This window comes from Malus domestica, chromosome 17 (genome assembly GCF_042453785.1).
Source record: "Malus domestica chromosome 17, GDT2T_hap1".
NCBI classification, from domain to species: Eukaryota; Viridiplantae; Streptophyta; class Magnoliopsida; order Rosales; family Rosaceae; genus Malus; species Malus domestica.
Genome location: NC_091677.1, coordinates 32,111,482 through 32,172,429, shown reverse-complemented (window position 1 = coordinate 32,172,429; position 60,948 = coordinate 32,111,482). Strand labels below are relative to the sequence as shown.

The 60,948-nt window shown below is 40.0% G+C and overlaps 5 protein-coding genes across 5 annotated transcripts; 4 read left to right on the top strand and 1 right to left on the bottom strand.

Moving 5' to 3' along the window:
- Nucleotides 1-12,629: 12,629 nt before the first annotated feature.
- Nucleotides 12,630-17,119, top strand: LOC103405822 (uncharacterized). Its single transcript, XM_029098847.2, has 10 exons — nucleotides 12,630-13,274; nucleotides 13,374-13,511; nucleotides 13,825-14,013; nucleotides 14,977-15,114; nucleotides 15,201-15,322; nucleotides 15,463-15,595; nucleotides 15,716-15,845; nucleotides 15,976-16,055; nucleotides 16,166-16,300; nucleotides 16,450-17,119. The coding sequence occupies exons 1-10, from the start codon at nucleotides 12,777-12,779 to the stop codon at nucleotides 16,681-16,683; spliced, it is 1,797 nt and encodes a 598-aa protein (XP_028954680.1). The 5' UTR covers nucleotides 12,630-12,776; the 3' UTR covers nucleotides 16,684-17,119.
- Nucleotides 17,120-35,583: 18,464 nt separating this feature from the next.
- On the top strand, nucleotides 35,584-36,755 carry LOC103417426 (protein RSI-1-like). Its single transcript, XM_008355615.4, has 3 exons — nucleotides 35,584-35,805; nucleotides 36,085-36,109; nucleotides 36,292-36,755. Exons 1-3 carry the CDS (start codon nucleotides 35,728-35,730, stop codon nucleotides 36,471-36,473), a joined length of 285 nt encoding a protein of 94 aa, XP_008353837.1. The 5' UTR covers nucleotides 35,584-35,727; the 3' UTR covers nucleotides 36,474-36,755.
- Nucleotides 36,756-39,523: 2,768 nt separating this feature from the next.
- LOC103417425 (senescence-associated protein AAF, chloroplastic-like) lies at nucleotides 39,524-52,011 on the top strand. Its single transcript, XM_070817562.1, has 13 exons — nucleotides 39,524-39,784; nucleotides 40,787-41,185; nucleotides 42,537-42,692; nucleotides 43,070-43,143; nucleotides 49,187-49,263; nucleotides 49,500-49,571; nucleotides 50,202-50,270; nucleotides 50,390-50,436; nucleotides 50,536-50,665; nucleotides 50,754-50,822; nucleotides 50,934-51,037; nucleotides 51,573-51,648; nucleotides 51,724-52,011. Exons 2-13 carry the CDS (start codon nucleotides 40,848-40,850, stop codon nucleotides 51,895-51,897), a joined length of 1,386 nt encoding a protein of 461 aa, XP_070673663.1. The 5' UTR covers nucleotides 39,524-39,784; nucleotides 40,787-40,847; the 3' UTR covers nucleotides 51,898-52,011.
- A 1,405-nt stretch (nucleotides 52,012-53,416) lies between these two features.
- LOC103432325 (myosin-binding protein 3-like) lies at nucleotides 53,417-56,824 on the top strand. Its single transcript, XM_029097777.2, has 3 exons — nucleotides 53,417-54,874; nucleotides 54,953-55,120; nucleotides 55,253-56,824. The coding sequence occupies exons 1-3, from the start codon at nucleotides 53,713-53,715 to the stop codon at nucleotides 56,644-56,646; spliced, it is 2,724 nt and encodes a 907-aa protein (XP_028953610.1). The 5' UTR covers nucleotides 53,417-53,712; the 3' UTR covers nucleotides 56,647-56,824.
- Nucleotides 56,825-56,889: 65 nt separating this feature from the next.
- LOC103432296 (uncharacterized) lies at nucleotides 56,890-59,720 on the bottom strand. Its single transcript, XM_029097776.2, has one exon. The coding sequence runs from the start codon at nucleotides 59,656-59,658 to the stop codon at nucleotides 56,890-56,892; it is 2,769 nt and encodes a 922-aa protein (XP_028953609.1). The 5' UTR covers nucleotides 59,659-59,720.
- Nucleotides 59,721-60,948: the final 1,228 nt, after the last annotated feature.

The following is a 60,948-nucleotide window of genomic DNA, read 5'->3' as shown; positions in this document are numbered from 1 at the left end:
ATAGGGTGAAGGAGTGTACATATAAAAAATCATCAAAATCGGAGTTAAAATAACCGTTACATCGTGATTTTTCGTTAATAACCGTCGAATAAGTTTTTCCCGTTACTGTGTCTCAGAAAGTTTTTTTTTTTTAATTTTTGGCGTATGCGATCTCGAAGTATACACAAACATGTTTGACTGTTCGATCGTTGAAATTAGTTTCGTAGAGTTCGTATTCCATCAAAACGATACATTCACTAACACTTAAACAGTTTATTCATACTTTCATTAAGTATAACACAAGATTTTGGGATATCCACTAGTGTAAATATTTCAAATTGAAGATCGCATTCATTCACCGTATTCATATAGGGTGAAGGAGTGTACATATAAAAAATCATCAAAATCGGAGTTAAAATAACCGTTACATCGTGATTTTTCGTTAAATTTGATGAATATCCATCGGGGACCCGAATAGTAGACAACACATTGCAAAACGCAGTTTTTTCTTCTCTTTTCAACGTGAACAAAGCTGGAGGTAGAAATGTTCTATTTCCTTCTCTACGTGGGTGTTGACTGCGTCTTATGTTCAAGACTTCAAGATCTGCACGTGCAGCCAATCCATCTTTAGACTTTTCTATACCTAGCAATGTTCCCACCAGACTGTCACATATATTCTTCTCGATATGCATAACATCAAGATTGTGTCTAATCAACAGATGCCTCCAATAAGGTAGTTCATAAAAAATAGATTTCTTCTTCCACTGACTGTTACCACTTGTACTGCTCGAAGTTCTTTTTCTGCGTTGCCCGACTGAAGCATTTTTCTTTGGTTTTCCAAAAGTAAATCTCAATGTACAAAGTTCTTCAAGACATTGTAAACCAGTCCACTGCCTTGGTGCACTACGATGCTCACGACGACCATTAAAAGCTGTGGTTTGCCTTCGAAACCTATGATTATCTTCAAGAAACCGTCGATGGCCCATATAACAAATTTTACGACTCGCCGGCAAGTAAATAGATTCTTTATCATGCATGCAATGTGGACATGCTTTATAGCCATGTGTACTCCATCCTGACAACATTCCATAAGCCGGAAAATCACTTATAGTCCATAAGACAACAGCCTTCATCATAAAACTTTGGTTGGAATACGCATCATAAGTTGGAGTGCCCACCTCCCACAACTCATTCAACTCGTCAATCAGTGGACGCATGTATACATCAATCTCTTTACCAGGACTGCGCGGTCCTGGTATTAAAAGAGACAACAACAAATTTGGTTGCTTCATGCACATCCAAGGCGGCAAATTGTAAACAGAAAGCACCACCGGCCATGTGCTATGATCATTCCTCATTTTTCCAAAAGGATTAAATCCATCACTGGCCAACCCTAATCGAACATTTCGAATTTCTGACGCAAAATCCGGATATAAATTATCCAAATGCTTCCATGCTGGAGAATCTGAAGGATGTCTCATAAACTCATCTTTAGGACATTCAATTGCATGCCACCTCATATGTTCAGCCGTATGCTTCGACATAAAAAATCGTTGCAATCTTGGTTTTAAAGGAAAATACCACATAACCTTAGCTGCGATCTTTTTTCTCGACCTATCCGCTGCGTTGGTAACTTTATATCTTGATTCACCACAAACCGAGCACACGGTCAAATCCGAAGTATCTTTCCAATAGATCATGCAATCATTGGGACATGCATCAATTTTCACATACGTCAGACCCAAGTCATTTATAAGTTTTTTTGCCTTATAACATGATTCAGGCAAACAATCCCCTTCAGGCAACATTCTTTTAATTAACTCCAGTAAAGTTGTGAAGATGTCGTCTGGCATTCCCGCTAAACACTTGATCTGATACAGCCTTACAACTGCTTCTAATTTCTTAAACTCCTTACACCCTGGCCACAAATCTTGATCTGCCTCTTCAAGCAACCTAAAAAAAGTCTCCGCCTCTTCTGGACGCCCTTCCCCAATAGACGGTTCAGTAGACGGCCCAACACCTTCTTCTGTTAATGGTTGGACAAATACATCATTAAGAAAGTCATGCATACCAATCACCTCATCTCCTGTTTCTTCTTCTCCAATTGCCACATTTTGCTCTCCAATGTTTTGCTCGCCATGATGTCGCCAGCAAGCATTTTTATAATCTTTATCCATATCATACAATATGAGATGTTCAATAATAGTGTTCCTAACAAAAGTATATCGATTACAACATCTTTTGCAAGGACATCTAAACTTATCAGGACCAACACCATTTGCAACTGCTTGATCCAAAAACAAATTAATTCCAGCTGTATACGCTTCAAAATTTCGAGGTATCGTCAACCAACTCTTGTCCATGTTTTACCAGTTTACGAGGGTAAAATATTACGCTGACACTAAGATGCCTACAATCTTGCAATCCCTATCATGTAGGCATAACTATTAGAATTTTCAATTTCTATCTTTCAACCCTCAAACTCTATCACGATCACGATTGCAATCTTTTAATTTTCAACACCTATTGTAGTAAAAACAAATTAAAATAACAACAAAAAGTTATCAAAATTATGCTCATCTAATCCATTCTAGTAAATAACAACCAAAAGTTAACAAAATAACAATAAATTAAAATAACAATTATAGTGCAAAAGTTATATTTAATATTGTTAATTTAACATAAATGCTTATTTAAATTATTCATTCCATTTTCTCATAACAATTCAAATTGTAAAAAAAATTAATTTAACATAATATATTCTTATATTACTAAAAATGATAAGTTTATGTTATATTAATATTGTTAATTTAACATACATGCTTATAAATATTATTCATTTCATTTTCTCATAACCATTCAAATTGCAAAAAAAAAAAATTAATTTAACATAATATATTTTTACATTACTAAATATTATAAGTTTATGTTATATTTAATATTGTTAATTTAACATAAATGCTTATAAATATTATTCATTCCATTTTCTCATAACAATTCAAATTGCAAAAAAAAATTAATTTAATATAATATATTCTTATATAACTAAATATTATAATTTTATGTTATATTTAAGATTGTTAATTTAACATAAATGCTTATAATTATTATTCATTCCATTTTCTCATAACAATTCAAATTATTCTCATCTAATCCATTCTAGTAAATAACAACAAAAAATTATCAAAATAACAACAAATTAAAGTAACAATTAAAGTGCGAACAAAATTAATTTAACATAATATATTCTTACATTACTCAATATTATAAGTTAATGTTATATTTAATATTGTTAATTTAACATAAATGCATATAAATAATATTCATTCCATTTTCTCATAACAATTCAAATTATTCTCATCTAATCCATTCTAGTAAATAACAACAAAAAATTATCAAAATAACAACAAATTAAAATAACAATTAGAGTGAAAAAAAAATTAATTTAACATAATATATTCTTAAATTACTCAATATTATAAGTTTAAGTTATATTTAATGTTGTTAATTTAACATAAATGCTTATAGATAATATTCATTCTATTTTCTCATAACAATTCAAGTGACAAAATTAATTATTTCGCCTAAATATGAAGTAATTTAACAAAAATAATAGAAATTTATCTAACTACTTAAATTACAATTTTTAAATAAATAAACTTGTGTATTATACAATTTAAAAATTAAAGAATTTAGTGATAGAAACCTGAATTATAGAAGAATTCCGTCGTCGATCAATTCTTTATATACTCAACCAGCTCAAATAAATTCCCTACAACAATAAATTGTATCAAAATATTAAACATAAGAGGAGAAAATAAAAATACTACAAGCAAGAAAAATTTACCTTTGTGAAGAATGAACTTGGAAGAACTCGGAATGTGAAGAATGAACTTGGAAGAACTCGGAAGGTGAGAGAGAGAAGGTTTGTGAACCGTGAGAATGAGATAAATGCAAGAGGAAAAGATGAACACGGGTGAGTGAATATAAAGACGATCAATCTGTCGCTTACAACCGACACTGGGTTTCAAAATATTTAAAAAAATAAAATATATGTCGCTCAGAACCGACGTAGGATTTAAAATATATAAAAAAATCAATTAGTGTCGCTTCTATATGCGACACGCATACTTAATGTCGCTTAAAAGCGACACTGTTTTATTAAAAGCGACGCCAGTATTTAAAATTATTAAAACGTGTGTCGGTTATAAGCGACATTAAGTATGCGTGTCGCATATAGAAGCGACGCAGACTTTCTAAATCCGACGTCATATTCAGTGGGTGTCGCAACTCTCTTGTGCGCCACTATATGATATTAAACCGACGCAACAACTGACACTATAGGGTCCTTTTGTAGTAGTGGGTGCGGGGATCTAAATGAGACAAAGTGGGAGTCGTCCACGATAATTCGCGTCGTTCATTAGGAACGTTGACGTTCTTATCTCCCCCTAACGACGGGAAGACTGTCTCATAGAAGTGACAATCCGCGAAACGAGCGGTAAACAGATCGCCTGTCAAAGGTTCTAAGTAACGAATAATCGAAGGAGAATCATATCCGACATAGATTCCCATCCTTCGCTGAGGCCCCATTTTTGTACGTAAGGGCGGCGAGATCGGCACATAGACCGCACAACCAAAAACGCGCAGATGCGATATGTCGGGTTCGCATCCGGTGACCAACTGAAGGGCACTAAATGGTTGTGTCGCAACAGGCCTCAGGCGGACCAACTTTGCTGCGTGCAATATTGCATGGCCCCAAGCAGCGATCGGGAGCTTGGTACGTATGACCAACGATCGAGCAATCATTTGTAAACGCTTAATGAAAGCCTCTGCCAGGCCGTTCTGGGTGTGAACATTGGGTACAGGATGTTCAACTTCAACCCCAACCGACATGCAATAGTCATCAAAAGTTTTAGATGTGAATTCTCCAGCATTATCCAATCGAATAGATTTGATCAGATAATCAGGGTGGTGAGCCCTGAGCTTGATAACCTGAGCCAACAGTTTGGAGAATGCAGCGTTCCTTGTGGACAACAAGCACACGTGTGACCAACGTGTAAAAGCGTCAACCAAAACCATAAAATATCTAAATGGTCCGCAGGGAGGTTGAATCGGTCCACAAATGTCCCCTTGAATCCGTTGTAGAAAAATGGGAGGATTCGAACGAATCTTGTCATAAGAAGGCTTAGTAATAAGCTTTCCCATAGAACATGTTTGACATGCAATTTCATGGATCGAACCTAAGCTTCGGGTTAGTGGATGCCCGTGTGAAGTTTTGAGGATACGGCGCATCGCTATTCGTCTAGGATGTCCCAAACGATCATGCCAAAGTGTAATTTCGTGCGCGGTCCCTGTGGTAGGGCCGGCCACATAGTGGCATTCCATGGGGCGTATGGTCGTAGTATACAGACCACTCGGGTTACACTCCATCTTCTCTAGAATACGCTTCTGGCCATATTCGTAGGAAGTTACGCACAGAAATTCAACTCCGTTTTCTACGTGGGTTTCAGCGTGGTAATTGTTATCTCTAATGTCCTTGAAACTTAGTAACGTTCTTCCGGAACGTGGAGAATAGAGTGCCTCAGCAATGGTCAAGATTGTACCATTGGACAACATTATACATGCCTTACCGTATCCTTCGATCAGGTTGGATGGGCCTGAGAGGGTTGTCAGAGGTGCATTCTTAGGTACGAAGTTAGTGAAATAGATGCGTTCACGCAAAACAGTATGCGTGGTTGCACTATCTGCCAGACAACTAACTTTCCCACTAGTCATACCTAGAATGAAAAATTAATTTGAATCGGTCACATGCATAAAAGTTTATAAAAACAAGTATCAATTCAAAATAATTTCATTTATTCAAGGATTAAAAACTTAATATCCAAAATAAATCGCCAACTAATAATCCAAAACATAAAGGAAAATTGTTCAAAATCAACCAAAAAACAAGGTGGGGTTCGGCCACAAGGTGGAATTCGGCCCCAATTGTCTTATTTTAACTGAAAAATAAGTCTATGTCTAAGATTCTAATCTTCCATAGGAGTGGTATTCTCCTGAAAATCAGAAACCTCCATCTTTGTAGTCTCCGGTTCGTCCACTTGCAGGAAGTTTGATTCAAACTTCGTACGACGAGAATGATATGCATCCACAACCTTCTTGGGAGCACGGCAAATACGGGACCAATGGTCCTTGGAACCATAACGATAGCACATATCGTCATTCATTGTGGCAGGTGCTTTGCCCTTATTCTTGAAGTTCGGGGCCTTGGGAGCGAGGTTTGGGCGCTTCTGGGCTTTGTTTCCTCCCTTGGATGGGCCTTGGCTCTGTTGACCTTGGTGGGATGGCTTCTGGCCGCCTTTACCACGCCTCTTTTGGCGTTTTGGGTGCTGATTAGTGCTATAATGTGCTTCAGGCACAGCAGTAGCCCCAGTAGGTCGAGCTTGATGATTCTTCATCAACAGCTGGTTCTGCTTTTCAGCAAGAAGTAAAACAGAGATCAAATCCGAGAACTTAGTGAACTTCTGAGCTCTATATTGTTGCTGCAGGACAATATTAGAAGCAGAGAAGGTCGATTAGGTCTTCTCCAGGAGATCCTCTTCAGTCAAAGTTTCATTGCAAAACTTGAGAAGTGATCGGATTCGACAAACTTCAGAATTATATTCATTCACAGACTTAAAGTCTTGGAAGCGCAAGTGCTGCCAGTCGTGTCTTGCTTCAGGCAAGAATATGTCCTTTTGGTGATCGAAACGATCAGCCAAAGCGACCTATAATGCACGTGGATCCTCCTCAGCAAGGTACTCAGTTTGTAGAGCGTCATGGATATGTCTTCGGATGAAGATCATAGCAGTGGCTTTTTCAGCCTCGCCAACAGGTTTATCTGTTGCTTCTTCAATAGCAGGACGCAAGTTCTTTGCAGTGAGGTGGAGCTTCACATCTTGAACCCACTTGAGGTAGTTCCTTCCAGAAACCTCCAAAGCGGTGAAGTCGAGTTTGTTCAAGTTCGACATGTTCCTATCACAAAATAGATGGACAAGATGTGGTTAGTGTAATGGAGAAAAATCAATCCATTCACATAGGAGTAGAACATACAGGTTCTAATAGACATGTATTGGTTTAATTTTGCATGAAAAACTTCGGGTTTTCATGGGTGATATGTTTAAGTGAAAACTTCGGGTTTTCTAACAAGGCATGTGTATAAGAAACTTCGGGTTTCAAAGTAATTATGAACTTCAGGTTCATATATTCCTGCAGGCAAACACAAATATATATGCAAACAAATATGCAAAGAATATATGCAGAAATATTGTATAATTATAAGTGAAGTAATTTATTTTTGGTCTTCGGGGCCAAATTAAAGTGTGGGTGAAAATATAAAAACCCATATTATTTAAAAAAAAATTAAATAATAAAATCTCGGGGCCTAAAAATATAGGCCGAGTACCCCCGGGTGTAGGCTGCAGGCCCACGGGGTGAGAAAGGAATGGGCTGCCATGTGCAGCCCTAAAAAAAAATTCTCCTTTTTTCGGTATGGGCTGCTGCAGGCGAGCCCAGGAAAATAAAAAAATAAATTGTTTTCTTTGTAGGCTGGGCCGCTGCAAGCGAGCCTAGCAAAAAAAATTGTTTTTTTTTCTTTTGTTACACGGGCCGAGAGGCTGGAGCCCAATAGGGCTCGGGTTGGAACCAGGAACACCCCAGCTTTTGCTGGGAACGGTTGCCGGAGCGTCGCCACTGCAGGTGGCCGTGTTCTGGGAGGCTATCGATCGTGGGAAACACGGGGGTCCAACTGGGGAACCAAATATGAACGGAGATTGGAGAAATCTCGACGTTATATCAACCAAACCCTAGAAAATTTCAATCGGATTTATGAAAAATTCCGATGAGATCTCAGAAAATCTCAGACCATAGGACACCGTGGACGATCTGCAGGTCGTCTGAGTAGGCTAGGCACGGCTACAGGCCGTGCAGCACGGTGATGGATGGGTGGCGACACCGGCTGGGTGTCGGGTTTGGGGTTTGGACGAGGAGCAGAAGCTCCAGCCGTGATCTTGGGCTTGGAGGATCGATGCAGGCTGCAGGCCTGGTGAGGAAACCGAGCTGGGCCATCGCAGGCTGCGGGCCTGGTGGCTTGCGGCTTGCATGGTGCAAGTGCATGGGTTCGAAGAACCCTAATTCCCAAATCGCAAAAAAAAAAATTTCAATTCAAATATAATTATATGCATGTATAATTTTAATGAATCACATATTTACGTTGATGCATATGCAAATAATAGTTTCAATGCATGTACATATGTAGGATTCAATTCATGACAAATATCAAATTCACATAATTGTAGCAATTTTGATTATGAAGCATACACAATTTATGTAGAATCTAAAATACGTAAAACGTAAAGTTGGGTCATGCATCATGGTGAATGTTCATGCTATCAGGGCTTGCAAAATATCGAGTTAAAAGCCGTTGTTTGGAAAGAACCTGATTGCGTGATGATATGGATGAACTGGTTTGATGCAGAAAAAAAATCTCCAACGTCAGATTCCTAAGCGCAGCGGTAGGAGCGTGCTGATAACGTGTTGTGGTCTATTTTATCTGACAGAGGGACTAGGGCCGGCGGCTGAGAGAGAGAGGAGAGAGATGTGTGTTTGTAGAATTGTAGGGGAATGTGTGTGTTGTTATCCCTCCTACATTGTGCCTTTATTTATAGTAGTAAAGGAAGAGAAGATATTCCTTCTCCTCCAAGTAATACAAGTTGTAATAGGAAAGGATAACTAGAATCAAATCTTATCTAAGATTTACACAATCATACTTAAACTAGGAATGTTTACAACACCTCACATATTATTATTAACACGTAATGTCACGAGAGAAATGTAACCACGACATGTTAATTTTTGGAGGGAGGAGGAGGGGAAGATGACGACGGATGTTGTTGGGGATTTGGGAGAGCGATTGGCGATTAGCGTAACTGCTTATGTCAAAAAGTTGCTCTTCTTGGCAGAGTGGTGTGGGTCCCCACAATCCCACAATAGAAAACGATATCCTTCGTTCACATGGGATCTGGTTGAGTTTCTTGTTCTACCCCTAATGTTTTACTTTAATTACGAAGTTGCCATGATCAAAATGGCTGGTAGTTCGCTAGTTCTAGTTCCATTCATAATTTGGGACTCATTGCTTTGTGGGTGGCACTAGGACTGCAGTTATGGAGAGCTAAACGTAGCACTAAATTACTTTTAGATCATCTGTCTCCGCTTCACATCTCTTTTTGGTGTTGAGGGTTAGAAAGTTTGATCCTTTTGAAACTTGGAGTTCCTATTTAACACACAAACAAAGAGCAAAAAAGTTAGCAAGAGTAAGAATTTAAGGCGCTATCGAGTGACAACTTTGTGAAAACAAAGATTGGTTTACAAGGGTATAAACCTCCATCATTTCCTTTTCAATCTCGAGTTGTGTTAGTTTCACTAGACTTTAAAATTCGTGGGTCAAGATTGGATTTCGTATGGTTGGTTCAGTATGGGATACCTAACCGAAAATTATGTCCCGATTTCCAAACCAAAGTTTTCGGGAATTCCAATTTCAAGACGGATCCCAAACCAAATTTTCGTAATTCCCAATAGTTTTGGGTTTTTGAGCTATTGGGCTAAAACTTGACATATTGGGCTTTTGGGCTAAAATTTAGCCTTTTATATTGAAATTGTCAGCCCAATTTGTCATACATACAAATATATCATACGTGTGTTTGTGCAATCTATTTTGAGCCACTAGTGCAATCTATTTTGAGCCACCAATGCAATCTATTTTGAGCCTTTAACTTCATACATACCAATTTGTGCAATCATAGATTTATAGCCCTTATTGAAATATGAAATTATGAATTGTTCTTCAAATATATTATACTACACATGCTTGCAACAAAAATAAATTAAGTAACAAATCTAAAAGCAAAAAAATTATTTACAAGCCAAAGTTTCAAAATAAATTAAGTTACAAACCAAAAGCAAAAAGAAAAGCTTAAAATTTATGAAGATTGTTTGGTCTTGTTGATGGTTGTGACACTTCATAATACATTAGAAAAACAGAACACAAATCAATCATATACAACATCTCAACTGTAGCAAAAAAGCATAGCAAATAGCTTTGACACAACAACAAAATATTCCGTACTAAGTGAACAGCTTAAAAGGATTCAAATAGCTAATTTCAATGATGTCTTCCAGAGACGATTTACAAACTCAACTGTCGCAAAAAACCATGCATCAACACAAGCTTTATACAAATTAGGTTGACCGTTGAAGTAACCGCAAAAAATGATTATTGCTACAACTATCAACTTGAGTGGCGATACAAAAAATTTAAGACAACTCGTAACAAATTTATGCTTCAATTGTGACAAAAGAGAAAATGGGCAACGTTTTAGCTTAGTCCCTGAATTGGGATTGTGATTTTGCCTCCAAAGGAATCAAATTTGACAGGAAAATCGCAAGTGCTAAATTTCACAAACCCTAATCTAGAATTCGAACCCTAATTAAATTACCCTAAATTAATTCCAAAATTTACCTGATTTGGGCAGAATCGATGCACAATGCACTGAAATCTAGATGAAGAAGTCGAGAAAGAGATCAGAGACGTGAGTGGTGCGGTGGCCGTGGCTCTGTCTTTGTGTCATGAAGGAAGGCTCCTCCACAGTGAAGGATGAAAAGTCGAGAGAGAGAGAGAGAGAGAGAGAGAGATTAGCGAGGATCAAGTCGAGTCGAGATTTTCGGAATTGGTTCGGTATTGGGTATCAAAATTTTCGAGATTTTCGATTTGCTATTTTTTCGATTCAGTTTTGGAAATTTTTCTGTTCGATTTGATATTTTCGGTATTTTTTTCCACCCCTAGGTTTTCGAATTCATGTAGACTAGCTTTCGCCTCTAATTGTTGTTACCCGTGCACCAATGTTGGTCCATAGCGCCTCTTGTGTTGCAGCTGTATCAGAGTGCTCTTTTCACCGGGCTGCAAGTAGTGGGGCTACAAAAATTTTGGCCCTAGGGCTAGCTGGTCGGCTATATCTACCCTGCCTTGCGGCTAAGTTTGGCATGATTCCTATAGATGATTTCTTTTAGTTCTGCTATTGAAGACTTATATTGTCCATTTAGAATTAAGTATGGCATATAGTTCTTGACGAGAGAGAGAGGGCCTAGTTTGCCACTAAGATCACAAGTTAGTAAATTAATTCGTGCCGTGGACCTAGAAATATCACAAAATTATTGCTATTTTTTAAATTGGACATTGTTTTTTCCATTTACTAGTTTAAAAAAAACAAGAATTCGCTACTGAAATTTCAGCATGAGGTTCTGCTTACACCCAATTCTAGATGGACACGTGTCCAATTTTTTGTTTTTTTAATTGAATCAAAACTTAAACACATGTCCACCTAGGATTGGGTGTAAGCATGAATTCCTGCTGGAATGTTCAGTAGCGAAGTTAATTCCGTTTAAAAAATGCATCATGTTATCACATTAATTGTAGTAAGTATTAATTGAGCTGTTATGATCCGTAGGGAACTTAAGGGAGTGCTCTTTATTTGGTCCATCATGATTTTAAGCTGGTCACCACTATGTTAATTGTATTTTTTGTACTAAACAGTGTTTTCAATCATTTTAAAAGTATTTTTAAACGAGTTTTAAGTTATTATTGTATGGATCATCCATTACGATAATGATGCTTAAAGAGCGAGGAGTTTGTTGTACCAAGTTATTACTATATAGTGTTATGATACATAAAGAGTGAGGAGTTTGTTGGTACCAAGTTATTACCATATAGATAACATGTGTAACAACGTTTGACATAATAAAATGTAAGAATAAAAGCCTTTTAATTATTTACTTTAAACAACCACTCAGTACTACGGTCATGTGATATTTCTCTTCACTTAGAAGTGAGATGTATTAAGTTTGAATCTCATGGATGACGAATTCGATATCAAATTAGGCTGCCAATTATGTTGCTTAGCCGAACTCCTCCCCCACTTAATGTAAAAATATTGATATACTAAAAAAAAAAATTTACTTTAAACAAGACACATAATTCTTAGTTTCTTATTTACCAAGATAGTAACCTTTTTTTGGGTCGAATTATCAAGATAGTAACTAAATTTGATGTTGATAAATTTGTCGACATTTTGTTGTTTTAAACTCAAGGATTTTGTTTTTCTCTCTTTACCTGGTCGATATTTTATAATTTGGTAAGATTTTTTTATACGTCAAAAATATAGCTCAATACATTAAGAGTTTAATATGATTAGTTGAAAATTTAAAAACAAAATTATAACCAATTACATTATAATATTTTTGTGTAACAGACCGTGTTTTAGACACACTAAATTTCTTTTTAGGGATATGCTATCCACACATCTCAAATTACTTCTCACACACCCCTTATTAATTTCTGTTTGTTGATCTTCTTCAATTCATCCGATTCAACGATCGAAAATTAAAAAAGTATGCGAGAAGTAAAATGAGTTTGTAGATATAACATTCCTCTTTTTATTGTAGGAGATAAGATCAATTTGATGTTGCATTGTATACGAATGGCATAAACGCCTAAATGGCGAGTAAATAAGGACAAACCCGTCATCACAATAAATAAAAATAACCCACGTGTCCTTTGACGCAGAGTTCCTTTCTTGTCCTCTCTCCTTCAAAGCCCCCGACTTCCTCCCTCCGAACTCGACATTACTTCTTCACTCTCTCTCTCTCTCAGTCACTCAAGAAGGAAGCAAACAAAAATCTAGAGAGAGAAAGAGACACTGAAGCAAAGCATGGACGAGAATTCGTCGGCACTAATCGAAGCAATTCTCAGAGAGCAAGAGGAGGAGGAGGCACAGAGATACGGCAAGAAGCTGACCCAAAGCGGCGACCCTTACGCCTGGCAAACGGTTTCGTATCCGAAGCGAAACCGGAAATCCTCCTCCAAGGCGATTCCTGCGGATTCCAACGGCGGTCTCCACAACGGTGTCGGATCCTCCGCCTCCGACGTGTTCCGGCCAATCGAGCTGCATTCCGAGGAGCGCCGTCGGAGAGTTATGGAGGCCCAGTCCGCAGCCGTTTCCGGAGACGCCGCACCCGGCGGATCGAAGCGGAATTCAGATGACGACGATGGGGATAATAGCGATGCTGAGGTGGCCGGGGCGGCCGTGGAGAACGGCGAGGTGAAGAAGGTGAAGCAGAAGAAGCCGAAGAAGCCGAAGGTGACGGTGGCGGAGGCGGCGTCGAAAATGGACGCCGGTGATCTGGGCGCCTTTCTGGCAGATATAACTGTGAGAGATGCTAATCGTTTCTGTTTGTTGTCAAATTCTGTAAATTTGGGAAGTCAATTCTGTTTTCTGATGTTTGGTTATGGGTGTTGGATTGGATAGGCATCGTATGAAACGCAGCAGGACATACAGCTTATGCGTTTGGCGGATTATTTCGGCCGAGCATTTGCGGCGGTCAGTCCGGCACAATTTCCGTGGTTGAAGACGTTCAAGGAATCTTCTGTGGCAAAGCTGGTTGATGTGAGTTTTTACTTACACGTGTTTCTCTGCATTCGACTTTGAATATTTTTCTTAAAAAAATAAAAAATAAAAAAAAATAAAAATAAAGCATCAAACTTTGGAGGACTTGTAGGAAAAGAAAACGGCTTTTGATCATTTCGTCGTGTTTATCTGCATATTCTGTGTACTGAATTGTACATGCATGCGGGTTTTCGATAGAATGTGAGTGTTTCGGAAAGCCCTTTTTTCGTCATTGTGTTTTCGAATTGTGGAATTTATATATATGTTTCGAAGGGTCTCCTAATATCTTATGATTATGTTAATTGTCAAGCAGATCCCTCTTTCGCATATATCTGAAGATGTTTACAAGATATCGGTTGAATGGATCGGCCAGCGCTCTACTGAAGCGCTTGGATCATTCGTGCTATGGTCGTTGGACAGCATTCTTGCTGACCTTGCAAGTCATCAAGGAGTAGCCAAGGGATCCAAAAAGGCGGTCCAGCAAGCACCCTTAAAGTCTCAGGTAACTTTCAGTTGTTGCATGCATCGGATTCCCTGTTTAAAGTGTCTGGTGGTGTTGAACTTGTTTCTGCCTGCCTTGGTTTGTGACAAATTGTAGAAGGTAGATAAACTAACTAATGATGCTGCATCATCTTGCGAAATTGGTGTAAAATATGAGAAAAAACAGTGTTCGTGGCCATGCTTTTGAGTTGAAAACTGTAGGAGCAAATTTGTCCTAAACTTTTCAATCCATATATTTGAGACATATATTGCGTCTACATTTGTAAAACTTTACCAGAATATCATGTCAAGCATATATTTTGTAGAATTTTACCTAATTGTATTCATCATGCTGCTCTGTATTAACCCCTTGTTTCTTGAAATGATTTTGTTTCAATCCACTGCTATTATCTGTAATTATAGTTTGTCTTTGCCTTCATCACATTTTTTCCTTTCTTTTCAAATAAGTTCCTTCTTCAGCGGCTGCATTCTAGAGGATGCTTCTGTGTGCTAGCATTATTGAACTTTTAGATATCATATAATAACAGTTCCATGGCTTATCCAACTTTGTTGCATACGTGATCCGATGCCAAGATTGACTAGATGTTTTCCTACTCTACCATCCTGGAGATGCTCAAAATGTGAATTCTTTTACTCATTTAGTGGTTCATTATCCTTGGGATAGCTAATTCGGCATTTTGTTTGTGGGAATGTTTCTTTCATCTAAAATTGGATTCGGCATCCCTATGCTTTAAACAGCAATAGTTAGACGGCAGTGTTTTAAAATAGGATCGGAATATGGGGTTCAAGTTCAAAACTATTGCTAAAGTAACAATTAAATAACTTCTAAAGTAACAAACCTTTCCGCATCCTTGCCTTTTCTTTGTTCTGCCATTCAATTGGTTAACATTCTCTTTACCATTAACAGTATAGATTATATGTGCTTAAACCAAGTGAGTTATTAGCTGTAACCTTGGAGCTGCAGGTTGCCATATTCGTGGTTTTAGCAATGGTATTGCGACGAAGACCTGAAGTACTGATTAGTTTACTACCTGTGATGAGGGGAACTCCGAAATATGAAGGCCAAGATAAGTTTCCAATTACAGTTTGGCTGGTTGCACAGGTAATGCATTGTGTTTAAAGTTCCTAAAATCGTGGTTCACTTTTCTAAGTTATGGATTTTTATTAGGGAAAACATTTTTTATGCAGGCTTCTCAAGGAGATCTGGTTGTGGGGTTGTACTCGTGGGTGCATTTTCTCTTGCCTATATTGAGTAGCAAGTCAAGTAGTAATCCTCTGTGTAGAGATTTAATTTTGCAGTCTGTGGAAAGGTATGACACCATCTAGATTAACATGAGTTCTACTTTTTTCATCTTACACATGTACACACGTCTGGCTTCCTTGTCACAGGGACCTGTTTTCTATGACTAATTCTGTTTTTCACTGTTCCTTCTTTTATGCGTGATGTCAGAATTTTGGCTTTTCCGAAAGCCCGTCCAATTCTGTTAAACGGTGCTGTCAGAAAGGGGGAGCACATAGTGCCACCATCAGCCCTTGATCTCTTGATGAGAGTCTCTTTTCCAGCACCTTCTGCCCGAGTTAAGGTACAATTCTTCAAGGATCCTTTGCATAATTGCAAAATTTTCCATTTAAACAGGAACCCCACCCCGTCTTACCTCCCTCAACCAAATAAATAATATGTGGAAAATTTTGGTTTTGCTAAGGCAACCGAGAGGTTTGAAGCTATCTATCCAACATTGAAAGAGATCGCCCTTGCTGGTTCCCCAGGAAGCAAAACAATGAGGCAAGTCACACAGCAGATATTAAAGAATTCAGTTAAAGCTGTTAATGAAGGTAAAGCAAAGAACATTAAAAACTTCTTTTCCTTTAAAAGTATTTCCCCTTTGAAATTCTCTTTCGTAGTGAAATAAGTATGAGTTCGGCGTTTTCTCTTTCGGAGCTTGATGTATAGAGCACTTTGCAGGCATCCCTGATCTGTCTAAGGAAGCAAGTGGCTTATTTATTTGGTGTTTGACGCAAAACCCTGAATGTTACAGACAATGGGTATGAATTTTGATCATTGTTCTTTTACTTCTTTCTTTTTTTCATTTAAGGCATTGTACGAAGATTTAAATATCATCAATTTGCTGCATCGCTGTGAATATTTGGAACAGGACGTACTTTATCTGGACAATCTCTATGCAAGCGTTGTTCTCCTGAAAAAGCTATCTGACGAGTGGAAGGAGAAGTCTGTTAAACATGCTTCTCTTGACCCCTTGAGGGAAACTTTAAAAAGTTTCAGGGAGAAGGTAACTATATTCAGCTATCTAAATGACATAAATCTGCCGAGACCACTAATATTTAAGTGATGAACCCAGTCTTATTATTCATTTGCCTTATATGAATCCGTGTTACCCTGAACCCGGTCTTATGAACTTATTTTCTGTTTTGGGTGTAGAATGATAAGGCATTGGCAGGGGGAGATGATGTTGCCCGCCATTCACTGTTGAAGGATGCAGACAAATATTGCAAGCAGATTTTGGGACGATTGTCGCAAGGCCATGGATGCATGAAGAGCATGGTGCTTGTTTCTGTTGCCCTGGCTGTGGGTGCTGCGGTCATGTCCCAAAACATACAACTCGAGGACCTCAAGAAACTTGCAGCCATGATTAACTTTCCCCCAACTCTCTAAATGGAGGAACTCACCAGTACTTAGTACTTACAGCATACCGGGTTTAATTAAGTCTGGCATAGGTCAGCTAAGATAGGTGGCCCATAACAGTATAGGCAGAGGAGGAAGAGTTGAGTCTTCGACCGATTTGCAGCAGGTCTCAGTGGAATTAGAAGAGTGTAAGCAGCAGCGTAACCAAGTCTCTGTTGCGGTTTCTCAGGTTGTTTGCCGTATCTGGTTTTCAGCGTCAGTCTGTTGAGTTGGGTGAGTTGTTTTTCCTTTCAAACGGACTAAAACGTTATGGAGGCGTGTGTGTTTCGGGTTTTCTTTATTTATTTGTCGTGTCATAGAATAATAGTGTGTTGAAAAATGCACATGCAAAACGGGCATAAGAAGATGGGAATGAAATGGCGGAATAAGTGCTTGAAAGAATGTGCACTTGTTCTCATTGTGTTTAGATTTTGGCCTTACCATTTTACTTTCTGTTATCATATTTGTATGTTTGAAATAAGAGATGGAGAATCCTTAAGGCCTCGTTTGGTGGCCGGGATCGGATTGGACCATATTTCGAATAGGCTAGGAAGTGAAGTGGATATGGTGGGAGTCTTGTCTAGCGTTTGGTGCAGTCAACGACTGTGCAAAAGGTTTTGTCAATGATAGTGCTACTCACACACATACACTCACTTGTACCTCTTACACGCCGTGTTAGTGAAATATTGTTATATATAAAAAAATAAAACAAATCATGACACGTGACCCAGTGAAACAGTGTGAACAATAGCTCTCTTAGAAAAAAAAGGGGATGTCGTGGGTTCGATACTATATAAGCTGGTTCGATACTTTATAAGCTATAAGTTGTGAATTTGTTTGTTCGTGTTTACGAGTAAGGTGCAATTCTCAACTAGCCTCATCTGAGTCCGAAAGGAGTAGATAACCATGGTAATGTAGCATTACTCTTCTTTAATTGACAAGGCTTACCAATTACGGTTACTATTTTAGTCGGAGGCTGGACTTGCACAAGATTAGAGAGCAACTAATGAAAAACCATATGTTATTATTTTGCAACATGTTCTTTCTCAAGTATTCAAAGGAGACCGATTTAGTTGTATTCCTCATCACCTTGTAAGTGGAAGTTCTTAAGTTCAACTCTTTTGGATGACAAGTTTGTAACTAAATTATTATAACTAGTCTATTATGTGTTTTATCCTGCTCCCTTACAATTACAATTGTAACAAAAGTGAAAAAGAAAATCAAGCAATTCAAGACCAAAGAAGTTTGTGAACGAAGGACATGTACAAACATCAAACACATCAGTTCAAACTTATCGTTATTTCGAGACTTGGGAGCAGCCTCTCCATAAAATGGGGGTAAGGCTAGCCGACATTCACCTCTCCCAGACCCTGCGTAAAGCGGGAGCCTTGTGCATTGGGTACGACCTATCGGTTTGATTTTTTTAGCAATTAATTATTGATCTAAGGACACGTTGACTTCCAAAAAGTATGAATTAGAATCATTTTGATTTTTGAGTTTTATGTGTTTAGTTTACAAATATACGGGTAAACAATCATTTTACTCTTTAATTTTTTTCTGCGTTTACATATACGTAAGTAATGGAAAAAGATGCATAATTAAATACCTAAAAACAAGTAATCAGATCGACTAGGGGGGACTAGTTGATCTAATTCGCTTTCCTTACCTTCTCTTATGTTTAAGCTCTCCAATTTATTAACATTTCCTCATTTCTGTAAAGTAAACATACCCTAACTTTCTTCTATGTAATTTAATTTACATTTTTGTGTGATCAGTTCTTTTTTTTTTCTTTTTTTTTCTTTTTTTTTTAAGAAAATCTCGGTGGTATGAAGGAAATTTATTGATATGAAAAAGGAAGTTATACCTAGTCAGGGAGGACATAAACCTTATCCCTCATAAAACAAGAAAACCAAAAATACAAGAAAAGAGGGGGGACATAAACCTTACCTTTCTTGAAAAAGAAAATACAGGAAAAGAAGAGGGACATAAACCTTATCCCTCTTGGAAAAGAAAATACAAGAAATAGAGGGGGACATAGAGTCAATCCCATCTAAAATAAAGCCAAAAAAGTTACTTGCAAGATAAGCTACACCCAAAATGATAAGGTAAAAAAGAAAATCACACATCAAGAAGAGGAGATATCCCTGTAAGCTGGCATGCCTAAGAAGTTTGAATGTAGAAAAGGAAGAATCTCTAGAGGAGGAGTTGCATGTCAAACAAGAGAATATGAGAGAAGCCCTAAATTAGCTAATTTGTCAGTAATGGTGTTTGTACCATACTTGACCAATCCCGAAACTACTGAGCACCGGTCAACGTTATACCGTCAAGGACCTAGAAGAGCTTCCCTTCAACCAGGAGGCCAATCACAATGCGACACGTGTCGACATCAGAAGCCAATCACAGCTCGACACGTGTCAACATCAGAAGCCAATCACAACACGACACGTGTCGATGTTAGAACAAAACGAGAAACTCTCCTCTATAAATAGGGATCATTCTCCCACAATAATCTCTAATGTCATTTTGTACTAAACTATTCACTAGAACTCACTAAACCAGAGCTTGAACCTATGTATTTGTGTAAACCCTTCACAATTAATGAGAACTCCTCTACTCCGTGGACGTAGCCAATCTGGGTGAACCACGTACATCCTGTGTTTGCTTCTCTGTCTCTATTCATTTACGTACTTATCCTCACTAGTGACTGAAGCAACCAAGCGAAGGTCACAAAACCTGACACTTTCTGTTGTACCAAAGTCCTAGCTGATTTTGTGCATCAACATTTGGCGCCGTCTGTGGGAAACACACTTATTCCTACTCTCTACAGCTCTGTCAAGCTGGTTTCCACCATTCGTACACTTTCTTTTGGCCAAGCATCTCTCTCCGACATGGGGAGCGAAAGAAGCCACAGCACACAGAATGACACCCCCGCTGGACCTAGTATGAAGCAACGAAAGCAGGAAGGAAATAGAGTTACTCTTCAAGCTAAAGTCGATGAGCTAAAGGTTCAGAACAACAAGATAGCGATGAAGAATGAAGTCTTCCAGGAACAATATGAAAAACTTTTCGAGATGCTTCACGAGGCTAGGCAGGCTCAAACACATAAGCTCATCGCCCCTGTTGAGGTCAACAATCAACTGAATGCCCCCCAACACGGAGGGTCGCCGATATCCGACACGGACATCCCTGATAGGGATCGAGCTACACATCAATGTGATAATCAACATGAGACTTCTCTCAACCCAGCTGCTTCAACCCGAAGCAGGAGAAGTAGAGGAAAACACCTCCTCACAGAGGGAGTGGAAGGATCAAAAGCTGTCTATCGCGATTGTCCAGACTTCCTAAAGCAACGTCGAGAGAATCCTATCCACATAAGCTCGAAGATCAATGACCCAAGGGTTTCTGAAAGACTCGGTCCTCTTCCACGACCCAAGCCAGCCGCCAATCTAGAGAATGGGCAACAAGTCCCAGAAGAATATGAAGGTACTGGGGACTCGGAAACATTCCGACATACTCACTCTAGAAGTCAGTGTGGCGAGTCCAGAGAAAGATCACGCTATCTTGATCAAACTTTCCTACTTCCAAGAGGCGATGGGGACTAAAAGAAGAAAACTTCGGTGGTGCACGACTCCGCTCAGGACCCCCTTGTCCTGCAGCTCATTGAGGAAGTAAACAAGCCGAAGGCTGAACGTCAAGCCGAGATACCTGACTGGAACCAACCCAGGCCTGGCCCTCTCACAAGAAGGATCCTCAACACTCATCTCCAAGCGAAGACAAAGCAGAAGCTTGACTTACAGCTCTATACTGGAAGGGAAGACCCGATTGAACACCTTAACCTCTTTAAGTCCACCATGGTATACCGGGGACACACCGACGAAGAACGGTGCCTTCTCTTCCCCTCTACCCTCTCTGGCGGAGCTTTAAACTGGTATTGCCGTCTTCCACCTGAGACAGTAGACTCATTTGAAGAGTTGAGGAAGCTGTTTGTCTCTCAACACATCTTCCAGACCGATCGCTTGCATTCCGCAGATGACTTGTACATTATTCGCCAGAAGCCGGACGAGTCATTACGAAAGTACGCTGGCCGCTTCAGCCATGAGTATTCTCGCTGCGCTGAGGCAGATGACAAAACTACCCTCAAGGCTTTCACGGCAGGCTTACGTGACTGTTTCTTCAAGTACATGATCAATGCCAACACTTGGAAGACTTACTCTGAGGTGATGACACAAGCTTACAACCATGCCTCCGCCGAGGCAAGGACATATCAAGGGAAACCCCCTACAGTCACCCCTTATCAGCAAGTAGGGAGTGGAGGCCAGATCCAACCAAATGAAAAGACCTCAACCTTCCAAATGGTAGCAGCACACCCCCTGCCTCATTTAATGCTTCGCCAAGTCAGCAGACATATCAATCTCAGGGCAAAAGGAAAGACTTCCATCCTCACCAATCTCATTTTAATAAAAAGAATAAGGGGCACTATCGCGATAACTCAGGATATCGTCACAATAATGCCCGCCCCCAGGCAGTCAACGCAGTGGGCCAATCACGTGTCAAGACAAGCCCTACCCCGAGGTATGAGACATACACCTTTTTGAATGCTACATGTGCTGCCATCTACCCCAGTATAGCTCACCTGATACCAAAGCCAAAGCCAAGACAGCCAGATTACAAGTCCACGAAGAACACGGGCATGTTTTGCTGCTACCACGAGTATAATGGCCATGATAGTGAGAAGTGCATTATCCTCCGTGACCATATTGAAGCTTTGGCACGTGAAGGAAAAATTGATCAGTTCCTCCTTCACCCTCCAAGGGATAACCGTAACCAACGCCAGGTGAATATGATATATTCCATAAGCGGCGGCACACCCATGTCTGAATCTTCCAATAGGGCCATGAAAAGCAGTGAACGAACTTTGAGACCTGGCCATCAAGTGTTTCACGTGGAAGACATCAGATGAGGCAAGTATCAAAAGCCTAACTGGGATCCAATATGTTTCTACCCTGAGGAAGAAAGAGGTATCATCTACCCTTACAATGACTCGCTGATCGTGGAAGCTCACATAGCAAATTTTGATGTGAAACGAATCCTGATAGACACAGGTGCTTCAGTCAATATCATGTTTGCTGAAGCTTTCAAGGCACTTAATGTAGCTGAACACTTGCTCGATCGCTCGATTTCTCCTCTGATAAGCTTCTCTGGCGATATCGTGCAACCTTTAGGGAGTATACACTTACCCTTCACCATTGGTACATGCCCCTACACAACTACTATTACCACTAACTTCCTAGTGGTCAACTGCCCGACGGCATACAATGTCATCTTTGGGCGCACAGGCATCAATGATCTCAAGGCCATGGTATCCACACATATGTTGTTGATGAAGTTTCCAACCCCTTTCGGCAATGGGTACATCAGGGGAGATCAACTTAGTGCTCGATCATGTTACAACACTTCAGTCAAACAACAACACCTGCATGTCCCCAATGAGACTCTCTTTATACATAACCAAGTCGTAAAGACCAGTCCAGATAAATCCAACTCGGGTCTTCAGGATGGCAACAGTCAACCCGGCGACCCTCGAGATGACTCATTCACCCAGCAAGCACAACCCGATGAAGAGTTAGAGAAGGTCTCTATCTCCAAAGACCATCCAGACCGCATGGTGAAGATTGGCACCACTTTGTCACCACCCCTTCGGTTGTCGCTGATCTCCTTTTTGCAAGAGAACGCCGAGGTCTTCGCTTGGTCATATAAAGATATGCCGGGCATCTCTCCCGATATCATCTGTCACCACTTGAGTATTGATCCCAAGACCAAACCAGTAAAACAGAAGCGAAGATCTTATGATGTTGAACGATACGAGGCGATGAAAGCAGAAGTTGAAAAACTCAAGGACATAGGCTTCGTCCGTGAAGTCAATTACCCAACATGGGTAGCAAATGTTGTCCTTGTTAAGAAAAATCCGACCAAGGAAAGTCTCCTGCTTCAAAAGGTCTTGTGGAGAATGTGTGTCGACTACACCGACCTAAACAAAGGATGCCCGAAGGATAGTTTCCCCATTCCTCTCATTGATAGACTTATAGACTCTACGGCAGGGTGTGAGCTCTTGAGCTTCATGGACGCTTATTCAGGATACAACCAAATCCTCATGAACCCCTCAGACCAAGAACACACGGCCTTCACTACTAACAGGGGACTATATTGCTATAAAGTCATGCCTTTCGGCCTAAAGAATGCAGGAGCAACTTATCAGAGACTGGTCAATTCAATGTTCGCCGAACAAATTGGGAAGAGCATGGAAGTTTACGTTGATGATATGCTAGTCAAAAGCAAACATGCTGACCAACACATCACCAACCTATCTGAAACTTTCACCATTCTAAAGAGGTATCGAATGAGGTTGAACCCCAACAAATGTGCCTTCGGCGTGGGCTCTGGCAAATTCTTAGGCTTCATGATTAGCCAACGAGGCATTGAAGCTAACCCTGAAAAGATCAAAGCAATCCTCGACATGAAAGAGCCAATAACTTCAAAAGACATCCAAAGCCTTACTGGCAAGGTGGCAGCCTTAACCAGATTCATCTCTAAGGCCACAGACAGATGTGCTCCTTTCTGCAAAGCACTCAAGGGAAATAAGAAGTACATTACATGGACGGAGGAATGTGCCAAGGCATTCAGGAACCTCAAAGAGTACATGAGTAAAGCCCTTCTACTCTCCAAACCAGAAGTTGGTGACACTCTCATCATCTATCTATCGGTTTCGGCTTCAGCAGTCAGTTCTGTTCTTATTCGAATGGACAGTGGTGTCGAACGGCCCGTCTACTACCCTAGCAAGGCCCTACAAGATGCGGAGACACGATACTCCAACATTGAGAAATTAGCTCTAGCATTGGTTATGTCTGCTCGGAAACTTCGCCCTTATTTCCAAGCACACGCCATCATCGTGCTTACCAATCACCCTCTTCGACAGATACTCCAGAGTCCTGACACGTCTGGTCGAATGATCAAATGGGCGATAGCATTGGGTGAGTTTGACATCTCCTACCAACCAAAACCAGCCGAAAAAGGTCAAGCAGTAGCAGATTTCATCGCCGACTTCACATATCCTGTTGACATTGCTTCTACACCTTAAGCAGTAGCTTCATTACCATCGGAAGCTCAGAAAGTAGAATCAACGACCCCAGCATGGAGTCTTTATGTTGATGGCTCATCCAACCAACAGGGCTGCGGAGCAGGATTAGTCCTCACTACCCCCGACAAAGTGGCGATGGAATACGCTATTCGTTTCAAATTCAAGGCATCGAACAACGAGGCCGAATACGAAGCCCTTCTAGCAGGCTTACGTTTGGCCAAACACCTTGGGGTTAAACGAATTGATATCTTCAGTGACTCCCAATTAGTGGTCAACCAAGTCACAAACAACTTTGATGCTAAGGATAGCTCCATGGCAGCATATCTTGCGCAAACGCGACTTTTGCTCAAGCACTTCCACTACCAGATCACCCAAGTTCCTCGAGCGGCAAACAGTCATGCAGACGTTTAGGCTCGCCTCGCCTCGGCAGTGGAAGACAAGATTGGGAGAAAAATTCATGTCGAATTGTTAGCAGAACCAAACACCATGGTCGCGGAGGTGTGCAATTTACAACAAGAAGATAGTTGGATCACCCCAATTTATAAATTCCTTGCTCATGGCACCCTCCCAATTGACAAAGTCCAAGCTAAGCAGATACGATACAAGTCTGCCCGCTACCTGATCATTAATGACCAACTCTACAAGCGCGGTTTCACCCTGCCATACCTAAGATGCCTTACACCTGCGGAGGTGGAAATTGTCCTTCGGGAAATACATGAATGAGTCTGCGGAGATCATGCTGGGTCTCGATCCCTAGCACACAAGACTTTTCGCTAAGGATACTATTGGCCATCATTCCACCAAGATGCCATCAGAATATCTCGCTCATGTGATAAGTGTCAACGCTACGCAACTATCCCTCACTCCCCTCCCGAGCCGCTCACTCCTATGATCAGCCTTTGGCCCTTCGCCCAATGGGGACTTGATTTGATCGGCCCAATGCCTGCAGGGAAAGGCAAGGTCCGCTATGCAATCGTTGCAGTTGACTACTTCACAAAGTGGGCTGAAGTAGAACCCTTGGCAACCATTACTGAGGGAAAAATAGAAGACTTCGTATGGAAGAACATCCTCTGCAGATTCGGCATTCCCAATGCGATAGTCACGGACAATGGGCGGCAGTTCGACAACAAGAAGTTCAAGATGTTCTGCTCTAAGTTCAACATCAACTTATGTTTTGCCTCTCCAGCCCATCCCCAGTCTAACGGACAAGTCAAGGCTGTTAACAAAATAATCAAGCGCACTCTGAAAACTAGCTTGGACAAAGCTAAAGGTTGTTGGCCAGAATTCGTACCCCAAGTCCTTTGGTCATACCGCACTTCATATCGGACTTCCATAGGAGAAACTCCATTCTCACTTGCTTTTGGTACAGAAGCAGTTATCCCAGTTGAGCTTGAGCAAGCAACATACTGAATCCAGAACTACATACAGAGTGAGAACGACAAGCAACTCACCCTCAACCCGGATCTAGTCGAGGAACACAGAAATCAGGCTCACTTGAGGAATGTCGCGTACAAGCAGCGCATCTCCAACTACTACGACTCAAGGGTCAAACCTCGCTCTTTCAAAATGGGAGACTGGGTACTGAAGAAAAGATTACTCTGTGATAGAGTCCCGAGTGAAGGAACACTCAGTCCTAACTGGGACGGACCGTTCGAGGTCGTCGGCATCAGCCGCCCTGGCTCCTACAAGCTCAGAAACTCCGACGGCAAGACCCTTGGCCATCCATGGAATGTTGACCACTTGAAGTACTATGACAAATAGACTCACATTGTACAAGTGTTAAGCTACAGCCGTTCGGCATCCTATGTAACAAAGACCATTTGGTATGAATTCAATAAAGAGGTGATTTAGCCAACTCAGCCATAAACTCTTTTCCATTCTGAGCAATGAAACACTCAAGTGTTGAAGCTTCAACGCAAATGTTTCCAATACAAAACAAAATCTAAGTATGTGTCAACAAGACTATACAAAGGATCTACATCATACATTCCAACACATTCATACATAAACATCATACATTCCAACACATTCATGCATAAACATCATACATTCCAACACATCCATACATAAGCCAACTGTGCTTCGAAAGGGTTCAACACACTTTGTGTCATTCGACATTTGCCACAATGTGCCTCGACACCTTGCCCTTATTCTCACCAACTAGGTGATGAAGGAACTCACCTTCGTACCACCAACTAGGTGATGAAATGTACAACCCGTACTCTAATATTATTTGGAAACTTGCCACCCTTATCACCAATCAGGTGAAGAAGGAACTCATCTTCATGCCACCAACCAGGTGATGAAATGTACAACGCGTACTTTCCTTCATGCCACCAACCAGGTGATGAAATGTACAACGCGTACTCTCCTTCACGTCACCAACCAGGTGATGAAATGTGATGAAAGGTGATTAAGGAATTCACATTCGTACCACCAACCAAGTGATGAAAGCAACCTACCATTCATTCCATTAACCAGAAGACGAGTGGTACAACTTGTACATGTGAACTCCTAGCATTCACAAATAATCAAAAACCATCAAGCTTTACAACTCAACTAGGGGAGCACTTATGCCTAACAAGAGCTATAGTCACCAACAAAGTCTTATTGCAAGCCAACAATGGCTTCAATGCATGGTATACGAAGATCAAGCTCTTCAGCCCTCTTGCATCTGCTTCAGACATTTCTCCTCTGTAACAATGCAAACACTACAACTCATAGAAAGCTTCAAACGCTCTTGATCAAGACTGTTCGAAGCAAATTCAATTTATATGGTTCATCCAAACCTTCGACTACTACAAGATGTGGCTTGCATCACAATCTCTCGCTTAACAGTATGGAAGCAAAATTTGTATACGTTGTCTCTCCCACATTTTCAAATTTCTAGTTTTCCCAAAAAAAAAAAAACAAAAAAAAAACAAAAAACAAAAACAAAAAAAAAAACAAAAAAACAAAAAAAAAACAAAAAAAATACAAAAAAAATACAAAAAAAAAAAAAGGAAATTGGAAATTGGGAAATTCAACAAAGCTTCATCAATGGAACACAACTACAATCCTCAAAAGCTTTGCACTATCTTCATCAAGATAGTGTGAAGCAAAATCAATTTATGGTGCCAACAAAAGCTTCATCAATGGAGGACAAATATCAATCTCAAAAGCTTTGCACTATCTTCATCAAGATAGTGTGAAGCAAAATCAATTTATGGTGCCAACAAAAGCTTCATCAATGGAAGACAAATATCAATCTCAAAAGCTTTGCACTATCTTCATCAAGATAGTGTGAAGCAAAATTAATTTATGGTGCCAACAAAAGCTTCACTTATAAACCTTCAACACCAAAGCTTCACCTATAAAGCTTCAACACCAAAGCTTCACCTATAAAGCTTCAACACCAAAGCTTCACCTATCAAGCTTCAACCCCAAAGCTTCACATACAATACAAAATTTCAACACCAAAACATATAAAAGCTTCACACACTCTTCATCAAGATAGTGTGAAGCAAAATCAATTCATGATGCCCAACAAAGCTTCAACACCAAAACTTCACCTACAATACCAAATTTCAACACCAAAACACATAAAAGCTTCACACACTCTTCATCAAGATAGTGCGAAGCTAATTCCAGTGGAGCTGAATTTTGGACATCTTATAGTTCTTGAGCAGATGAACAACTTTCACGAAGGAAATTTTTCTATTTGAGCGACGGAAGTTAGAGTGTTGAAGCTCCAAACATGACGGTCAGATTTCTGCAAGCTTCAAAGCTGCTGCGGTGTTTCGAAGATTTGGAAATATTCAACCGTTAGTTTGTTCTAAATTTTTGATATGTTATGGAAGAGATGATGAGGAACAACTTTGATGAAGAAAGTATGTTGATCTGAACAAGAGAAAATGGAGTTTCGAAGCTCACAACAAGTCTGACGGGTTAACAGAAAATTGATGAACAGTTACTCATCATACTTGAATTTCTGAAGTTGTACTACTCCGATGGATCTCAAATTTGGATATGTTGTAGTTCACAAGATAAGGAACAATTTTCATGAAGACGACTTTGCAATCTGAGCTATAGAGAATGGTGTTATCTTGCATCCACTCAGGCTGATTAGTGGAAACGAAAAGCAATTCCACCAAAGAAAAGATGAAAAAGAGAGAAAAGCTACTAATTGCACTTGATCTTGTCTAGTCAATAGCATGCAGCATCAAACACACAAAAGTTGGAAATATTTTTAGATAAGGCATATACGAATGTGTGACATCGAAACAAGGATGCGTTACTTTGACAAATTAGTAACAAGCGAGACACCTCATTCGGCAACTCTCTTCGCCTGAAGACTTGGGGGACTCCCACCATATGCTACTGCACCTTGATACTCGGCAGTCTCACAACCACTCAGTGACTTGGTTTTTCAAGTCTCCAACCGAGAAGTTTTCCTCACTCGGGAAATTAAGGGAACACTACCTCAAACTACACGCTTCACTCACAAAGCTTCAACAATACAGGTTTCAACAAAAGAAAAAATTCAAAGAACTTTCTGAAGAAGGCTTTGGTGTATTTAACACAATATGTTGAAATGAAGCAAAGCTTATTTATTAATATTTTCGATAAGCCACAAATATGTACATATACATGAGTCAAAATAAACAAACAAAAGGGAGCCTTCACAAAGGTTGCTTAGGGGAAGTTTCAGCAGTCGGTAGAGCCCCAGAAAGAGAAAGCACCGGAGGGTGGTTATCCGGAGCCTCAGTACTTGACAAAACCCCAGAAGAATGAGGCATTGGAGGTTCATTATTTGAAACTTCATTACCAGGTACAGCCCCAGAGGACGAAGGCAATAAATGCCTTTGGAACAAACCCACAAACCGCTGATGATTAAGTAAAACCTTACCATCAGATTCCTTCATCTGGTCAAGCTTCCTCTTCATGTTTGTAGCATAGTCATGGGCGAGCCGGTGCAACTGTTTATTCTCATGCTTGAGCCCTCTAATCTCCTGTTTGAGACTCATCACTTCAGCAACCAATGATTCAACTTGGCGGGTTCTAGCAAATAGGCGTTGGGCCATATTAGACACAGAATCTGCACACTGAACACTAAGAGCTAGAGAGTCCTTAACAGCCAACTCATCAGACCGTTTGGAAAGTAGTCTGTTATCTTTGGGAGTGAGAAGGTTCCTGGCCACCACTGCAGCGGTCATATCATTCTTCATCACAGAATCCCCAACGGTAAGAGGACCAGTAAGGGATATGAAGGATGGGCGCCATATGTTGTCTGGAGAAGGCGTGGATGTCTCTTCTCCAAGGTTCAAGTCAAAACGACGGTCGGAGAGTCCAGACATTTTCAAATGTGTTGAAGAGGGAAGAGGTCAGACAAATCAAGATCTTAGAAGTGCAAGAAGAGAGCTTCTACTGGTAGAGATTCAAGTGTGCTGTGGAACTTAATGCCAGCCTCTATAAAAATCTGCACTCGATGGAGCTTCAGAAATCGAAGAGGCGTTTGCTTTCTCAAAAGTTGGGCTGCTCAGAGACCACGAGGGCCGATCTCAGAAATTGAAGAAGCACCTGCTTTTTCAGCCTCATCAGCACCTGTCACATGCACACTCAGCTTTGCAGAAATTACGGGCAATATGTCGAAGATTTCTGGTGAAGTAGAAAGCACGTGAATCTTACTGTTCAATCACCGCTCTCCACATGCACCATCAACTCCTCGGGTACCACATATAACTTTGTCAAAGATCTCTGACAAAGTTTAGGCACGAGAATTTCGAAGTTCCAGCTACCCTACTATTACCCACAAGGGTAAAGGAACAGCACCACTGCTTGACAACTGGAAAGTCCCTATGTGTGTCGACCTCCGTGTTTTGCGGTAAGACAGGTTGGCAAGAACGTCCAACCTTTACTCACATTCGAGAAAAGACTCCCAACATAATTACTTTCTCAAAAACCGAAGTAGCACCGCTTTCTGAATCTCGAGAGTCAGATCCTCGATGGGATTGCTTATTCGAAAACCGAAGAGGCACAACTCTCAAAACTTCGAGAGCCAGATTTCCTTAGATAAAGCTTGTCTGTAATCTTCACACGTAACATCAGCTTTCCAGATACCACATACCACTTTTTCAAAGTGCTCTGACAAAGTTAAAACACGTGAAGCTGGCAGCTCCCACTACATTGCTGTGACCAAGAAGGGTAAAGGAATAGCATTACTACTTGTTATTGGGAAATCCCTATATACATCGACCTCCCTCCTCAACGGACAGGCAAACTTGCAAAAATACTCAACCTTTTCTCGCATTCGAGAAGGCGCCCTCAACATAACCTCTCGAAATACTCAGCTTTATTTCCCCCCGATAATACCTCAGCAAATAAGCCACACCAAGAACAAGAGTATCTCATATCATCAGGGTCGAAAGCAAGAGTATCCCATATCATGCTTTCTCCCTGTCTTTGTCTTTGTCCTTGTCCACACCTGCATGACAAGGAGAAAGAGAGCAGTCAGTCGGAACCTGAAATCAAACCTCCAATCTGGAACTGACTGCCTGGAACCTTTGCCTGGTTACTTACTTAGCATTGCTCTCGAGTACTCATCCTCAACTGCTGTCAAGGTCACGAATTCCACCGGCAAATACCTCATGACAGTTGATCAGATATTGGCTCTTTACACTGAAGCTGCCAAGCGTGGATGAGTCACTATGAAGGAATGTTCTGAAGGACCATTTAAATGCAAAGGTTGCACACCATTTCTGCCATGCAAAAGATTGAAGCAGAAGGTTCAACGGTGAGCTGAAACAGATCACTACAGCACGACACCTTTCCATACCACATTCATTATTCCGTCAACAGCAAAAGTATCCCATATCATCAAGGTCGAACGTACTCTAGATTTGATGGACTTGTTTTGACCCTCAAATTCTTGAGTCGGCCTTATACTCTGAAGGGAACCAGAAAACCCTCCAGCACAGTTCAAGAATAAGCCTGTGGAAAGTTACTTCTTCAAAAGCAAAAGTATCTCATATCATCTCTTCTCCATTTACTTCTTCTTATCCTGGCAGCTGAATGAGAGACAAGGAGAAGGAGAACAATCAACCGGAAGCCGAAGTCGAACCTCCGATCCTGGGTTGCTTGCTTGGAAGTTTGACTGCTTACCTTGTCTGTCACCTCTTTCGGCAGATCTCCTAGCTCAGCGACTTGGGGGACTCCTACTATAGGGTTTGTATCGCACTTGACCAAGCCCGAAACTACAAGTAAGCTTCAAGTGAAATTGATACATTACCTTGTGCATCTTCATCGGTTAAAGATACCACCCATGGATGGAGGAAAAGTACTTCCAGAGAAGATGCCACATCTACATATGAGACAGATAAGGCACGTGAAAATGATACCACACTTCAGTACTTAGAAGTTTCGTGATTACTCAATGGCTTGGATCTTGCAAGTCCCCAACCGAGGAGCTTCCCTCACTCGAGAACTTAGGGGAGCACTGTTTGTACCATACTTGACCAATCCCGAAACTACTGAGCACCGATCAACGTTATACCGTCAAGGACCTAGAAGAGCTTCCCTTCAACCAGGAGGCCAATCACAATGCGACACGTGTCGACATCAGAAGCCAATCACAGCTCGACACGTGTCAACATCAGAAGCCAATCACAACACGACACGTGTCGATGTTAGAACAAAACTAGAAACTCTCCTCTATAAATAGGGATCATTCTCCCACAATAATCTCTAATGTCATTTTGTACTAAACTATTCACCAGAACTCACTAAACCAGAGCTTGAACCTATGTATTTGTGTAAACCCTTCACAATTAATGAGAACTCCTCTACTCCGTGGACGTAGCCAATCTGGGTGAACCACGTACATCCTGTGTTTGCTTCTCTGTCTCTATTCATTTACGTACTTATCCTCACTAGTGACCAAAGCAACCAAGCGAAGGTCACAAAACCTGACACTTTCTGTTGTACCAAAGTCCTAGCTGATTTTGTGCATCAACAAATGGCATTCTCTTCTCGAAATGTATGAAATCAGGCATTCCCTTCTCAAAATGTATGAGAGCAATGGAAACCCATATGCTGCAACCGGGAAATACAATTTTTCCAACTAGTCTGGAGTAACCAATGAGGAGAAAAAGATCCAGAAGTAACGCAAGATATTACACTAGAAAAGTCACTTTCAAGCCATAAATTTTGTCAACCCCTCGCAAGAGCCAACTCCATAACAAGGATGACAACATGAAGCTCTTCATAGAAAGAAGTATGATGCCCTAAACTCAAGGAGAAACCACCAAGAAAATAACCCGAATAATCTGGAAAAACCCCACCATAAGCAGTAGGACCTGAGTTACCTTTAGCAAGGCCATCTGTATTCACTTTGATCCATGGAAATGGGGGATGCCAAAGAACATGAACTGTAGAATGAGTTTTACAAGACTCAGTCGAGATTCCAAGAGATACTAAAAGCTGCTTATCCAAAATACCACGTACATGACTTGGAGTGAAAACTCCAATCTGCCTAATCCAGGACAAAGTAAAGCGACAAATGCGTGGACAGGCTGGAGGCACTCTTTCAAACTTCACTTTATTACGCATCTTCCAAATAGCCATTATTAAGAAAAATCCTAATGCTAGCTAGACATTGCGAAGTTGTGGAGAAAATCTTTTTGACACAAAATCAAGTCATAAATCCGAGAATGAGCCTATAAGCGGAAAAATAGTTCCAATTTGAGTAGCAAGCCAAAACCAAGCACATTGTGCAAGTTCACAACCCCAAAATAAGTGCTCAATAGATTCAAAATTATTGTAGCATAGTTGGCATATTGGAACCAAATGAATGCCCCATCTTTGAAGTTGATCCTCTGTTGGGAGCTTATTGAAAAGTATCCTTCAAACTAAAATGGAGTAATGAGGTAGAATGAAAGAATGCCAGATAATGGAAGCCCAGCTTTTAACAGAAAACAGACGACGAACAATTTCATAGCCATCAAAAAACAAAAAATACTCAAGATGCAGAAGCTTCCCAAATTAACATATCATTTTCCTAATCAATGGGAAGAGGCAAGTCTAAAATATCTTTAGCCAACTCTGGAAAAGTAAAATAAAAAAATGAAGGAATAACCCATTTTCCTCCACGAATAATGTCTGAGACCTTAGTGCGAGATAAAGAAGGAGCAAGCTCAGTAGCACCAACAACCTCAACAATAGGTGTATCCAACCTCTTATCAACCCAAAGAGAAGCACTAGAACCATTCCCAATCACCCAACGACAGTTCTGAAACAAGATAGGGATAATAGATTTAAAACCAGGCCATATAGAATATCATTTGTGACAAGTAGAGTATAAACAACCATGTAATTGAAATCGCCCTCTAAAATAAACACTCCATAGAGAATCAGAAGTAATGACAACCCATCCATGCTTTAAAAGAGCAGCAGTATTTAAAAAGCAAAGATCACGTAATCCTAAACCACCCTCATTTTTTGGTGCACAAATCTGAGAACAAGAAACTGTCAATTTTCTTTAAAGTCATGTCACCGGACCATATAAAATTGCGAGCATTGCCGAAGAGACCTCAACAAGGAAGAAGGCATTGATAAGCAGAGAAACTATGCAAAAGCATACTTTGAAAAATTAATTGAATAAGTTGAACTCTTTAGAAGTTTTCCTTTTCAACCTTTAACTTAGCCTTAACTTTATCTGCCAAGGTCTGAAGATGACACGTCCTAAGCTTGCCACGAAAAATCGTGCTGTTATTTTCATGGATATTATCCTTTTATCACTTAAACAACTCAGTTAAGCATCGAAATTTTCATTCCCATATTTTAGAAGCATTTTTTATTCTAATGGTCAATTGCACATTTGTACATAGATTCCACTTTTTAGAGTGAAAATTTACTAAAAATTTGTATTCACAGTGTTAAGATGAATCACACATTAATGGAAGGAGAAGCATTACATGTGTTTATACTTGCTAATTGTTTTATCATAGAACATCAACCTTTTTCATGTTAACAAAGCATGTTGGTCCACGTGTGAAGCCCAATGGCCACTTGCGCTCCATGTCACTCCATTTGAATGTACATACATTAGGCTTGAAAAATCATTACACGTGAATAAGCATGTTGAGAATGAATCTCACATTGATTGGAGAATGAACATTGCATGTGCTTAAAAAGCTACGTAAGTTAGGTTACTCTCTATATTGTCAATTGATTTTATGGTAGAACCTCAACTTTCTTCACATGGCTAAAAAATAATGATACCAAGAGGAGCCTTTTTATTAGGTCGTGCAGCGCAATTGGTCTAGTTAAGATCAAGACGCATTATTACAGTTTAATAGTATTTTTCTTTACTTGTGAGTTAGAAATCTTAAATTTGAATTTTTTGAATGACAAGCTCAAAACCAGTTTATTCTCCCACCTCTTAATATAAATATATTTAGGGAATTGTTATTGGCACTCAAAAAATCTCATTATACATTCTAAATTTTCTATATTTGGAAAGAAAAATACACTTGTAAGGAGTGTGGAATGAGATTTTTGAAATGCCAATAATACTTCTCTATATTTATTATATTTATATTAAAATACAAAACAAAAAAAAAACACACACACACAAATTGAAGACCTCTTGCATCACCCACGATTAAGGATAATGATGTAACTACTAATTGACTTATAATAATGCTTCCATATTGGGTGCTATGATTCACAACTCACAGGGGATATCGTGGTGGTAACCTAAATTAACAAAGCATATACCCAAATGGGGTTATTATTTAGGGATGTGCTATCTACATTTTTTTTTCTACTTCTTACACATCTTTTATTAATTTATATCCGTTGATATTTTTTATTTCATTCGATTCGACAATCAAAAATTAAAAAAATATATGTAAAGTAAAAAAATATGTGTAGATATCACATCTCATTATTCAAGTCGGTGGCCTGAGTTGCAGTAGATGAGAGCAAAGAAAACTGTTTATATGTTGCAATTGCACGTTCTTTCACATGCAACAACAAAAGGACCACATCACAATTATTGACACACTTCACAATTCAGATGAGAGACATCATCGCATCGAAACGTCTAAAAAAGTATCAACAAAATATCCAAGTGGGATATCATAGGGGGCTGCATTGCATATATTACTATAATTCTTGGGTGAACTATTTAACTAAGCTATGTTGTTTTAAATGGTTAGAAGGGAATTTTTTGAATGGTGTTTTGAGGAATTAGATATGTCAAAGTTTTTATCTGTTAGACTTTCGGCCAAACATAAAAACCAAGATTTGCGGTTGAAAGCCACCTATACTTTAGAATACCGTAGAAGTTTTGTGGTTAAAAATGTTCATTGTGTTCTCGAGATCCTATGTTTGCTACATTGGAGTGTTATTGTTATTCATTTTTAAGTATGAAGTTTCAAGTTTAACAACAATTACGAATAAAAAGTTCAATCCAAATTACTAATGACTTATTATGTGACTTAACTCAATACCTTGTCTTCACCGTCAATATTGCGAAGAAATAAAACAAAAAAGAAGGTGGTCTTAAAAGAAAAGTAGTTGGTCTAAAATATTACCAACAAAACAGAAAGACAGAAAAAGTAGAAAATGAAGATTGGATCTATCAGAAAAATGTGAAAAAAGACGATAACATTGTGTTAAAGTTGACAAAAAAAGCAAAGCCCGAAACTAAAGCCAAACACTAAACACGGCGCCTTCAGCGCATGCAGAACAATCCCACATGGACTTTTGAGGCATCGGCCCCCTAATCCCCCAATTCCACGCCCTTAAACTACGTGTTTTATTCCACTAATCCTAATATTATATCCTATAAATAACCCCACAAATCCTCCACTACGAAGTAGAAGAAACCATTCCTCTTCACTCTCAAGAGTCAGAAAATGGCAGGACGTTCCTCCACCTCCGTCTTGCTTCTGGTTTCTCTGCTTCTTCTCCTCGCATTCTCTCACGTAGCTGAGGTACATGCTCACAATCCATCTTCTTCGTTATACTGCATTGTCGAAATCTCGATGTCTTCATCACTGTTGACTATAAAAAATCATCGTCAATCAACTGTTTATACGAAATAAAGATTTGATACGGATCCTGGTAACTTATACTTTTAAAATTTTATTTGGCTACAATGCTTACGTGTATCATATTCATATGCATGATAGTGATCTTGCTTTACATATATATGCAATCTCCTCTTTTTTCTAATTTAGTTTCTTTTTTCGTTTTGTTTTATTAATATCCAGGCTTACAAAACGCTTCCTCAGTCAGGTAAACATTACAAAACCGAATTCTTCAATTTATTTACTATTTTCGTCAACTCTTCTTTTCTCTCTGTGTACATCAACTTCGAGGTTGCTCAAGAGTGTACATAGAGTAGGAGGGGAGGATTTATTCTCGAGTTTTTTTCTTACGAACTTGAACTTGACAATCGATGTTAATCGTGCGTGCAGCGTGCACACCGAGATGTAAGAACCGTTGCTCGGCGACATCGCACAAGAAGCCGTGCATGTTCTTCTGCGAGAAGTGCTGTGCCAAATGCAAATGTGTTCCTCCAGGCGTCGTTGGCAACAAGCAAATGTGCCCTTGCTACAACAACTGGAAGACCCAGGAAGGACGACCCAAATGCCCTTAATTTAAATATATTTTTATCGGAAACATCTTGGCTTTAGATAGTTTCCTACATTATTATTAATAAGCCTGTCACCATATTTTCTTGGTATGTGACAATTATGGTTTATATTTTTAGTCTAATACATTAGGACGACCCTAATGTTAATTTATGCCCTACTGTCCTAGCTTCTTTTAGGATAGTAGCTAATGCTCTTAAAGTTAAGCCACATTTGCTCTGTGGCTTTATTTTCTTTCAATTCGATTTGTAAACTTCAATTTGAAACTGAAAGAATTTGGTATCAAAGTCATCGAATCAATCATCATATTATGAGATCCATAAAGAATTTTATGTTCATTCTACAATATCGAGATTTTAATTATCCTATTTATTGTTTGATATTGAAATAACACGTGAGTTGTACTAACACTGAGTTGTACAACTAGCTCACGTGTTATGAATGATTGGATGATATCATACCTATAGTAGAGTGGGAAATATTCAACTCTATCAAACATTTATATTTTAACATGTGCACTATTAAGAGCTCATGCAGTAGCGGAGCCACGCTGTGCTCGTTGACTTAACATGACCCCAATAACCAAATATTTTCTCTCTTGTTTTTATTTTATTTTATTTTTATTTTTATTTTTTGTCAAACTCGTTTTCTCATTTCCTCATTTCCTCTTCTTAGTACGTCATTACTACGTGGACAATAAATATGATTAACTTTAAAATCACTTATCATGACCTTATTATTATATAATCCTGACTCCGCAGCTAAGCTCATAGATAGTATTTGGTCTTAAAACTGGCTTGTAAGAGAAGGGTTGGATACTTATCAATTTCTCAATGTTTTGCTTGTTGTTTCTTTGTTTAATCTTTCTATTGTAAAAATCCTCCTTCTATGTTGTTTCTTCATGCCATTTTTTTTATGTATTGATGCCTCTTTTTTTTTACATATTTAAATTGTAGACTGTAAGTGACATGTCTTAAATTCGATTTTTTACCAAATGCGAAGTTGAACCACATTATTACGGCAAACTTATTGTAAGGCTTAGCCTACTCTTTCGTTTGCTTAGTGTAAATACTATCATTTGCTAAAAATAATAATTTTTTAAAGGAATATAATAAACCAAATGATTGAAGAAAATGACACCTAATATATTCGCATTTAATGTTTTGAGCCGAAGCCAAAGGCCCAAAATAAATGGTTTTACATTTATCCATCCTTCCACAATGGATTAGGTTTTCTGTCATTTAGCAGAGTTTGTACAGTTGTGGTGAAGCCCAATCCATAACATCTATCCACCTCAAGCAAACTCCAAAAAACTGAAAAAAAATATAAATAAATAAATAAAACTTGTGAATGTAAATGCAAGTGAATTTGAATATGTCACTTAGTACTACAGTCTAGTGGTATTCTTTTTCACTTGTAAGTAAGAAATGTCTTAGATTCGATTCTCATCAAGGGTGAAGTTGAATCACATATTCCTAACTCATTATAAGGCTAAACTCACTCCCTCTCATTTTTTATAGATAATATCGTTTATTCAGAAATTTTAGTAGTTTAGTGGATGCCAAAAAGCATATTGCCTCCACGTGTACCTTTTAATCGTTGAATCTTAATTTTTGTATTTTAAGAAAAATAAAATGTAGCATTCTAAAACAGTAAGAACTTTTGAAAAAAAACCAATTTTAGAATCATAAATTGAATTTTAACCAACCATTCTAATCTCTTAAAATTCTAACCAAAAACTCAGGTGAAAAATCTTAATTACCTTTGTTTATACTAATCCTCTCCGTCTCCTCTTCCTCTCTCCTTCCTCACGAGCTTGAGGCGCTACAATTGTTGCGATAATCGGGCAACAAGCGCTGGTCCTACCGGCAGCAGCCGTTTTCTCACCCTTTATGGGACCATTCTGCAGTGCCAGAATCCAAAGAGAGGTCCGCTCTGGTATCATAAAATTGACCCTCACGCTCTTCACTCTAACTCCCCATCAATTCACTGTTTTTTTTCCTTTCTGTTTTCAACCGATGAAATCCTGAGTCAAAATCCAACCTACCAAAAAAACCAGAAAAAATTCAGTCCCTTAAATTATGTTCTAATCTCCAAATTAGATAGCAGAATAACCCAAAAATTCAATCTTTTCCTTGTCCAGCACCAGAAGTCTCAAAATTTTCCCGAAACATTAAAACCCACAAACTGCAAAAACCAAAAAAATAACCCAACACATATCTTGTAATGATCTTATCCTAAGCCAATGTTTTCCTAGGACTCAAATCAACGTTTTGCTCCCCTGATCGTAATTTTTAGTTAAAGATAATTGATTTTTTTGCTTACTAAAAGGACAACGTGCAGTAACGGCTTTTGAATTCTCGACTCCCGTGGCCGGAATCGCATTCAATTGTATCAATAGTTGAGTTATTTTCATGAATAAACATCACAATGGTTTTTGGCACTGTGGAATGGTCCCAAAAAGGATGAGAAAATGACTGTTGGCGGACTAGGACTAGCACTTGTTGTCCGATTATCGCAACAATTGTAGCGGAGTTATAAATATGTAAAAGTTAAAGAGATAACTTTTACTAGTGACAAGAGTGAAGCATGTGTAAAATATCACACTGAAACTATAGCACAAGAAGATGACAAATAAAAAAGGGAGGAATAGGTATTGAAGTTATTAATCTTTTCTTTCTTCTCAATATATCTCTCTATCTTCTTTACCTGCAATCGGAGCGCTCTATTTATAGAGCGGCTCCATACAAAGTACAAACAGATTCTTACAGTTTGAAATTTACATCGCATGTTTTGAAAAACAATCCTCTTGTTTCCAAAGTCTATTTCAATTTGTAAGGGCACTGACAATGTGTGTGTGGACATTCATAACAATGTCAATGTTTTCAACAAGCGGCTCAATGTTGTGAGATGGGAGAGAAGAGGAGAGAGATTAGTATTACTAAGGAAGACTATTTACCTAAGTTTTTTTGTTAGAATTATAACAAGTTAAGAAATTTGGTTAAAATTCAATCTGAGCCTCTAAAGTGGGCTATTTTTCAAAATTTCTCAAAATGGGTCCAATACGTGCATAAACGATAAAAACGTTACTCTCCCGCCGTTCATGAACCCTCGTTCTTGTGTGTTTGCGCTGTGGCAATTCCGGGGCCACATGAACTCGTTGTGGTTGCAATTTCTCTTCTCAATTTCCACGCCATTCTTCCATCACTGTAGACTGCCTACAAATTTGTCTGCTTTACGATCTCTCTCTCTCTCTCTCTCTCTCTCTCCCCCCCTCTCCCTCTCTTGTGGAAAGTCAGTGCTTTCCTACCGCGAGGTGAGTTTCTTGCTTTGTTCACTTCCAGCTGCTTCCACATCTTTATTCTGCAAATTCTTATATGGGTTTTCTTTGATTTTCAATTTGGTTAATGAGATTTCGTTTTCACTCTATGCTTTGAATTTTTAGGACTTTGTCTTTCGATTTTTTGTTCAGTGACTGATGCATGCATGATGAAGTTTGCTTTGATATAGCTATTGCGTTCTTGTTGATATGATCGTGGTAAAATAATTGAGTAATTACAAAAAATTTGAACTGAAATGTTGAGGTGATCAAGATTAGTAATCGAAAAATGGAATATAGAAACCTTTGCTGTACTTTAGCTTTTAAACTATCAAAATATCTCACTTGATTAATTATTGAACTCTACGAGTGACACTGACAACAGCAGCATTCTGCATTAAAAAAGGGCGACCCCAAGCCACAAGGCTCTCCGCTTTGCGAGGGTGGGGGAACTGCCAATACCGTCAAGGGCGGTTAAATAGAATAAGGGATCATGGGCGAAGGTAGGGAAAAAAGTGACTAGAGTGTCCTTTATAGGAATTGGAAGAAAGAAATGAGAAAATTCTTTATGTTCATATCACGATTTTGGAATGAAACAGAAGCACTCCAAACTCGTAGTTAAAGATGTTTGAAAACTAAAGATGTTGAATTCATTGATTTTGGAAGCCTAATAAGAAAGACTGGAACGTGACGGCAGGCTTTATGAAAAATGAAAGGTAGTGAATACCTTATTGGTGGGCTATAAGGATTATGTTAGCTGAAGATTCTGAACCCAATCATATATTTAGCCAAAAGTTTTGAAATTTTCCCACGGAACTAGGGTGTCCGTTTACATGTTAGACTGCATATGTTGGGGACTTAGTATGGTATATGTAATATCGTGTATTTGATGCTTGTAGAAAATTTTGTGTATTGTGTGGTAGTATTTTCTCAGAAGTTTTTTTTATGTTAAATGAGAATATAACACTTTCTTGATTCATTTTTCTGTTGTAAATGAAGATTTAAGCTTCTGTGAAAGAAATTCTGGCTAGTTTCACTTCATTGGTGTGTTGATCCTTCCATGGCACTTACTGCAAGCAAGGTTTCAAGCTGTCCTGCAGTGACTAATTCAAAAACGATTCCTAACTCATATGGAGTTTTAAATTCATTTTCCAAGTTGATGCAACGACATAACCTTCATTATCCAAGTCAAGGGGTTGAACAGAGACAGCTAAATTGTGAACGTATCGGTTCAGAAAAAATGAGCTTTTCTAATGCTGGTTTGAAGCGTATATGGGGTAAACCAGTTAATTTTACTGCCTCTCAGAGATCTACTGTCTTACACCTGTCAGGTGGCAGTCATAATACCAAAGCAAAAGAACGCATTGTAACTTATGGTGATTCAGCAAAGGAGACTAGGTAGGAACCTAGTAGAAATGGTCTATTATGTTTCTGATACTGAATTTACTTTGTTAAAGTAGATATTGTTCTATGTGTATGTGCAGCAAATTAATGATAGGAGGACAAAGGGAATAATAATTTATCTAAAAGCATAATGCAAGTCTGCAATAATTATTAGATAAACAATAATTATTAGATAAACATAGCTATTCCTTAAATCAGATTGTTTATAGTGTTAGCTTTGTTTTGGGTTTTTTTTTTTAATTGGGGATCAACCCGTCAATTGGCTTATGATTGTCAACTTGTGCTAGTAAATTGGAACTTGTTAATTTATTAAACAATTGTATATGTGTGAAGGATTTTCGCTATCCCTGGTAGTTTCCTTACATGAAACTTGTGGTTTGTATTTGAAAGGAAAATATGCCAATTAAACATAGGAATTAGGCAAAGTGCCATTTATATGTCTCCATCTGACAGCCAAAAAGAAAAGAGTTACAATAGATGAGCAGACAAGGAGTTACAAACCTTCGATCTCCCCATCTTCCTCTTGTCTCAGGGTAAGAAATACATTCGTCTGAGTTGATTGAGATATGAGTTTTATCTTCGTCTAGCTTGTTTACTTGTGTTAGGTAAACAAGCAACAGGGTCGCTCCACATCTAGCTCTATCAATCAAATTTTTCCTTAGCGTAAGCACTAAGAAAGAAAGGGCTCTTAGACTACAAAAGGGGATACATGAAGGTAGTTTACTTGCTTAGTTAGGAAAGGAATAAGCACTCAGAAGTACTACTAGAATGGACTACTCACTCATAGGGACACAACCGATTTGATATAATGCTTTATAAGTTATCCATATTATAGAAAATACAAGCAGGAGGATTTCTTAAGAGGAAGAGGGCAATCAGATGAACAAGGACAATAATGTATGTATATAGGGAGAAGGGATTTGCTCTCTAGGTACTTTTCACAACCCTCAAACTAGGGACCAGTGCATTTGTATTCCCCTCATCTAGATCCTCAGTTAAGTGTCAAGGTGAGAAAAATTACATATTAGAACCAAATGGACCAGAGGGTAAGAAAATCCCGTGACACTAACTTTCTTTCATAATTTATGTTTCTTCACTCATCAAAAGGAGGTACTTAATGAATTTGTGCCTCATTTTTATAATATCTGGGAGATTTTGACAACGAATTATTTCATCTACTTTCAGAATTTTCCGTATTTATATCTTGAACTATCACTTTTAACTCTTGCCTAATTAGTTTGTTGTTCATGCTCTTTGATTGTGGCATATTTTTAGCATAAGTTTAAAAAAATTGCCAATTGTTCTCTTTTTCAACATCTGTTAAAGAACTCCTCTTGTATCCTAGTTCACAGATTAGGGATGAAAAAGATGGGGGCCCTCCAGTCTTTTCTGAGAGAACTACTCACTCCAATCAGGGTTTAGCTGAAGCTTGCAAATTTGTTTACAATGACGCGAAGTTTGTAAATGAAAGGGCACGCAATGACATTATTCTGCTTTCTCGGTAAGATTCCCTAATCTACGTTCGTTTTTTTTTTCTTTTCATTTTGAGATGAGATTGCAGTAATTAATTGTAACCCATCTTACTTGGTCTTTATACTTTAGTCTCAGGAACAAGTCATGCAATGTTAAATTACAATTAAGGTTTACAATCTTCAAATTACACAGGACCTGTATGCAAAATTTGCAAGACCGTGTTTTTGGCCTTTTCTGTAATTTATGCATTATAAAGTCAGGTTGAGCATGGTTTGCAAAAAATGTACAAGGCTACCTGCACGTGATAGTTATTATCAATGTGTTAACATAGTCATCCATGATTTTATATGACCTGAAATGTTCATTCTTAGAGCTCATTGCTCATTATTTGCCATTTCTTGTCAGTGGTATAATGAGGTTGGATGCCCGTGTGCGTCAAGACATTGCTATTCTTGGGTCGGGGTTTCTTAAGCTGGATGGTAAAACTCTTATCACCTTTTCAGTGCGCAGATTTTCTTGGGCAGCTTTATAAATTCTATATATCCTTGAATCCACACTTACATGAATTTATTCATATTTGAATAACAAATAATGTGAAATGAATAAGGTGTTTGGTTTCTAGAATGGAATTGGAAATTTGGAATCAAGGAAAGAATCAAACTCTGTTGTTTATTTGGAACTGGTAATCTAGGGTCTGCATCAGGGATTCATCAAGAATATATATGATTGGTTAAAAGATTTTTATCAAGAATTGTCTAAATATATGATTGGTTAAGGCTTATATATGTTAGCTGTAGTCATAAAGAAATCCTATTCTCATCTTTTCTCTCAACAACAACAACAACAACAACAACAAAGCCTTTTCCCACTAAGTGGGGTCAGCTATATGAATCCTAGAACGCCATTGCGCTCGGTTTTGTGTCATGTCCTCCGTTAGATCCAAGTAATCAAGTCTTTTCTTAGGGTCTCTTCCAAAGTTTTCCTAGGTCTTCCTCTACCCCTTCGGCCCTGAACTTCTGTCCCGTAGTCACATTTTCGAACCGGAGCGTCAGTAGGCCTTCTTTGCACATGTCCAAACCACCGGAACCGATTTTCTCTCATATTTCCTTCAATTTTGGCTACTCCTACTTTACCTTGGATATCCTCATTCCCAATCTTATCCTTTCTCGTGTGCCCATACATCCCACGAAGCATCCTCATCTCCGCTACACCCATTTTGTGTACATGTTGATGCTTCACCGCCCAACATTCTGTGCCATACAACATCGTTGGCCTTATTGCCGTCCTATAAAATTTTCCCTTGAGCTTCAGTGGCCTACGACGATCACACAACACGCCGGATACACTCTTACACTTCATCCATCCAGCTTGTATTCTATGGTTGAGATCTCCATCTAATTCTCCGTTCTCTTGCAAGATAGATCCTAGGTAGCGAAAACGGTCACTTTTTGTGATCTTCGCTAGATTGCTCCGGTCATTAGTGTGGATAAGTATATAAATGGATAGAGATAGGAAAGCAAACACAAGATGTACGTGATTCACCCAGATTGGCTACGTCCACGGAATAGAGGAGTTCTCATTAATTGTGAAGGGTTTACACAAGTACATAGGTTCAAGCTCTCCTTTAGGGAGTACAAGTGAATGATTTAGTACAAATGACATTAGGAAATATTGTGGGAGAATGATCTCGTAACCACGAAACTTCTAAGTCCCGGAGTGTGGTATCGGCTTGACTTTCCTTATCTGTCTCATAGGTAGATGTGGAATCTTCTCTGGAAGTACTCTTCCTCCATCCAGGGGTGGTATCTGTAACTGGTGGAGATGCACAAGGTAATGTATCAATGTCACTTGAAGCTTACTTGTAGTTTCAGGCTTGGTCAAGCGCGATACAAACCATGTAGTAGGAGTCCCCCAAGTCGCCGAGCTAGGGGATCTGCTGAAAGAGGTAACAGACAAGGTAAGCAATCAGAGCTCTGGCTGATTGTTCACATTCTCCCTATCTTGCAGGCAGCATGAAGGATAAAGAGAAGAAAAATGAGAAGAGATGATATGGGATACTTTTGCTTTTGAAGAAGTAACTTTCCACAGGCTTATTCTTGAACTGGGCTGGAGGGTTTTCTGGTTTCCTCCAAAGTATAAGGCCGACTGAAGAATTTGAGGGTCAAAACAAGTCCATCAAATCTAGAGTACGTTCGACCCTGCTGATATGGGATACTTTTGCTTTTGACAGAGTAGTGGATGTATCGGCACGTGTGCTGTTACGCTTGTCTCCACATGCTTCCTTGTATCCTTCTCACTTGCCCTATCCTCAGGCAGATGCGGTATCTTCCTTGGAAGCATAAGATGTTGAAGATGAGTACTCGAGAGCAATGCCAGGGTAAGGGGTTCCAGGCAGTCAGTTCCTGGTTGGAAGCTTGATTCCAAGTGCTGACTGATTGCTCTCTTTCTCCTTGTCTTGCAGGTAAGAACAAGGCCAAAGGAAAAGACAGGGAAAAAGCATGATATGGGATACTCTTGCTTTTAACCCTGATGATATGAGATATTCTTGCTCTAGTATAGCTTGTTTACAGAGGTATTATCGGGGGGAAAGAAAGCTGAATATTTCGAAAGGCTTCGTTGGGAGTGCCCTCTCAGATAAGAGGAAGTGTTGAGCATTTTTGCAGGTCTGCCTGTCCGTTGGGGATGGAGGTCGACATATATAGGAGTCTCCCTAACATCAAGTAATAATGCTATTCCTTTACCCTGCTTGGTCATAGCACGGTAGTGGGAGCTGCCAGCTTCACAAGTTTTAACTCTGTCAGAGCACTTTGAAAAAGTGGTCTGTGGTATCTGGAAAGCTGATGTTGCGTGTGAAGATTACAGACAAGCTTTATCCAAGGAGATCCGGCTCTTGAAGTTGGGAAAGTGGTGCCTCTTCGGTTTTCGAACAAGCAATCCTGTCGGGGATCTGGCTCTCGAGATTCGGAGAACGATGCCTCTTCGATTTTTGAGAAAGCAATCATGCTGGGGGTCTGGCTCTCGAGATTCGGAGAGCGGTGTCTTCGATTTTTGAGAAAGTAATCATGTTGGGAGTTGGGAGTGTTTTCTCGAATATGAGTAAAGGTTGGGCATGTTTGCTAGTCTACCTTGCCACGAAGCACAGAGGTTGACACACAGGGACTTTCCAATTATCCAGCAGTGGTACTGTTCCTTTACCCTCTCTTCGATTTTTGAGAAAGTAATCATGTTAGGAGTCAGGCTCTCGAGATTCGGAGGGCGGTGCCTCTTTGATTTTGGAGCAAGCAATCTTGTTGGGGGTGTTTTCTCGAATGTGAGTAAAGGTTGGGCATGTTTGCTAGTCTACCTTGCCACGAAGCACAGAGGATGACACACAGGGACTTTCAAATTATCCAGCAGTGGTACTGTTCCTTTACCCTCTATTCGATTTTTGAGAAAGTAATCATGTTGGGAGTCTGGCTCTCGAGATTCGGAGGGCGATGCCTCTTCGATTTTGGGGCAAGCAATCTTGTTGGGAGTGTTTTCTCGAATGTGAGTAAAGGTTGGGCATGTTTGCTAGTCTACCTTGCCATGAAGCACAGAGGTTGACACACCGGGACTTTCCAATTATCCAGCAGTGGTACTGTTCCTTTACCCTTGTGGGTAATAATATGGTAGCTAGGCCGTCAAAATTTATGTGTCTAAACTTTGTTAGTGTTGTTTCTTTGCTATTCTTTTACCCTTCTTGGTCAGAGCGATGTAGTGAGAGTTGCAAGCTTCACGTGTCTCGACTTTGTCAGAGAACTTTGGCAAAGTTATATGTGGTACCCATGAGCTACTGTTGCGTGTGGGAAGTGGGTGATTGAGCAGTACGATTCATGTGCTTTCTACTTCGCCAGAAATCTTAGACAGAATGCCCATAATTTCCGCAAAGCTGAGTGTGCGTGTGACATGTGCTGACAAGGCTGGGAAAGTAGTCTCAACTTTGTCAGAGAACTTTGGCAAAGTTATATGTGGTACCCATGAGCTACTGTTGCGTGTGGGAAGTGGGTGATTGAACAGTACGATTCATGTGCTTTCTACTTCGCCAGAAATCTTCGACAAAATGCCCATAATTTCCGCAAAGCTGAGTGTGCGTTGGACAGGTGCTGACAAGGCTGGAAAAGTAGGTGCCTCTTCGATTTCTGAGATCGACCCTCGTGGTCTCTGAGCAGCCCAGCTTTTGAGAAAGCAAACCTCTTCGATTTCTGAGATCGGCCCTCGTGGTCTCTGAGCAGCCCAGCTTTTGAGAAAGCAAACCTCTTCGATTTCTGAGATCGACCCTCGTGGTCTCTGAGCAGCCCAGCTTTTGAGAAAGCAAACCTCTTCGATTTCTGAGATCGGCCTTCGTGGTCTTTGAGCAGCCCAGCTTTTGAGAAAGCAAACGCCTCTTCGATTTCTGAGATCGACCCTCGTGGTCTCTGAGCAGCCCAGCTTTTGAGAAAGCAAACGCCTCTTCGATTTCTGAAGCTTCGTCGAGTGCAGATTTTTATAGAGGCTAACATTAAGTTCCAAAGCACACTTGAATATCCACCTGTAGAAGCTCCATTCTTGCACTTCTAAGATCTTGATTTGTCCGACCTCTTCTCTCTTCTACACCTTTGAAAATGTCTGGCCCCTCCGACCGTCGTTTTGACTTGAACCTTGTTGAAGAGGCAGCCCCGCCTTCTCCAGACAACATATGGCGCCCATCCTTCGTCTCCCCTACTGGTCCTCTTACCGTTGGGGATTCCGTGATGAAGAATGATATGACCGCTGCGGTAGTGGCCAGGAACCTTCTCACTCCCAAAGATAACAGACTACTTTCCAAACGGTCTGATGAGTTGGCTGTTAAGGATTCTCTGGCTCTTAGTGTTCAGTGTGCAGGTTCTGTGTCTAATATGGCACAACGCCTATTTGCTCGAACCCGCCAAGTTGAATCATTGGCGGCTGAAGTGATGAGTCTCAAACAGGAGATTAGAGGGCTCAAGCATGAGAATAAACAGTTGCACCGGCTCGCACATGACTATGCTACAAACATGAAGAGGAAGCTTGACCAGATGAAGGAATCTGATGGTCAGGTTTTACTTGATCATAACAGATTTGTGGGTTTGTTCCAAAGGCATTTATTGCCTTCGTCTTCTGGGGCTGTACCGCGTAATGAAGCTCCAAATGATCAACCTCTGATGCCTCCTCCTTCTAGGGTTCTGTCCAGTACTGAGGCTCCGAATGATCCCCCTCCGGTGCCTTCTCTTTCTGGGGCTCTACCGACTGCCGAGACTTCTCCTAAGCAACCTTTGTGAAGGCTCCCTCTTGTTTGTTTATTTTGACTCAAGTATATGTACATATTTGTAATTTATCGGGAATATCATCTTTTCTCTCAGATAGAATTATTAATAGTTACAAAAATTCAAAATCCATATTCCAGTAATTTAGAAAAAAATTCTTTGTTAACAAGTAATATAATCTAAAGCTAAAAGTCGTGTAAAACATTGGTTGGAACCAATCATGAAGTTATATTTCCACTGAAAAATGTGATATCTACATGGCTGAAGGACTTTGAGTGGAGTTGTACCATTTAGGACTCCTCTAGTACGGTTAATGAGGTATGCAATAGTTAGAATGACCATATGCCATACTCTCAAGAAACAACGAACAAAAGCTGTATAGTCTCCACATTTTGCACTCAGCCACACGATTCTGCTTTGGGGTATAGGGAAGTTTCTGAAACATACCCTTTAGGAAAAGCTATGACTAAAGTTATTTGAACTTTGCGACAGGAGAGAACAAAGGACGACTAACAACAGATAAAAGGAAAAAAAGAGAACATGCTGAGTTCAGATGTCCGATAGGATAGAATGTATTCAATTATGTAGGAGAGGAGGTATTCAATTGTGTAAACCCAGGAGGAGGAGTAAGTTCCATAGGTCTGATTCTTGTGAAATGCACATTTCGTCATCCATAGCAAGTTTCTGGATAAAGATCAGCCTGGAAGACAAGGTCAAATCAATTGATTGCAAACAAGAAGAAATTAGCAATGCGATGTTGAGTACATTGTACACGTTTACCCCAAAATACTCCAAAAGGATTTTGTACGCGTGTGTGTATAGCATAATGCAGTAATTCATCGTTATTAGATTGGAAGACCATGGGTCAATCTTTTGACTGGAGATAAACCTGCAACAGGGGTATGGTGATGTAGATGAAGTTAGATGAGGAAGTTAGTGGCCCTGGCAGAGTAGGAGAATATAAGGACACCTCATCATGATAAAATGGGAGAATGCTGATTCCACGTTTTGAGGCATTCCTTCGAATGTTCATTCTGGGGAATGAGCACTCAACCAAGGATTTTGTATTTGTTCTTGGATGAATATTTTTCTCCTTTTAGAACTTCTGGCTTCTTATTTCTTTTTGTTTATTTAATGGGAGAATGGATTATTTGGTTCTCTTTTTTTCTGGTTGCCTAAACACGCAGTCATCTTTCTCAAGAAACTTATGATGTTGTTATCCTGACCTTCTGCTCTGTAGCACGGGCAAGAAAGGATACTGAGAAAATTGACCGTAATGTGAAGAAGAAAGCCGAGCTCCTTCATCATATTGCTATGGTATGTGTATTATTTAAAGGGGCTTTTAACAGTAAGTCACAAAGCAACGCTTGTAATAAACACTTACTTTTGGTGTCTCTATTTTTAAGCCCTGAACTATTTTTTAAACATATTTAAGCCCAGCTTTTCTGGGATAAATAAATAGGGCCTAAATATAAATAGTTTTTTTTTTTGGGCAGCTTTTTATTAAAACATTGAATCTTTTTACTAATTTGATAACCAACATTCCTCTGCAGATCTTAAAAGACAAAGCCGAGTCTAGATTGAAAACCGCTGCTGATAAGCATTGGAGTGACGGAGCCTTAGAGGTACGCTTTTCACAGAAAGAAACTCTTTTTGTTCCATCTGTTGTTTGACATGATGTAGTGTCTCAAAACATGGAAATTTTGAAGGAAACTTTGAAGAAATTGAAATCATTCATTATGCATCAATTAACTATAAGAGCTTCATACAATATGTATTAATGATGAATATGCAACGTATAAGGTGAAAACAGTGTGCCCTGGCGGTATATTTGACTCTAAACTAGGTTACTATAGTTTAATAGTTTACTTCTAATACCCATTAGTGTGTGTAGTTAAACTACGAGAGTGTAAAATAGAAATAAGCGAGCCAGGAAACAATCCAAGAAAATGAAAAAGATGTCAAAGTAGAAAGAAATGCACGTAAATAAGGGCTTGATTGATGCACAAGAGTACAAACAAGAGAGGGTACATGAATCTGCATCCAATGCTTAGAAAACCGTTGCTAGTATTCTAGTATAATTAAAAAACAATTCAAGTTTTTTGAAATTCGATTCTACATTATGTGTATGTATATAAAATATATATTGTAAAAGTGCAGTGTTACTTATGGAAAACAATTTTAGTTGTCTGGAAAATACAATGATGATAATAATGCACTAAATATGCATCTTGGTGCTGTGTTGACTCTCTTAGGCTGATTTGCGCCGTGCTGACCTCCGTGCGAAACAACGTGCAATGGAAGATGCCCTAATGGCTTTGGAGGTAAATTGATTTTGTTTTGCAATACTAATCAAGGATACTTGTAGGAGAATATGTTTCTAGTTTATCATGTCTAGTTATGTTGCTCTGTGTTCTCTGAATTTTTTACATATTATATGCAGTTTGTCAAAAATATTCTTGACAGGATGGTGAACAAATTGTACAATTTGTAAGTTTCTTTTGTGATTGTTAAGTTCCTTCGTAGTTTGATCCCTTCTATCACTTGTGTATTCACCTTTGGAGCATAATATCTCATGTCAACATCCAGTCCTCTGCAAAGCGAAAATGGTGTTATATCAGAAAATGACATACTGGGGCGTATAATGCTTGAAAAGAATGGGAAAAGTCTTGATTTCCCTCCTGGAGAAGTATCTACTGATCGCATTACGGCAATTCAGGTCCCCTTTTCCTGGAATTCTCCAGTTCTCTTTCTTTCTACTTTCTTGAGATTCAGGATATTACAACCATGTGACTGGTTGTGTACAGGAAGCTTACTGGAGTATGGCTTCTGCCTTCTTTGAAGCTGATGGAATTGATTATACCGATCCTGAAGAGGTCCATATCTAAATACGTATTTATGTTCATGATCTGATCTAGCAGTTAATGTTACTATGTTAGACTGCTTGTAGGGTCGCTTATTTAAATTATCTTTTCTATCTGGAGTAGCTCGAGCTGTTAATTGCGACTCTAATTGATCTCGATGCAATGGATGGTAAAAGTAGTGTATCGTTATTGGCGGAGTGTTCAAGTTCTCCTGATGTCAACACCAGGTAAGTTATGCAAGCATTACTTATCTTATAGTGCCCCTTGGACAATCTTAACCCCCTTCAACGTGACAAATGCATACATTTTCCCTCACAAGCTTACAGTTTAGTCTGTATTGTTGTGTTGTGAAACTAAGATTTAAGCGTACAAAGCCAATCATGCAATATGCTTTACTTTACTGACGTGCATGGACAAGGCTTCTTGGAATTATTTTGCCTCTCTTTTTGGAAACAATGCTGAGAAAAGTGTCACTTGTGTTTCTTTTAGGAATTTGTTTGTCATTTTATATATTGCGAATTTGTGATCCATTTCACTGTAAAATGCATAATAATCCTAACCTATGAGAAGGCAGTAGATAGCCAAATAGAAGTCTGACGCTGACATTAATTTAAAACAATCGTGCTACTGAATATATTTTCGAGTAATATAACAAATTCCAGCGACAAGGAAGCCTGTTTGAACTTTGATTCCTTAGTTTCTGTCGACTCCTACTTGACTTGTATATCATCCACTCTTACCTGTTTGTTTTCTGTTGTATAGGCAAGCAGTGGCCAATGCTTTGGCTGCAGCTCCATCTATGTGGACTCTTGGTAATGCAGGAATGGGAGCATTACAGGTTTGCTGGAAATTAAATAATTGTATTCATCATTCTTTGCCGTGATGATGCCAGAAACTCATGCCTTTCTTGCAGAGACTCGCAGAAGATAGCAATCCAGCAATTGCTGCCGCAGCCTCTAAAGCAATCTTTGAACTTAAGAAACAATGGAAGATTGAGGAAGGAGATAGCTGGAGGTTTACGATGAACCAAAATACCATTCGAGAAGATGAAAGCCAACAATCCGACGACAATGCAAATACAGATTGACATAGTTATACAACTGTAGAGTAGGTATTCACATGGAGGCTTAAATTCTGTACATATATAAATTGCTGCATTCTTTTTCTTATCTTATCGAAATATATGTCAAATGATTCACAACGGCTGGGGGATTCAAACTTGGGACGTCTCATTAGCTACAAATCCTATCATGTTAGTAAACTACTTAATTTTGTTCAAATTGCTGTCTAGGGTTTATAGTTCAGAGAGTGTTACAAATTTATATAACGTTCAGTTTTGCAGAACTTTTCACCAAGGGACGTGTCCGCGCACCATTTTTCTCTACACAACATGTTTATTTCTAGCATTTAGATTAAAGAAATCAAACGAATTCAGAGAAAGAAGCGGTGTGTGAAAGGAGAAAAAGAGTCGGGTAATCATAAGGGTTGGAAATCCATGGATTCTATCGTCATGTTCCACAAGTTGGTGGTTTTGCACATGAATTGCGACTTGTGAGGTCTCTAGCCAGTTGTTCAAAATTATGGAGGACATTTGCAATAAAACCTTCGACATGTTTTATTTCAAGAGACAAGAGACCCATATCCCACTATAACATGTGGGTCTACTAGTTTCTTCAGTGTTGTTTGTACTTCTATCTGTTAGGGGTAATTTCATTTTTCTGGTAACAATTCGATGATTCAAGTGTTGGTCGAACTCTAGACCTCTTGATCTTTTGTAATTTATTGTACTACAAAGCCAACAAGTTACTAAAAAAATTAAAAAAAACAGATATTTATTAAGGTGTTAGGTAACTGTCGACTTTTTCGTTTTGCTTTATTTTTTGTTATAGCACATTCGAGAAATAATAATCGCACGCCCTATTATTCCTTGTATATATCTTTGTTTATACTTGGCAGTTTTCTCCTGATTTACTCAATCCAACAGACCTCATTTGTCCTCTTGCACACTCCTATTTATTTTTGTCCATTAATTATCTTTCATTTATTCAATCCAAAAGTAAATAATCGGGAATATAAAAGGACAAAATATGAGTGTGTGAAAATCAGCCCCTTAAACATTTCAAGGAAGCGTTTGGTTGATATTTGTTATGTTTCTGAAACCCAGTAATGAACTTTTTGAAAGATATCCATATATTTATTTTTACCTCTTACATACTTCTTTTTAATTGTTATCTTTTAATCTTCTCCAACTCATTCGATCCAACAGCCGAAAATTCAAAAAGACGTGTGAAAGGTAAAAAATAATGTCTGGTAACACTACTCCTTTTAAAAAAGTTAAAGCAAACATACACAGGCCCAGGAGCAAAAGCAAGATATTATAGAACCAACTTTATTTATACAAAGGCCCTGCAATCACTTCTAAAAACCCCCCAATTAGATCCAGTTCCTTCCCTTTTTTCTTCGACTTTTCTTTTTTTCTTGTTAGCTTTTTTATCATGCCTGCCACTGTTGAGTGTCTGTTGACAAATGACAACCCATGTTTCATCATTCCCTGCCTCTCACTTTTATTCCAAATATAACAAGAATCCCAGGTAGCGTATGCATTTATTTGATTAACAATTAACAAGTACAAATTAATTACATAATACTTGTGCCGATAACTTTTACTTTCTTCTACGGGCGCGGGTTTATAGTTCATAGTCTTTAACGCACATTCCAAACCACCTTTCTTTCTAATCGTATTTCCTTTTCCAAAGCTGAAGACGGATCCCCGCTCCCCCTTTTTGATAAAATGAAGAAGAAAACATAATTTTTACTGTAAACCAACTTAGAGCTGAAGCATTCCTCTCTCTCTCTCTCTCTCTCTCTCTCTCTCTCTCTCTCTCTCTCTCTCTCTCCATCCATGGCAGGCAACAAGTTTGCAACCATGTTGCACAGGAACACCCCGAAGTTGATTGTAATTCTAGTCTATGCTGTCCTTGAATGGATTTTGATAGCACTCCTCCTCCTCAACTCTTTGCTCAGTTACTTGATCACCAAATTTGCCGATTACTTTGGTCTCAAACAGCCTTGCCCGTTGTGTACTTATAGAATCAATCGCGTCTTGGAACAAGGCAACAGCTCAAACAACTCTTACACAGATGTTGTATGTGAGAGCCATGCCACGAAGATATCCAACATGTTTTCCCTTCCTTGTTCTCCACCGTCTGAGCCTTCTTGGGGCTCCTTGGAGTATGCCCGGAAAGGAGATTCAGCTGTAGAGGCTGCGGATGATGGAAACAATGGAGGCGAGTATCAAAGTGCAAACAAACCCGATAGCCTGTCAACTCACAGTGACAATGGCTATGAGTTGGAGACAACGAATGAAGAACATGAGGACGATAGAGTGGCAGACGAGCAACAACTTACTTCGGATGTTTGCAGTTCTAGCTTCAGAGGTGGTGCAGTGGAAGATTGTCTGAGGTCTAGGTCAGTATTGCTATGTCAGAAAAATGATGCAGATGAAGACAACAAAGGAGGTTCTCTTGAAATTGTGCGGTCAGATTCTAACAGCTCGAACCTTGTCCATCAATCCTCCGATGCTAGTGCTACTAGCATTCAGTGTTGCTTTGAAGAAGACTACTCTCTCGAAATCATCCCCCTATCTTCCGAGAATGGTTTGATCGGTGCTCACAATCACCGGTTGATTCCTGTGGAGTTGATTGATTTTTCAACTACAGTAGACCAGGGAATCCGCAATGTAAAAGAGGAAGAGGTGAGAGAGCATGATCATCATGAAGTGAATTTCGCTTCCGACTCATACATCGGATCTCGACCTCAACTCTCTGGAGAAGCATCATTAGTACTCATGGTAAACGAGAGTGCAGTTAACACAAGTAATGGAGAAGTTGAAAGCTTAGATATGGCGAGGGGTTTTACTGATAACTCTTCTGAGGTAGACGCGGAAGAGGGAAAACAAGATTTGCTTGGCAAGCCATGTGATGAAGTTGTCACTGATCCAGGAGCTCAAACATTATTTGTTCGAATTGAAGAACCTGATAACAAAGAACAAAATGATCCACCAGGTACAGAAGAATTGTAGTTATTCACTAAATTTATTCGCTATAAGTTTATTTTGCATTCTGATTCTTAATTCCATGCAGCATCTGAAGAAGAAAGTATTTCTGTTGATCACATTATACCAAGAAATTTGGCAAGCACAGAAGTGGGTGACCGTGAAACTGATCACCCTCGGGCTCAAGAAGGTTCTTCTTCGACGTGCTTTGAAATTGCCAATGTACCTGATACATTCTCGGATCAGAGTGAATACGGTAAATCTCAAAATCATATCATATCTCCACCTATATACAGAAACTGATTTGATGAAAGGCATTTAGCACTACAAGTAGTGTAATTGTTAAAAAAGAAAGAGCTGGTGTTTACGGTAAATTTAATTTTGACAGGTTTAAGGCACACTGAAGAAGGTATACCGAAAGAGGAAACAAGTAAGCTCGAAAATGATCAAGAATCGGAGGAAGAGAAGATTCCGAACTCACCAACATCAGTAAACAGTCTTTGTTCCTTGCACAAGAAACCGGGTGAAAAAAAAGAGCCGGCGGTAGAAGAGTATTTGGATGGAAGTGGGGTCAGTGAGATGGAAGATGGAGATCCTTTTACAACGATTGGACGGCTCAAAGAAGCTTTGACAGCTGAGCGTAAAGCTATAAGTTCCTTGTACGCAGAACTAGAGCAAGAGAGGAGTGCGTCTGCAATTGCCGCCAACCAGACTATGGCTATGATAACAAGGCTTCAAGAAGAGAAGGCAGCAATGCAAATGGAGGCATTGCAATACCAGAGGATGATGGAAGAACAATCCGAGTACGATCAGGATGCCTTACAACTATTGAATGATTTGATGAACAAGAAGGAGAAGGAAAAGCAAGAACTCGAGAGAGAGCTGGAAATATATCAAAAGAAAGTCCTAGATTATGAGGAAAAAGAGAAGATAAGGATCATGAGCAGAATTAAATATGGAAGTGTAAAAAGTAGGAATTCTTCTGCTTCTTGCAGCCAGTCGTGGGATAGTGATGCGCTATCGATTGACCTTAATGTTGAATCCAGGGACGAAGAAAGTGGCTTCGGTGGCCTTCAAGAAAGCAACAACAACAACAATACTACAGATGATGCAGGTCTGAGTTTGGAAGATTTAGCTCTGGATTGTGTTAAAAATATGAGTGTTCTTGATGAATCGCTAGCAGGGTTCGAGGAAGAGAGGCTGTCCATTCTGGATCAGCTCAAAGCCTTGGAGGAGAAGCTAATCACGTTGGGTGCAAATGAGGAATTGGGCGATGACTTTAAATTAGTTGAGCATTCCCCCGCGTATAGTCTCAAAGACTTCGAAGAGAATCATGATTTTAGCAGTCCAGAGGAAAATGGGACGTCGAAGGGATTTTCGGAGGATAAACATCAACCCGAGGGAAAGACATTGGGTTCCATGGTAAAAAGACTGCTTCCGCTTTTGGATGCAACCGACAATGAAACCGAAGAAGGGTTAACTCATGAAGAACACATTGATCGATCAGAATCTATTGAAACAATGCGGAACTCAATTACCAATTTTGAGTTGAATGATGGCAAAATAGCCATTGAAGAGGAGGTGGATCATGTTTATGAGAGGCTACAAACTCTTGAAGCAGACAGGGAGTTTCTAAAGCACTGCATGAGCTCCATAAAGAAGGGAGACAAAGGGGTGGATCTTCTCCAAGAGATTTTGCAACATCTAAGGGATCTGAGGGCTGTTGAACTCCGCGTCAAGAACATGAATGATCCCGAGGGCGATGAAGTTGCAGTTGATTGATACAAGGAGAATCTAATTAAGAGGTAATATTCAAACAAGTTTACAACTCAGTTCTCTGACTTCGGAACAACCTTTACAACTAATACACAACTAAAAAGCATCAGTACTGATATCTGTGGAACAAGATGCGAGTAAAAGGGTTGTTCGTGCAAATCAAATAACACGCATAGTTAACTGTCGCCGTTGACTACTTAGACACGGATAATCTTGTGGGCACGATATCATAACTCAAGATCTTTTTTTTCATGGCGGCCGTGAAGACCCTTCACGGCTGGTCTTCTCCGCCACAGTAAAAATAAGAGCTCGCTTATTACCGGTACTAGTAACATCCCCACCCGTCCCCTCCACTTCTTCAATTCTGCGCTTTCGTTTCCTACTCTCTCGGCTTCTGACATCAATAATAGGACCCAGCTCCAAAGGATCCGAATCTTGAGTCCCATTGTAAACCTTTCCTTCCGCCTCCTCATGCACCACAACATTCACCTGTGTCACCCCATCCATGCCACTCAGCTGCTGCATCGTAACGGAGTGGTCTTCATCCTCCATGCCCACCGGGACGTTCAAGTCAACCTGTAAGCCTCTCTGGTTCCCGTCCAAACCCTCCTCCATGCCCACCGGGACGTTCAAATCAACCTGTAAGCCTCTCTGGTTCTCGACCGGGACGTTCAAATCAACCTGTAAGCCTCTCTGGTTCCCGTCCGCACCCCCCTCCATTGTCCTCACAGGTTCAACAGACTCAACCAAGACCACATTCTCAATACCTGGCGCCACTATCCCTCCCCGTCCAATTAGTCCCGCATCCTTTCGTGCCTCTTCTTCTACTACCCGGCGCTGGTTCCGTAGATCTCCCCGATTCCCACTCCCCTCCTTAACCGGGCAATCATACTTATCTTTTTCCCCAGGTGAAGAGTCTGTGTCCTCCACATCACCGTCACGGTTATTCCCCACCCGTCTGCTCGCCTGTTCCACTCTCCCTCCCCTAGCCCCCGTACGCCAAACCCCCTGCATCCCCTCGTGATGCATGTCCCCATCCCTTCGTGATTCCACTGTTCTCCCACTCCCTTCCCCCATACTCGGACTCTTAGATTTCCACGACGGTGATCGCAGAACAGTCCCCCGTAAATCCATACAAGCCTTCAAACCCTCATATGGCAGTGACCTCCCTTGTCGCAATAGTTCCTCACCCTCCTCCATTCCTTGCACTCCGCGCTTTACCTGTGCCTTACACACCCCACTCACATGGCCTAATTTCCCACAATAGAAACAATAGTTAGGCAATCCTTCGTATTTAAATTGAACCCAAACTCGACCTTCATCCGGAAACGTGACCACCATTCCCCGCATCAAGGGTTCTCGCAGATTAAGCTGAATACGAACCCTTAAGAACCTACCAATACATTCTCGACTAGCTGATCTGTCCACAGAGATCACCATACCAATCCCTCCCCCTATTACCTTAGCAACCGCAGCCGTCATGCTCAATGGTGGCACCTTATGAATCTGCACCCACATCTCACCCATTGACATCTCTTCCCACCGTGCATCGCGCCTGTTTGTACGGTCAGCCACCAGTACAAAATCATTCCGGAATGTCCAAGGGAAATCGGATTCTATCACTCGCTGCATGTCACGTTTAGCCACAAATCCGATCAGAAACCGCCGGTCACCTAAATCCTGAATAGAGACCCCTTCCGTCCCCCACCACAGTGATGTGAACCGGTTGATGAAAGCCTCCACATTCACAGTCCTCTCAGTTAATACATCTGCCAGTAGGGTAAAAGGAAACCCTATCAGCGCCTCTTCCACATCCTTCTTCTCAATCACCACTCCCTCCTTCTCCTTATCAGTAAGGAGAAGTTTGCTTCCCAAAGTCTGCCCTAGTTCCTCCATATTCCCTTTCGTATCCGAGTCCTCCATTAAACCCAGCCCACTACACAATCCCTTCACTTCACTACCTTTCTGTTCGCACGCAAAGCTGGCTCCTCTGTCACGATCTCCTGTCATTCCAAACCCTTGGTTTAGAACGCAAAATCTCCCAGACTCCTTAGCTCCGACTTTCTCGGACATAACCTCCTTGCGAGGACTTTCTCGAGTCATCATCTTCTTGAACTCGGTGCGCTGGACCTCCTCCATTGAGACCGTCTCGGAACCGTTCTTGTCGAACTTGTCGAAGTTCTTCTTCAGCTCCTCCATGGTGCCGGCAGCGCCGGGATCAGCGAAGTTGACGTGGTCATCGCCGTCGGTGTCGACGGAGCTGATCATCTTCGCGCAGTCCTTGAGCGAGTACTGCTTCTCCAACCGCTTCAGCACCTCAAGCAGCTCACTCGTGGAGATCAGCCCGTTCTTGGCGAGATTGTAAAGGTCGAACGCGTTGGGAAGCTTCTTGGTGGATCCGCCATTGATGATCCCGGCGAGCTGCCCGACGTCAATGTGACCGTCGCCGTGCTTGGCGATCTCAGCCATAATGCGCTGGACCTCCTCCATGAGCGAGTACTTCTTCTCCAACCGCTTCAGCACCTCAAGCAGCTCACTCGTGGAGATTAGCCCGTTCTTGGCAAGATTGTAAAGGTCGAACGCCTCGCGAAGCTTCTTGGTGGATCCGCCATTGATGATCCCGGCGAACTGCCCGACGTCAATGTGACCGTCGCCGTGCTTGGCGATCTCAGCCATAATGCGCTGGACCTCCTCCATGAGCGAGTACTTCTTCTCCAACCGCTTCAGCACCTCAAGCAGCTCACTCGTGGAGATTAGCCCATTCTTGGCGAGATTGTAAAGGTCGAACGCGTTGGGAAGCTTCTTGGTGGATCCGCCATTGATGATCCCGGCGAGCTGCCCGACGTCAATGTGACCGTCGCCGTGCTTGGCGATCTCAGCCATAATGCGCTGGACCTCCTCCAGTGAGACCGTCGCGAAACCGTTCTTGTCGAACTTGTCGAAGTTCTTCTTCAGCTCCTCCATGGTGCCGGTAGCGCCGAGTCCCGAGCCTTCCGAAACCAAATCGGTCTTTGACATCGCAGCAAACACAGTGAGAGAGACTTTCTAGAGAGAGAGGCTGATGAGAGAGAATTAGAGCCTTTCTGTTTCTGTTTGGTACTTTGCCTAGCAGTCTAATAAGAGATATATAGACAGAGGCAGCAACGTACGGAGACATTATTTGGTGACGTGTAGCTATTACATTTGTGGCTTCCTTTATGGATTGACCAGGTGATGACAATTCTTTTATGGTAAATAATGTTTAAGCAATTTAGAAAGGTTATAGGGTAAAATATATTTAGACATTACTTTTGACTTTGGACCAACATCTATTTACCTAATCTTTTTATATAAATTCCTAACCTGGGCTTTGTTGTGAAGGCCTAGATTAATGAATTGGTGCTAAAATATTTAGATTTTATTCATGAATTGTTTACTTAAAAAAGTGGGTACATGCACAATGGTCTTAGGTCTGTGCCTATATTGTTTAATTTTCTGAATTCTACAACATGAAACCTAAGCTTGTGTTTACATAGTTATCTTTGTATTCTTCCTTATTTAGTTATCTTTGTGTTTACATAGTTATCTTTGTTTTCTTCCTTATTCAGTCAGTTGTTTTACCTTACCCACATTTTATAGTTTTTCTTTCTATTCTTCTTAGCCAAAGGACACTAAAACACTAATTGCTATACTAGCTGTTAGACGGAATGGTTTCTAATGTTTTATAATGTCATGCAGGATGATCGATATTCTAAATGTATTAATTGAATGGCTACAACGTATCTTAATTAGAATCCTATGATTGTGCAAAGTAATATACGAAGAATGTTCTGAAAAGTGAAAAAGTAAAATAGAATTCTGAGGAAGAATCTGATTTGGTAACTGAATCAAGAGGATTATGCAAATTACGTCGTTATATTTTCTGCAGACAGTGGTGCATGGCCTGCTGTCTGGGGCTTTATTGCTGTACGTCTTTATAAGGAGTCATTTGTAATCAGAAAATGTGTAATGTAACCGGAAGATAGATTTTTGTTTTTGTTTTTTTTTTGGTAAACATTTGTTTTTGTATTTCCAGTCCACTATATGCCTTGACTGCCCGCAGCCTTTGTGGACCATTAATTGTTTGGCCGGCATGTGAGTGCATGCTAAGATAAGCGCGTGCTAAAGATAAGCCCTGGACCTGATAATGATGACTACAATCTTGCAAGACCGTACTGTGTAAATGTCTTGGCAGTTGGAGCTTTTAAGTACAAAAAGAAAAGCTATGTTTTTTCTTCTTTTTTTAATTTTTAGGCTTTTAGAAAGCATGTGATCAGAAAGAGAAAATTT

Coding starts and splice junctions, on each gene's coding strand:
- LOC103417425 (XM_070817562.1), top strand. CDS start 40,848: ATGGCACTTACTGCAAGCAAGGTTTCAAGCTGTCCTGCAGTGACTAAT. Junction 43,144..49,186: donor GGGGTTTCTTAAGCTGGATG/GTAAAACTCTTA, acceptor TCTGCTCTGTAG/CACGGGCAAGAAAGGATACT. Junction 49,264..49,499: donor TCCTTCATCATATTGCTATG/GTATGTGTATTA, acceptor ATTCCTCTGCAG/ATCTTAAAAGACAAAGCCGA.
- LOC103405822 (XM_029098847.2), top strand. CDS start 12,777: ATGGACGAGAATTCGTCGGCACTAATCGAAGCAATTCTCAGAGAGCAA. Junction 14,014..14,976: donor AAGCACCCTTAAAGTCTCAG/GTAACTTTCAGT, acceptor TTGGAGCTGCAG/GTTGCCATATTCGTGGTTTT. Junction 15,846..15,975: donor AGTTAAAGCTGTTAATGAAG/GTAAAGCAAAGA, acceptor AGCACTTTGCAG/GCATCCCTGATCTGTCTAAG.
- LOC103432296 (XM_029097776.2), bottom strand. CDS start 59,658: ATGTCAAAGACCGATTTGGTTTCGGAAGGCTCGGGACTCGGCGCTACC.
- LOC103417426 (XM_008355615.4), top strand. CDS start 35,728: ATGGCAGGACGTTCCTCCACCTCCGTCTTGCTTCTGGTTTCTCTGCTT. Junction 35,806..36,084: donor CATTCTCTCACGTAGCTGAG/GTACATGCTCAC, acceptor ATTAATATCCAG/GCTTACAAAACGCTTCCTCA. Junction 36,110..36,291: donor CAAAACGCTTCCTCAGTCAG/GTAAACATTACA, acceptor TCGTGCGTGCAG/CGTGCACACCGAGATGTAAG.
- LOC103432325 (XM_029097777.2), top strand. CDS start 53,713: ATGGCAGGCAACAAGTTTGCAACCATGTTGCACAGGAACACCCCGAAG. Junction 54,875..54,952: donor AGAACAAAATGATCCACCAG/GTACAGAAGAAT, acceptor AATTCCATGCAG/CATCTGAAGAAGAAAGTATT. Junction 55,121..55,252: donor CTCGGATCAGAGTGAATACG/GTAAATCTCAAA, acceptor TAATTTTGACAG/GTTTAAGGCACACTGAAGAA.